The sequence below is a fragment of the Poecile atricapillus genome, chromosome 1, assembly GCF_030490865.1.
Source record: "Poecile atricapillus isolate bPoeAtr1 chromosome 1, bPoeAtr1.hap1, whole genome shotgun sequence".
NCBI lineage: Eukaryota > Metazoa > Chordata > Aves > Passeriformes > Paridae > Poecile > Poecile atricapillus.
Window position 1 is genome coordinate 24225339 of NC_081249.1, and position 72089 is coordinate 24297427.

The window sequence follows — 72089 nt, forward strand, 5'->3', positions numbered from 1 at the left end:
CCTTGATCTAAAAGAAAGAGGAGATCCAGGTACTCAAATGCCATATAGATGTGTCACCTGGGGACATGGTTCAGTGGTGGACTGGGCAATGCTGGCTAAATGCTTGGAGCTGATGATCTCAGACGTCTTCTTGAGTGTTTATTTAAGAATGTATTTTAAAAATTAAATTCAGTTCCTGGACTGATGTTTACCTCTTCCAAGGCTTAGCCCAACACTGCTAAAAAATAAATAAATATGTCAAAGGAATAAATGTGTCAAAGTAAAAATTTTGTGTTAAATATTCATTTCTTGCATGTCCTCTGTACTCCTTACAGTATCTGCACAATGCCACATTTTAAAAATACCTTTGAATGCCTGATTCCTACTGAAACTAATAGGACTTAATCACTTAAATATCCGAGAGTCTAAGTTCTAGTTCACTAATATTACAAATATAACAGTGCTCTACCTGTTTTCTCCTATTTATGTTTCATCTAGTTTCTGATTGCTTATTTTTCTTCACAGCAGAGCTAGCATATTAATAATAGGTATTTATATAGAGGACCTATCAAAAGGTATTTTCCATTAAAAATATTTGCATTTCCAAAAGCTTTGGACTAAGTAGTAAGTTTCACACACATTAGTGCGAAACACTAATTACACGCACATTATTTAGTGCAAAAAGTTGTATTTACAGCAATTGTATTTTCCCTAAGACCACAAATCTATATTTGCTATTAGGTGCTAAGGTACTCCTGTCTTTGATGGCATAAAAGGTTACTTCATCAGCCCTTAGAGAAAAGGCAAAACAGTAGACATCTTTTATTCTATTGCATAACCTGCTGCTAATCACAGAGCAGCTTAATTGCTGCAGTGAGAAAGATAATGCTTTCAGCTCTAACATTATAGACACTGCTGTTTTTCAGAAAAGCTTAAGAAAAAGATTTTTAAAAATCTAAAGCAAGGATAAAATTATACAGGAAAATTGCTTAATTTGACTGTAAGATCTACTGTGCAAAAATATGTGAATGATGAAACAATTGCAATCATTTTCTGACATGCAATCAGAAGAAAGGCAAGCAGAACAAAACTATCATCTATTAACAATTTCGGGAGATAAAGACTATTTGGTGCTAATCCTTTTTGTGTTGTAGGTGGTGGGAGGGTAGAAAATAACCCAACATGAAAACAGAGGGAGGTGACAATAGAGATTTCTTTTAAGGCTCTGAGCAGCACAGAATAAATATCTACTTTTTCTTCTGCATTTAAGTTTAGTTTCAGAGAGAAATATCTCAATAACGACATTGTGCTAGAGAGATCTGTCCTTTCACCACCTGAAGTATAGTTTAATCTGTCTGAGGCTGTAAGAATCAGATCTATTTTTAGTGAACATAATGCTAAAAAGCTTTCTTTGATTTAATTAAGCTCATTGGACTAATCACTAAAGATAGGAGATCAAGGCACAATTCTTTAATACAACTGCAATAAATATTGACAATATTGACAGTCTTATCTAAAATAGAAAAGTATATTATTAATTCTGATCTCTCCCTCAATTTGAATGAATATAAATGTAGTTTCATGGCCTCACTAAAGTTTCTCCACATTTCCCCCAACATCAGTAAAATGAGGAGCAGACTATTTATTCATCATTCTGAAGAAAATACCTAGCTTTTCACAATGGCAGTTTGCTTTATAATCAAGGTTTTTATGACCAAACTTCCTTCACAAAATATTAAGGGTCATACTGGAAGGTTAAAAGTGCAACTCTAAGACCCACTAAGTGAGGAAAACAGTCCTCAGTAAGATTCCAGACCTGGAATCATATATAAGGATCATATATAAAAATCCCATCATTTCCTGTTATGAATGTGAATAATTAATAGGACTTTTTTCTCTTTAAGGTTTTGACTATTCAGACTCAAAATAGACAAAATGCATGAAGTCTGAAAAAACCACGCACGAAATTTTGACACCTTTATCAAACATTCTTGTCATGATGTGTTTTTATACTCTCAAGGTTTTCTCCACCTCAGTGGTGTATTCTTCCTTTACCCTTTTCAATAACAAAGACTTTCCAAAGAGCACTTGCTCATGAGTCCTCCAATTTATCAAAGGGTGCCCACCACATAAAAAGAGAACAACACAGGCTTGCAAAAGATGCCCTGTGAGTAGTAAGGAGTAGTAAGGAGGATGGTAAAGGGAGGGCAAGGGACAAGGTAGAGCCATGGCAACAGCTCAGCTTGCTGTTGCATTTTATGATGGCCCTGTCCTGGCATTCCAAGGGAGAGGTGGTGGCTCTGGGAATCCTGGCTGTGGTCAGTACCAGCACCATGTTCAGCAGCAGCTGGTGGCACGGAACCAACCTCCACAGTTGCCACCAGAAGCAGGCACACCAGAAGCATCCCTTTATTTTTGGTTGCCCAAGATGACAAAACCAGCCAGTTATACATAAGCAGAAGAGCTGTCCTTTGCCAGTTATTTTGCAGGAAACGTGGAGCATAAAGTTGCAGATTTAGCCAAAAAAACAAGTAAGAATATTACATTTTGATGGCCCATATAGTGACACATTATGCACTGATGACAAGAGCTAGGAACATCCACATTTGCTGGTAACAGCTTATTCAGATGCTTGAAATGTTGTTGTTCCATATGTCTAGAGGGGCCATCAATGTGGTGATGACCAACACCTTCTCAAAGACTGGAGATCATTCAACTAAGCACCAAAATCTTCTGAGACACAATCCAACCCTGTTCACATGTCTCTCTTGAGAGGACAAAAATAAATATTTGTGTGGTTTCTTTTTATTAATCAGGGAGTTAGATCATTCAGCTGTGTAGCAGGAGATTTTGTATTTGCAGATTCTACCTAATCAATTCATACTTATTAAAAGAATTTTGTCAGAGAAAAACCCGTGATCAGCAAGAGTCTCCATCTTAAATTAAAAGTATCTCATTCTCTCTGTGTGCTGTATAAATCTGGTGTGTCTTTTGGAAATACCTAATATGTGTCACTTCCAGTTGAAGCTTAAAATGTAAATAGGCATAAGAACATTTGGCAGATAACCTAAATTACAGCCTCGCCACTGCAATTTCATTATGAAGGAGATGTATTAGAAAACTAATCTACTAAGAGGTGTGGAACAAACTGACACTTGCCTTTAAGCTCTTACAATGCCTGAATTATAGAATTTATTATTATTATTATCTTAACGTATTTAAGTTAAAGTCAATCAAGTATGTATCTGAACTCTAGAATGAATTATTATCACTGTGTCACTGAATTGAAATCTGTTAATTTTAAACAACATTAAAATGGAAAGATCCATTTGCAGAATTGCTGCATAGATAGAGATGTACCATATGCCTGAAGATGCTCACCTGTCATTTAAAATCAGATTAATCTCTTGCATTTCAATGCATGAGTGCAGAGTCATGAATTTGAATGAAAAGACTCCAAGGCAAACTCATAATGATTTAAATTCCAGTTTCTTTTTCTGAAGGGATCTACAAGTCCTTGGGACATTAGCCACTAGAGAAAGACAGAAAATCTACTTGACAGTGGAATGTAGGACATTCAACAGGGTAAATATATTCAGGGTGAAATTTTGACTTCAGTTAAGTCAGCAGCAAAACTCCCTAAAACTCTTAAAGGCCAAGATTTTCCCTTATCCCATTTTAAGTGTCTTTGAGCCCAACTTTGTGCAAGGATGAACACCCAGAAGTGATGACTACTCACAGTGACTGCCAGAACTATGACTTAGTTTCAGCTCAGGCATATCTGAACTCTATTTTACCCTGTAGGAGAGGTGATGCTCTGTGCATGTGGGAACAGGTCCTTCATAAACCAGCAGTAAAGCCTATCTTCCATAGCAGAGTATTGTTTAGGGATGCAGAGAGTGGAACAAAGCTTGAAAGGAAGAAAAATCCCCTGCACTCATTTTTTCCAAACATTCTTCTCCTACCCAGGAGTAATGAAAGAAGCCCTTTTTGTTACCTCCACAAAGAAATTTTCCTAAGAAGCTGTATTTTGAATTTTCCTCACGACCTATAGTTTGAATTTTCCTTTGACTAAGTAGAAAATGAACCAACAAGACAATTTACAAGTTGGTTACTACCCTCCCAATTAAAAATTAAATAAAAATAAAAATCACAGATCAGCAGCACAGTAAGGAACAAGGAAATAAAGCAGAAAGGAAAACAAGTAATAAAACTTTCCTATTGATTTCGTACAACAGTACAAATTGTTCTTGGAACCTGATTCAGGGTCAAATGTGAGTTATGGGAAAGGGAAAAAGGACAAAGTACTAGTAACAGATAGAAAACTGTTTCAAACATGCTCTTTAGACCTTGGGAGGAAAAAACCCGACAGTATGCAAACTGAGAAATTATGCTTTTTGTTTAAGGGGAAATATGATGGATCAATTTCATTCATTGTTTACATCCCTGGATAAAGAAAGAAGGATACTATAGATATGAGTTAAAAATTACACAGAACCCAATTTCAAAATCCATAATTTATTTTTTTTACTAGTTAAAAACTTAATTAGTATTATTGTAATTTCCTGCTAACTCTCTCCTGAATGCCTTGGTCAAGAAAATTTCTAAATGGACTACAATTTTTCTGCATTGCTACCCTCACATCTACATCTGCTCTTATTTCCTGAATGTTCAGTCTTGTCTCTGTTTGCTACATCTTCTTATCCTTATCTTATCTGGGGATTTATATTCACAAACTCAAAATCTTTCACCCTAACAAGGTGTCTGACATGAAATATTTATAAACACAGGAAGATGTCAGCTAGAACAAACCATAAAGCTGTAGTCAAACCTGTCAACAGCAAACATACCCCACAACTACCAACAGCATTCTAGTACCTCCTCTTTTGCAAAGTTACCTCCAGTTACACACCTTGCTAAAATACTGCAGTGAAGGAGCTATCACCCAAAGTAACGAGCAGTATATCCACATGGTTAGTATCACATTTGCCTTACACAAAAATGTTGATTCTACTGCATTTCTATTGCATTTCTGCACAGGGCTGGCTGACGTGACCTGGTAACTCTGTTGCAGAAACAGAGATCTCTGTCAGTGGCTACAGCCTTGGTGTTTTATGCCCTCTCCTTGTCAAAGCAGAAGCATTAGGAAAATAAACCTCCTGTGAACTCCACAGTTGCACCTGCTTTATTTTCCTTCTTGCTTTGAAGTTCTGATAGCACATACTTTATACGTTTGTTAGCTTTTGGTGATGACTTGCAAGTTTTTTGAGGCTTGAAAAATGAGTCTTCATAGCCCCAGAATACCTACAACAGTTCAAAGTGGCAGACCATACACATCTTAGGAAACAGACAAAGAAATATTCCAAAAACATGTAAGACAGATGAAATAGCCTCATAGACACTGGGGTTTTTTTCTGAATTCTACCTACGTAACACTGACCCTAAAGCACTAGAGTATGCATCTCTCATCTATATTAGCTTATATAATGTCACATCTGTGGTTCTATCATTCATAAAAATCTCAAACTTTATTATGACTCCTTGGAAGCTCTTGTTTTGTGCAAGAAAGAGCTAGACAGATCTGTTTAAACCAAAAGAAACTGAATTCTAAACTCCACAGAAGCTTTCCTGAAGGATTTTGCTGAGGTTCAGATCAAAAATTTAATCTTGATTCTTGTAATAGACCTTAGTATATTGAATAGTGTAAGATAGAATCACAGAACCAGAGCATTAGAAAGCATCTGAGATAACAATATTGGTACTAGCTTAGCAAAGCATGAGCAGCAATTGTGAACAGCGTGTGCCTAGCTTAGCTTTAGTCATGGTAACAAGAAATAAGAAGCCTGGAAAGCATCAATAGTGAGAACATTCATATTTTTAAAGCTGAATGAAAGCTTTCAATGGCTGAAGGTCAGAAAGCAGCTCTGATTGTAAACAAAGGAGACTTCTATCCCCTCTGGCACTGAACCTGCATTCCTGATTAGAATCCCATCTGCACAGGCCCTAAAACCTTCTTGAAACTCTGAGGCTGAACTGAGGTTAAGTTAGGTAGAATGCATCCTAAATATCATGCACCTGCAGCAATTTCTACAACTTCCTTTTTGTTTCTTATTCACTCAATTACAGATCTATGTTCCATATCACTGTAATATATGCTAATAACAGCTGGCCTGTGATGGATTGCTCTTTACTTGCTTATTTAATGTATTTGAGATTTTTTAAAAAAAATAATTTATTCTCCTGCTATGATAATATGGTTCATCTATGATCCAGTTCTTTGAAATATCTTTTTTTCCAGTTACATCTAAAGTTCAGCATGAACACTCTCTTGTATCAATGAAAGGCTTTGAAATGCTGGTTAACACTACTTAAGGAAAGAGATTTTATTTATGGCTGGTGTTCAAGATTTCAAACCATTTTTATAAATTAGGGAAGGAACACTAACTTTTCAGTTCTTCAAGATATGTTCACTGTGGCGGTGACACAGAAAAGAAACAAACAATCTAGGATTTAAGGATCATCACAACCATAACAAAAACTGCTTTGGTGTTTTAGTTACCCCCAAATCATCAACTTCATCTCAAGACAGACTTAAAAAACAGATACATAAATAAACACAGAAAGGTATGGAAAACAGCTGTTTACTGTAGTTCAAATAGAGGCACACGGATTATTTGGTTTAAATTCAAATTTTAAGAAATAAAATAGGGAATAATGATTGTATGTGCCCATACTTTAGATCCACTCAAACGCATTTTACTTCTTTGTTTCAAATAGTGCTAAAATGCTCCCATGAACACTCTTCTTAGGACAAAACTACTGTCTTTTGCTCTCAGAAGAAAATATTGTTGAAAGCAGGCTACTGTTCAGCTCTCATTTAAGAGACTCTCATTCTCAAACCTTTACCCTGTCACAGATACCTGTGATCTGGAATTTAATCAGGATAATAATTGGGACACTGAGGAGTTATTTGCTCTCCCCACTTAACTTGGGGAGTTAATAAGGTCCCTTTCAGGTGAAGTCCTCTCCCCACAAACAGAAACTTGCTAGGGACTATGTATGTAATATATAAACAAGTCTTTAACACCCTGGGGAGACAATGTTCTCTCCTCACTGGTACTCAAAGAACTCAGTTCTCAGTGTACACATTTTTTCAAAATCAAAAAGTCTGAATCCCATGGAGAAGTCTAAGATGACAATGGCATTTTATACAAGCCTATAAATTAAAGCATGAGGCGTTCATTCGGTATTGTTGATTGAGGGTGGACATAACACTAAACAAAGATCTATTAGGAAATAGTAGGTTTCCTAAACCTGGACTTTGCAGAATATTATACTGTACTTTGCATTCCCTTTGCCAAGCAAGCACAGCCTTGATGATGATGATGATGATGCTCATGATGATGAGCATTTCTTTCATTTCAAACCTATAAAATGTTCTTTATTATATATGTATTTTAAGAATGGGTCAGTCAGGTGTAAAAAATAAGGCCTACAAGCTCTTACAGCAAAATTGCTTCTTTGTTAAAGCTGGATCCCAGGAAAGGCTGAACTATTCCCAGCTGGCACAGTTCTCAATTTATATGATCAAAGCTGAAAACACAGCTGTCACCTTGATGTCCTCATCTTTTGTTTTCACTATAAAAATTTATACTTACATCAGTGGTTAGAAGTTCTGCTTCATCCGCTGCTGAGCATTACCTGGTCACATTCCCTGCAGCCTTTACTGGAAACAAAACCTAAACACACATAACTTAGACATTTGTTTTCTTTAATGGCAAAGCAGTGTAAAACAGTTTCTTGCTTCCCTGTTCCTGGGCATTTGGCTCCCTTTGCAAATCCAGCTTGTTCAGAGCTGCAGCTCAGTGCCCTCCCAGCTCTGCTGACTGAAAGGGCTGCAGGGCTGCCTTGGGCTCTTTGGGCTGCCCTCTGATCAATCACCAGAAGGATCAGAGGTGAGGTTTCTTTTTTTTTTTTTTTTTTTTTTTTTTTTTTTTTTTTTTTTTAATAAAAACTACAAAAGTGATTTTGATGATTTCAGTGATCCAGCTTGGAACACATCTCTACAATCTCAGTTGTATCAGCACAGCTAAGAAACAAGGAGAAACATTGCAGAGAGTGGGAACAGGCAGGTGAATAGGAAAATCAAAAATTTTAAAGCTGATTTTGATAATAGGAAAAATATTACTGGAGAATGTCACTGAGATGAAGTTTTTGGAGTATTTTTTGTTCCACAGGATGAGGCAAATACCTGTTTTGCTACAGGAAAGGAGAAAGCCTACACACCTTTGTCATGGTGGACTGGACACTGGTCACTTTACCTTGTGCCAGCTGTGCTGGCTGTCTGCCAGCACAGAGGGACAACCAAGAAGTTTAGTGAATTCCATTCATCAAAATGGTACAAATATTCAGTGGAAACAGAAATGTGGGATTGTGTGTTTGGGGTTTTCTTCCCCAAGTGATGGAATTAGCTTAAAGAGGAAGGGAATTATGCTTGCGAGTGGGAAAATAAATGAGATGTGTGGGAGAATCAGGGCACAAAAAGAAAAATGGAGAAGGACAAGAATGAAATTTGTTTCTCCAAGGGTAGCAGTTATTAATTTGGCTCAGCTGTGTCAGGAAAATTTGCTACTCTTTAAAAAAAAGCAGAACTAATAAGATAACCATTGCAACCAATAATAGTTATTCTCTTGCAGTCAGGTTTCTTGTGTGTAAGACAGAAATGGATCATCATTAGTAAGCAAAACTCCCCTGTGTGATGTTGTTTTCACAGATGTGTGTCTGTTCTATTGGCACTTCAACAGGTAGGGACAAGGGGCTGCACCCCAGCCTTGACAGGCTGGACTTTGGAGCAGGAAATGCAATGAAGCTGTAAACATTTCCATTGTGTGATATAATTTTTAAAACTGAGAGGCAACTGTATGAAATTGTTTCATGTCATCTTTCAGAGACTCCTCCTTCCAGAACTTCCAGCACACAACATGAACTTCCTTCAACTCCTCCTGAACTTTATTTAACCCAGCAGTACTTGTTGCACGTGACTCCAAAGCAAGAAAAAATAGCAGGATGCCATTGCCAAATCACTGCAGCGCTGCTATTGAGGCAGGTTTTGTCTTCTCTGCAATACCTACATGATTCAAAATAAGGATAGACCAGTTTCTTTTCAAGACTAACAGACTTACAAAGGAAAAAGGAGTAAAACCCTGAAATCTGAGACTCCAGCGACAACATGTTATCATTGATAAGTTACAGAAATCTCTATCTGTTACACACTTGAGAATACAATTCTTTCTGATTTTTTACTCTGTTCATAGAGGAGACTTTGGTTTTCAATGGCATGCTCAATTTTTGTACTCCATTCATTGGAGTTAATGCTTGAGGGAGCAAAGAGTAATCAAGCACAAAGTAATTTAGCCTGGCATTAGGAAATAGAAAAAAATGACAGAATCCAGGCAGCCTAAGAAACAAACCAGAGTCCTATTTTCATGCGGAAGCAAGGTAAACAGCAGCAGGGCCAGAAAATTGCTTTAACATGACTATGCAAAAAATCTTCACCTACTGGCAAAATTGTGCATAAGTCCAGAGCTCCTCACCTACAGCTTAATCATGACAAATCAGGGAGTCATTCCACAAAGTACTGCCATGGGACTGGATCCTGAGAGAATTACCTGATTTTCTACTGACCTCTTTGAACATAGACTGATCAGTAGTTTTGTCAAAAAGGGCCAAAAAGCTGGATAACTTCAATGTTTTTCCTGCAAACAAGTTTTCCTTCTGATTTAGTAGTAGTAGTATCCTGCATCCTGCAAAATTATCTTTTCCTCCCTGGAAAATGTAAATAAACCCCAATAATTTCCTCTGTTAGGAAAAATTCCTTCAACCTCTTTTGTCAGCACACACCTGACTGCTGCCGTGTCTGACACCGATAGCCTTTGTTCTGTTTACTTTAAAGAATAAAATATTCCTGTTTGATTTAGTTTTTCATTTTTAATGTGTAAGCCCTCTCTTGATCCTGCATTCTAGAGAAAAGGAGCTAGAGTTGCTTTAAATATCATGCGAGGTGCCTCTGAAGCCAGAGTTGTAGATGTAAATCCCCCTGGCAAATTTATATAACTGAGATTTATGGGGGGAAAAAGAAAAATAACAACAAAACATCATGTGAGCACCGAGTTGTCCTGGCAACATTAACATGACAGGTGTACCTCAGCCCAGCCAGTCACTTTTTATTTTACTGTCAGAACACTTGTTTTAGTGCTTCTAGCTGCATTGCACCAGTATAGCTTTTGATTCTAAAGGTCAGCCACCCACACCAAAGTTCAAACAGGCATTTAACACAAACAAAAAATCAACTCAAAGGTGGCTTTCATCAGACCTGGCTTGAACTAGCAAGGCAAGATAAAGTGCATTAACATTCAGGTTCCAAATTTTAAAGCAAAAAAATTCTTGTCATGGCCATATGAATTGCAAAATGAGTAAGCTATAAAGATCTGTGTTCTTCCTTATGTTTGTGTTTGTTTAAAGTACTAAAGCTATCAGAGTTACCCAAGGAGGGATTTGTATATGGAAGGAAAAAAAACACCAAAGAATGAAATTTAACATTTCATTCTTCAGGGAGAAGTAAGGACCCTGATGTTCTCTCAGGAAATTTGGTGTAGTTGATAAGGGTAGTCAGAAACTTGTTTGAAATTATTGATTATGAGTCCCTAACCCTGCGTCTCTGATCTCAAAGGCACTGTCTAAGTCATCCACTCTGGAAGGTGGCAGAGGAAGCACAACAGCACTTCCCAAAACCTGGTGGTCCCACTAGGCAGGAATATTCCTTCCCTGGCCAAATTGCCTGGGCCTTGTGGTGACAAATAAAAACACCAATATGTCTAAGAGTGGAAACATGGTAACAGATGTAAAATTAAATAGGGTTTGCTATGGGTTTGTACAGGACCAAACCACAGCAACAGCTGCTCAAGATGTAAACACAGTCCTCTTTAACATGGAAACCACTTATACAGGTTTGAATTGGCTGATCCTCATCAAGGGGAAGATAAAGTTTATATAAATCCTACACTTCATCCTAGAAAACAACATACCAACATCTTAATGCAAATAACACAGCGCCTGATCTTTCAGACTCTTTGCGTGAAGACTTCCTGATTAATTCCCTGCGTCAGAAACAGGTTATCTTTTTTCAAGTGCATTTTTCTGATGCAAGTATTTACAGTTCTTTATTAGCCATGGCCATTCATTGGAAATTTTATCAGATTTCAAGATACTCTAATCTACATGGTGATGTTGGAAGCACCTCTAGGGATGTACAGCAATCCCTGACACATATCTGACTGTGCCAAGTAAAAAGAAATAGATATTTCAGGTGGGTTTTCCAGTACTTTACAGCTTACACAGTCATTTATAGCCCTGGAGAGCAGGGATTGCAAACTCACCTTCCGAAAAACAGAGCAGTCTGAACAAACCTGAATGTCAAATTCAGTCATGCTGAACATGGGGGAGTGGACTCTGACTCAGGAGTCACCATATCTAATCTTCAAAACCTTCAGGCTGGTTTATATACCACAAAGCAGGAGAAACAAACAGACAAAACTCCACATAGTTTTTTCTCTTAATTTTCATGTAATTTTTTTAATTCCGACCTAGGGCCAATGGTCTTCACTTCTTTTCTTCCTGAGTAAAAAAAAAAAAAAGAAAGAGTCCAGCTAAAATTTGTGTAATTTTTCATGTTTTGTAAGAATTAAAAAAAAAAAAAATATATTCCCATTGGAGGCTTTGCTTTGAGAAGCTTGTTGTTTTTCTTCTTGTGAAAAGTCAAATGATTTTGCTATCAATGGAAATGACATTTGAAGTGAAAAGCAACCGTGTAAAAATTTCATATTGTGATGTAATTCTGATGTAATAATTTAATCAGTTCACTTTTGAATGCAAATCACCCAAATGCACCAAAGAACTCAGTGCATTTCAAGGTACATTCATACTTCTTCACCTCCTTCAATAAGCCTATGCAGAGGCTTAACTTTAAGGGTTTGTTCAAGTGTTTTGCTGCAGAGGCGCCCCTGAGCCCTTGATGCAGAAGGCATTGTTGTGGTGATTTCAGACCTCCAGGCAGGAAGGGAATTGCACATGTGGCATCTTGCAAGGGACAGAAAACAACCCTGGCTTTTTTGTAAAATGTAAAAATGGGTTTTTCCTTGGATTATAAGTGGACAAATTAGTAGTCATTGGCAAAAGCAAGGAGAGAAGAAAAATTATAAAAATAATGAAGAGCCAAAGAATAGATGTCTTTCTCCTTACAGACTTTACTGAAATGCTTTCAAACAAATGCCTTTGGATCAAGAATTCCTGAATTATTTTGCAAAACAAAGTAGAATTACAAATGAAAGCGATACTGACAATAAAGGAGATGTTTCCCAACACAAATATAGGAAAACAAAAGGTTGGGGGAGTAAAGGGGAAGCAAGAAGGAAGGAAGAAATGTATTACCCTATAAAAGAAAGCAAATAAAAAATGTTTTTTAAAGGGGTGGAAAAGGATGTAAAGATGGGAAAGCACTTTTATTTCCTGATGTTTCATTGGTACTTATATATCCTCAGCATTTCACAACCACAATATTGACCAGTGTGTTTGATAAAAGAACTTGTGTGTTTATTCTATGCCACTATTTTTGCGTATCAATAGAAGTGTGCTCCTCCAACCTCAAATATCCATATGTTGGTCTTATTTAACAAGGATAGAGGCCAAAAACAGTCTCCCATTGCTGTACAGTCCACCTAGAGCTGTCTAGAGAATCCCAAGGTCATTAGCCTTCTAACATATCTCCTCCAAACACCTGAGATGCTTGTGCCTCAGCTGAGCTGCACCAGGCCACCCTCTTGCCCATCACTCAGCCTGGTTTTGTTGGGGGCTGTCTGCCACCAACCCTTGGCACTCTTGTGAATGGGGAGACTCCCTTTGCGACTTTCTGAAGCCCTTACACAGCCAATAAAACCCATAGTCCCTCCCTAAATCTATCTGGATTGATTTTTTTTTTTTTTTTTTTAATTGAGAGATTGTGCAATGTTTGGAACATTTAAATTTTTGTGCTGAACTGCACATATTTTCACTGAGGACTGCCGGTCATGCTGGACCTTGCTTCATACATGGTTACCTCACTCAGACGCATTGTGCAAACAGCTGTAGTCTAAGTGTGGGGCAAAAGCTGTGCTTGCACACATAAATGCCACTGGTAAAGCCACGAGTGCTTGAGACATCCCCACACAAGTACCTGAAAAAGTGTCTTTTATTGCAGACTGCTACATTAACCTCATCTGCCTTTTGGATTGGAAGCCTGCGGGAAGAAGGAGCAGCCAGATCACCTTTCCGAAGGGCAGTTGGCATTCCTACTGCTCACAGGCTGTCTCCTGCTAACTACACACATGCAAGAGCACCACAGTGTAGGCTTCGTGCCTGGAGGCACTCAAGACCCCATCGGTGACTGCTGAAGGGCATTTGTTGTCATAGAGACAATGAAGGCCCCCCCAAAAATGCAAAAACGTGTCAGTCCCTAATACCTAAGTTCGGAGTACAAGCAAAGGAAGAATAACTCAGACTGGAAAAGACTTGCTGCAGTCAAGTATTAATATACAAAGTGAACAAAAAACCCAGTAAAAATAAATAGATTTATTGCCTGTATTCCAGGAGCCTGATGGAATGGATGCTGCTCACCATTGACTAGAGAAAACTCTCAGCCAGAATAAGATTTTATTCATGATTTAACCACACAGAGACTTCAATTTCACAAACACTTTGGTCCAACAGTGAGGCCAAAAGAAGCAATCACATTTTTTTTTCTGATTCAATATTGCCCTCTCCCTTTTTCTGGCATTCAAGAGGTCCATGTTGCTGCAGTGGACCAGAGTAAGGACCAGACCCATATTTGAGATATCCAAGCCCCTTTTCCAGACACAGCTTTCTCCTGGGAGGGTTTCCCTGCCTAGCGCACTGTGCAGCTGCAGGTGGCACCTCAGGTGGCACCAGGGATTGCATAAATTCAAGGGGGAAACCCATGGCAGGGTGTTGGAACAAGATGATCTTTAATGTTTGCTCCAATCCAAACCACTCCATGATTCTAAATATGCACAGGGGTGAAGAGAATGCAGGCCTGCCTATTCCAGTGGCAGTGCTGTCTGCTAGTTTAACTTGGCTGGGAAGAACTGTGCCATCAGAGTCATTCCTTCTTGCTGTAGCCTCCAAATTCACTGACCTGTTTTGGAAGTACATCCTCCGCAGCAACGTGCTGTAAACGTGTTAAGAGGCTGTTACTTACACAGGATATTTATAAAAGTGACAGCATAAAGCTTACACAAACAAAATATACAGAACATGTGGCATACATATATTAAATGGGTTTATAAATGGTTTAAACTATGCTAATGCTGAGTATCCATTAGATATCCACTAAAACTCAAAAGGATGCATTTTACAAACACTAGATAACAACACATGATCCAAAATGGAAAAGGGACCTAGGTTAGGACCCTCACAGCCTCTGGCTGAAAAAGACCTAGTGAAAAATAAATGCCAAAAGAATTAATCTGATTTTAACAAACAGTTTAAATAATATATGTTTTTCTCAGCTGAGTTCTGGATAGCTTTTAATAAGGGGGAAGAAAACCAATATTTTTCTGTGACCAAAAAGCAGCAGTCTGCTGGCAAGACTTTCTGCAGAGTACATGGAAGGAGCATGAGGAATTAGGCTGTGTTATTTTAGAAGGCTGCTTTCATTCACTGGAACTATTATCGGGCTGCAGCACTTTAACTCTCAGGGGGTATTTTAATTTTTTTTCAATTCTTACAACTTTCATATTTCCTAGTACCAGTCAGAAAAAATATTAAGTATTTCCTATGTGATGCTGATCATTCTTCTGTGCTTCTTTATTTTCCCAGGATGGACTGACCTATAGACAATCAACTACCTGGATTGGACTGCTTGGATTTACACACTGCCATTTGAATTACCTCCCTCAACCCACTGGCCACACTGCTTTGGGTGCAGCCCAGGACACAATTGGCTTTCTGGGCTCTAAGAGCATTTTTGGTTCATTGCCAGCTTTTCATCTATGTGAAATCCCAAGTTCTTGTTTCACAGGTCTGTTTTGAGTGACTTCTCCCAGTCTGTGCTCATATCTGTGATTGCCCCAACCCAGGTGCAGCACCTTGCACTAAATATTTAACACCTCTGCTTTCCAGACAACAGGATTTTCCCAGCAGACCACTCTTGGATAGAGACAAAGAAAGTAGCACCATGAGACCTGCACATCTAGCACTTCTTCTTCCTGTCTCCTCCTTTTTTATCCCTAGAATTCTCTTTTTTTTCTCTCAGCCTTTGGCTTACTGAACTCCTTCCTTCTAACCTGGCTTTCTGCTTGTCTCCTTTTTCTGGAAATATGTCTTAACTTATGCCCACCAGTTCCTGTATCCCTAAAGCTCTGGTCCTTTTCCAGACTCATGCTAGCCCCTCACAACACCCTCCTGGAATATGGATCAGTGACTTGGCTGAGGACAAGCAAGGGCACTCACTTCCCAATCATGCATCTTCACCATGTAGGCAGAGGACTGTGCAGGCTACCTTGGTCTTACAGATGAAGGGTGTCAGATCAGAAGGTGTAGGGGTGGGGAGAGAGGCACAGAAGGTGGGTCATGTGGCTAGCACACCACAGAACAGCAGACTGGTGCTGCAAAAGCTACACATGCATCAGCACCTAACAATTTTGGTACTACTTGATACCATGTGTGTTTAGAACTGCAGCAAGCTGCCTAAAGTGATGTAAATAGGGGATGGGGGGAGAATTGTTGCTCTTGTTTGGAATTTTTCCTGTATTCTAACTGGTTGTTATCTTCCCTTGTAGTGAGCAAGTGGAGTCGTTACTGTACAACATAAGGCTGACTATTAACTGACAAGTAGGCACACTAAATCTGCTTCTTGTCCCCTCAGGCAGTGGTCCTTAATTCTTGGCTCAGAGATGACATGTTGAACACCAGATTCCTCAGCGTTACTTGCTGACATCAGGGAAAGTAGAGCAGACATCAGACATCACTTTTGGTGCGCTACTTGCTCAGAACATTAGCCCAGGCTTGCTGGGTTTCTCTGGGTTGGGGTTCTCTGCTTGGGATTAGACACTGGGCAAAATACATCAGGAAGAGAGAATAACAGAAGATGGAAAAGGAGTTGGATGATCACAAAAATAATCTTGTCTGGTGCCTGAAAGCTCCCTCAGATAAAAACACAGACTCTCAAATAAAAACACTGGGCAATTCTTTGCTTTCAGTGCCTTACACAGACTTCTTCCTCAGGTTCATAAGAAGACAGATACCACCTCTGAATTAATTATGGGCTCCTTGTGCCATACTGTACTTCATGAAGGTAACTGGGAAAGCCACATCTTTGTCTGACACAAGAAAGAAACAAAAAACCCAAACAACAAACTGAAAAAAGTCTGGAAATGTAATAAAGTACTTGAAATCAAACAGAGCTGTTCACCTGGCTTAGGATAATTCTTTTCATCAATTTATAAAGAGTTATCTAAAACAATCTGAAGTTCAGACTGGCTTCACACATCTATTTATGTTTTAAGTTTGATCAGAAAAGAAAATTACCCATTAAATACTAGTTAGGTTGCAATCCACTGCTGAACCACAGCCACTGACAGACTGGAGATATTTCTCTGCTATATTCAGGTATTATAATGATGATTATCATTAGAAAGAGGCTACCTGTGCTTCTGGTATAAAAGGCAGCAGCATTAATGGCTATTCAGCAGGAATGAAGGGCTGTCCAAGCAAAGAAGACAGACACACAAATTAGTATCACAGGCAAAGTAATTCTGGTGAGCCAAATTCAAAGTGAAACATGCATTTATGGACATTATTGCAAACATGCTTGTGCCTGACACTCTCCAGATATGGATTATAAATTTTACACACAGATGAGTTAATTCACTGCACAACCCAGCTGTGGCTAAGAGAGAGATGACTTTAAGGGATTTTTGGATCTCAACTCCACCTTCAGAAACGTTCCCCAGGCAGGGCTAGCAATCTCATATAGGTCTCTTATGCAGAAGAGGAGGAAAAATACCTTTACTGGGCTCCTGCCACTACCTCTGCTGGGTCCTTGGCTCTTTCCTTCAGTGTGATGGGCTATTTCAGGTTCACCTCAGCACACTAAAGATGTTCTCTCTTTCCTACTGAGTAACTTTTTAATACCCTGCAATCTCCATGCGTCTCTTGCTTGTGCTGTGAACTGAGTACCTGCAAGAGCACAGCTTGCCTTGCAAGTTGCCAACGCTAGCCTGGAAACTCTTCCCTCCTTTTCTGTGCTTCGTGTATCCCTTTCTCGGTACGCAAATGTCAGCAGTTGTAACCCACTGTAGGGAGGCATCTGGCAGTGATGGCTGCCACAAAGGAGGAGGCTCTTACTGAAGATGCTCTGCCAGCAGCGTTATGCAGACTCCCCTTCTCAATTCACATTTCTTGGCACCTACACCCCTGTCTGACTGACTTTTAAATGGGCAAAGAGTCAATCCAACAGATGGGCTAAATGGCAGGCAACCAAGATGCTATGAATGTACATTGTCTGGGTGTGGGGAGTCAAATTGCCAGTCAGGGATATCCAAGTTAATGCCCATCACACAGCTATGTGACGACAGCACAGAGATATGCCACAAATAGCCAAGTTTAAAATGTCTTCCTTAACAGCAGCATTCATAGACAGAAAGAATACAGTAAATGGGTGTCGCAGCTGACCATGCTTGGGAGGAATCCAGGAAGGAATTGTGATGGAGAGGCGAGTCCGGAGAAGAACGATTTTCAAAAGTCACTGTTGCCATCCTCCATCATGATACCTGCTGGCATCATAGGAGATTTTATACAGCACAAGGCAAGCAGCAGAGAAAGTTTATCTTTTGAGTCTCAGGAGTTCTTTGAAATTAGTACAAAATTCTACTGCATTACATGTTTTTTGCTAAATAGCTCAATAAGCTTTGTATGGTATGTGGTGGCCTCTGCATGCATGGTATGAGCAGACCAGCCTAACAAGTCTAGTTACCAAGGAAACAGGTTTTTAGACTTGAAACATAGGTATTCATGATGACAGAGATCTTACAGTTTTTTGGAACATGTCTCTCTTTTGAGGAGTGAACATGGAAGCTGGCATTCAAAATCCTCCTCGCTGTGGTCATGAGGCCAGTGGAAAATGTTGAATTGCTAACCCTGACCCACAGGTCTAGCAGAATTGGAAAAAGCACATGGAACAAAAGATCATTACGCATCATTGCCTAATGCTTTACCTTAAAGAAAGCAAATGGGGGTGTTAATTAGACAAGGACTTCCTTTCTTTGAGGGAGCCAATCAATCACATTTTTTCCATGCTGAAATGAGGAGATTTTTTTTTTTTTTTAACATAAATCTTTTAAGCCTCAGTGCTATGGCTTTATAGGAAAAGGAAATTAATCTCAGCTATTCCCTGACAGAGTGGCATTGAACAGGAAGTGTCCTTCTTTCAGAATGTATTCATTAGTTCCTTCTCTCGATCTGACCTTGAATGCATTTGATTAAATGATTAAAATAATTTCATCCCAAAATGACAGTTTGTAGGACAAACTTAATTAAGCTCCAGGACTGAGGAATGAAAAAGCTTGTGCTATTCTTCTTGCTTTTATGAACTCCTATGCTTAAATAATCACATGAGGACCATTGTAAACCTCTGCAATATGTTGGACATCTGGCCTCCCTGATTCCCCTCTACCTGGAGAGCTCTCAGAGCCCAGGCAGCCACAGGTTACTGCTCCCTATCTGTCTCACTGCCCCAGGCACTCTTCCCTTCCCTAAAAGAAAAGTGAAGGGAGCAGAGTGCACCGAGAGCAGAGTCATTCTTTAGCATCTTCTCATTTCGCAGCCCATCAAGGATACACAAACTGACCACAGAAAGCTGGAAAGATCATTTGATGCATGTAACAAGAAGGGAAGGCACTCCACTAACTTCATTGTTGGCTCATCATTTAAAAATACAAAAAAAAAAAGTTACACACTGTAGAATAGTGCAGTGAAAGCTGTGAAATTACTACTTTCTCACCACTTTGCTTGATGCACCTGTGTACACCAGCAAAAAACCTGAATCTGATTTCTCTGCTAAAACAGCAGCACCACTTTTGTCAGTTGTGTAATATTAATGCAGATCAGTATCTTCAGCATTGCTTCTTTAAATTTGTCAGGTTATCTTAACCTGGCAGTTATGGGGCTCAATTTGCTAACATTCACATTGTATCTAGTCCTTTTGCAGGGCCACTGGTGCTGGCAATTCTGGATATTTCACATAAATACACCATTTATACAAGGCTTGAGAGAAAACTACAGCAGCTTGAGTATGATGCTCAGTTATAACTAAGGAATTGATTTGACTTCAGTGGGGCTGCATAAAACTAACTGCTAGCCAAACTCAGTTCAGAAACTTAAAAAATTTAAAAAACAAACAAACAAACAAAACAAACCTTTTACCACAAATGGTATGTGGTTCATTTTGCAAACAATTACTGAGCTAACCAATATATTAATGATAAAAACAAACCTCCCATATTCCCCGGCCAACAGAAAAAATAAACAGCACTAGAAGAGCAAAATTGCCTATGCAGGGTAAAGGACACACGACTAAATTTGAACAGGAAAAACATATTAATGAATGTTCTTTTAAGAGGTAAACAAAATGCTGGCTTCTCGCCAAGAAGGCATGCATGGCAATCAGGCAGGGGATCCCTGAAAGCAGAGCAAAGCAGCTGACAAAGCCTCTTTAGCGCTGTCAATGAGGCAGACACAATGTCAGAGATGGCACCGCGCAGGGACCAGCGGGAATCTGGGAGTGGAGCCGGCCCCGGAGGATGCCCGGGGACACCTCCCTCAGCAGCCGCCTCTCAGGAAGGTGCTAAAACACACCAGAGAGCCCCAGTCCTGCCCTCCCCCCGGGGAGAGCACAGCAGCGGCTCCGGCCGAGGCTGGGCTGGATGTTTTGTGACATCCCCAAGTGGTGTGGCTGGTTGGAGCGGGAGCAGCTTGAGTGGAGCTGGCAGATGATGCATCCATCCATCCATCCATCCATCCATCCATCCATCCATCCATCCATCCATCCATCCATGCCATTAGTTCACCCGGTCCCAGGGCCGGGGATGCTGCACGCAGTGTTACACCGCTCCCACAGCCACCACCATAAAGGTTTCCTGTTTAATGATGCACACAGCTCTGCACTCAGCTGGAGGGGTTATTTCTTCCCTTGTAAGGCTCCTGAAAAACCTGAAATGCTAAAGGTGATACAAAAAGTCACACTTTTCTTTTGCACAAGTCAGACATCTTCCAAAGCCTCTTTGCAGATTAATGTAGTGAGACATGGGTTCAAAAGGGCTTTGCAGAGCTCTTGCCTTCACTACATCTCAGTTCCACAGATTAATGTGATGATTTACATAGATACACTAAGAGAGGGGCAGAACCAGTGCTTTGGGCTCTGGGATGGGAAGATGAAGTCTGGTGGCTGACAAAAGTTGCAGGGTCACTTGAATTATCATTAAGGGAACATTCAGAGATACCACCCTGTAGATCTGTACTTGAGGACAAGTCAAATAGTCACCCACTCATTAGCAAAACAGGACAACCAAGCAACATCCTCCAAATACACTGATGTCTGACAAACTATATGTGAATGCACACAAAGCATGAGATTTTGTGTATAGTAACAAGTAGGGTTTTGTCATGAGTATCTGTTGATATCCTTGTGCTGCTGCATGAGGAGAACCAGAGCATTTTTCTGAACAGTGTGGGAGAACTTCAAACACAGTGATGATGCACCTCAAACTGAGATGGTATATCACTGCTTTATATATCAAGCTGAGGACAGTCACAGTGTAGAACAACAGAATTTCTGGAATGTATGATTTTTCATAGAGCAGGGAGTTCAATGGCTGGAAAGCATAAAGGTAAGTCCAAGCCTAAATGAGGTTCTTCTGTCCACGGCCCATGGATGTTTCTCCTAATCTGCATGCCTGTAAATGAAGAGCAAAGATCATGGAAATAACCTGGCAATGGTGTACTCCAGGTACATCACATAAATGTGACTGTCCAAATACAAAAGAGCAAGTTTTCAAAATGAAAACTATGCTTTCTTGATTTTTTTTTTCCTGGTGCTCTTCTCTGGTTTAAAACACAATGGACTACAGCTGCCAAATTAGAAACTTCCTTTGTTTTTTATTCCCTTAGAACAGAAAAATGCTGGGGTCTGTTACCATCTGAGAAACACAGGCATAGTCAATAAAAAAATGAAATGTTTACACAGTGAAGGTCTTTCCTGTGAAATAGTAAAACCATTATGTGATTAAAATAATATAGAATCCAGCACTGGGATATTAAACATGATGCATCACAGGCAAAGAAGGAAAACATTATTCCTCTTCTGTCAAGTCTGTTACTAAGAAAAGACTCTACTCAAAGTAAAAACACTTTAATACTTGTTCTTAGATAAATAAGATTAAAATTTAACCTTTACTCTTATGAAACCTTTAGAGAAACATTCATTTATCTGCAGCTGAAATAAATACTGGATTGCTTTATTGATTCATTGGATAAAGGCATAGACCAGTCATGAAAATTCCACTCTGCTTCCATTGACACATTGAAACAGAATTTTAAACAAAAAGTCATTTAAAAGCAGTTTAGCCTTGAGAAAATGGGCAGTCTTTGTGAGGTTTGGCCTTCTAGAAAAAAAAATATTCTTCATGTATCCCACTTAAGAACTAAGATATTTATATGGAACAGCTTGATAGATGTGATAAATAACTGACTATAATTACATTTCCTGAAGTACTGCTCAAAGGCAATCTTATCCCACAATGCAGAACAGCTTTTAGAGGACATAAGGTTTAAAAAAAAAAGTATCAGAAATACATAAACAACCTCCCAAATGACTCTGAATCAGAGCTGCAGCTGCAGTAAATCACCATGAATGCAATGGTGACATATTCCTAATCTGTGGCCACTGGGACCAGGGCTCCAGAGTTTATCTTTGTGCAACAGCTTGTGATATTTAAACTACAAATTGGCAGCAGTAAAAGGGCTACTGGTCATGTTGTAGCTGACCAGTGTGAACTTACTCCCCAGTGTCTGTGTCATCACAATACCTGATCCCAAGTGTGAGATAATTTAAGGCAATCACTGCTCCACAGGGAAGGGGTAAATACCTCATAGTTACCTCTGGATTATATTGAATTAAGTAAAATTACAGGTATGGCAACTTTGTTGCCTTGTATTCCTAATTTCCCCTTTATCTAGGTAGCTTGTTGACACCTTCACCTATGTTTATCACACAGCTCAAGTAAAGGCATAATACACCCCCTGTCCCTGCACTTTCTTGTCATTTTGCAGGATGGTCCTCTCTCTTCAACATCTGCATCTAAATCAGCTAAATTGCCAGGAAAGGGTCAATGACACAGAAATTACTTTTCCCCCTAGGAGCAACTGCTCTGCCAAATAGAGTTGTAATATATTGTAGCATAAGATAATTAGATTGTGCCTTGGAGACCTTATAGGGGGTAGCAGAACACCTTTCCACAGTCGTTTAGTGTACTTGTTCAAAAAGCCATTATGCCTTGGTGAAAGGAATCTTTTTTAAGTAATTAGGAGCATAAGAGCATATATTAACTCTACACTTTTAAGGTCAGACTTTTACACAAGAATAGTCTAGTGGAGATGTAGTTAATTCATCCCTTAAAAGTTTCATCAATTGATCTAGTATTTTGAATTACAACACAACACAAAGTTTTGAACATGGCAACACAGAAGTTCACATTTTGCGGAGAGAAATTTAAGTCATATTACAAGATCCAAGTCTGGACCCTTTTACTTGAACACATGTTGAAGTTTGTCTGAGGTAAAACGGTAGGCCTGGATGTTCAGCTCTGCAATATAGCTTACTCACACCAATGAATGAATTGTTCAGTGCACCCACATTTTCAGACAGGATCATTATTTAATGAGAAGGAAGACTACTTTAATGAGCAGTGGCAGAAATTTTAAAGTTTGAGGCAGAATAATATACTAATGTTTAACTGCTGTCAAATGTGGGAGTTAAATTTAACTGGTCCATCTGCAAAAAGCATATTTCCAACTAAGGGAATCCTGTGTCTTTATCTAGTCCTGCCTCATAGTCATATTAATGGCTGTTTCAAGGTGTGTCTAATTCCACCTTCTGCCTCCTCAATTTGAGAGATGTAAACACAGCCTGATGTTTACATCCTCTTCTTACATAAGAGCTCATATTTTAGCAGTAGTGCTCCTCACCTTCTAGACACACCTTCTACATTCAGTTTAGCACTTACTGATGCATTGTTACGATTGTGTTTGTTACTCACTTTTAGTGAAGGGGAAAAGAGAACATGGAAAGAGAAAACACAAGGAGGCCCTTTAAAGAAATACTGAAGATCAAGTGGACTTTTCAAAAACTTTTGGCAGCCATGCATTCAACACATGACACTACATTGCCTAATAAAATGCAAAAAAATTAGGCCATAGCTCATGTGAAGCAATGTTATGTGCCATATCCATCCCACAGGCCATGGTTTCCCCATCCCTAGACTGAACATTATAAAATGTATGTTTATTCTGATATATAGATAGGACACATCACAATGATAAAAATATATTTAAAAAAAAAAAAAAAAGTTAAAAAAAAGCCCAACTAGGATCTATCTTTTCAGAAATGAATGATTACATTTTCTGTCCCTATTGCTTTTTTGATGTCTGCAAGAGCTCAAAAGTTTCTCAAGGTGGAGAAACTTCACCATCTGAAGAAGACTGAAGCTTTAGCAATATACTAAAAGATTTGGTCAGTGATTTGCCTCCCACAGAGCATTAAGGCATGCACCTCCAGCCAAATTTTTTCCCTTTACACTATTCAGCAATGACTCTCCTGAAAGCAAACCCCAGCACACTAACATTTCTTACAATGAGCGCAGCAAGGACCTAAACCCTTTCCTATCCCCATGGTGTTTGAGAATGGAAAGCAAGCTGGGATGACACCTGGACATGTATCAATCCTCCTCTGAACCATGTACCAAAAAGAGCAAATGCAGGTTCTCAAGGAGGCTGGAAGCCATGGACTCCTTATCCATGGGAAATGCAGTCACTGGAAAATGTCCGAAGAGCACCACTTCCAAGTAAGCGCAAATGTTACTCTGTTTCAAAGCATCCTACATCACATCAAAGTGCTGAGAGAAGCAAGTATCCAGAGGTTTCTCTTTTTTTGTGCTTATCAGAAATTGTACCTTCCAGAGAATCTGATATGGATTTCCAGGTGTCTTGTCAAAGACATTCTTCCTCTATGGCATGGTAGGTACCACCCTCATACCCTGTTGACAGCAGAAAAATGAAGTTCTTTTGGAAAGCTGTTTCTCCAGAGCAATTTCAAAGACTGAAACAATTGCTTTTTCTTGCCAAGGATGTAGGCACTATGAAACTCACAGTGTCCCATTTTCTGTCCCCCAGAAAAGCCTACAGACAAGAAGATCAGGACAGATGAGAGAAGAAAATGAACGTCCTCTCTTGGGGAATATTTACATTTATTTCTGCACTTTGTGGCTTATATGGACACTCCAGTAGCCACAGGATGATCCTACTGCTGCAAGAAAGAGAACTGCTCTTTTCCATTCAAGCCACTTTCAGAGGAAGGATTTCACCATAGCGAGCCAGATTTTGTCCTTTAAAGGCCATCGTGTACAAGTATAGCTCTTGAACCATCCCCAAAACATCAGGCAACCACTTAGTGGCAGATGTGGCCAGAAGAATATAACATACATATCCCAAGGCAGGACTTCAAATGAGTTTGAACATGAAAGACAGTGAGATCATGTCTCCTCCTCGCACCAGCAGGCCTTGCATCTGACCAAAGATACGTCACTCAGACACTCTAGAGCTTAAGCAAAGGAGTTCTCTCCAAGACTGCTGCAAAACAGACATCAAGCTTTTTATGAAGCTACTGTTGTTGTCCCCTGCCCCTCACTGCCACATTCCCTGTCGGGAGCCTGAGCCACACCCATCACTTTCCTGGGCGCAAGGAACATTGAAAAAAGGTCTACTGTCAGGTGTAATAGGCATTCTTACTGACCAAAACAGACTACAGTGAACCTGTGGTGTCTCATACTGCAGCCCAGGCTCCCTGCATGCAAACCAGCAGCAGGCAATAACTACAGAGAGCATTAGGTTCCCACTCTCCTTGTGCCAGTGTAAGTGACTATACAGCTTCCATAGGGCAAGTCTGTTCTCACTACACAGGCTGCCAGAAGTCTTCCACTCATTTTTGAAACTGGAATTAAAAATTAAGATGATTTGTGCTTCTAGTTATTTCCTCAAATACACAAACTTCACTTTTATAAAACCAATTGTTTTATCCTTAAATGAGATTTAAAATTATTTCATGACGTTTCAGGAGTTAAAAGGAAAGCAAGTATGTGCAGTAAGATTTATTCACAGAAAGCATCTTTCCATTTGAAAGAGAGAATAAACTGATTTTATGTAAGCAACCACAAAAAACCCCTTCACCCCTACAGAAAAGAGGCACACAAATACTTTGCTCCTTTCATAAATAACGTATTTTATTGCATATGGCTATTAAGGAGAGCATCCATGATCAATACAGACTAAATACAATACACTACTCTAGTTCCATTTATTCTGGTCTCCAGCAGCATCACATTTATCCTTATATACAGCGTGTACATTGGAAGACACAGCAAGATAAGTTAAGTCTCTTGTCATATCACAATAGCAAGAAATATATTTAACATCTTGATATCCAGAAACAATACGTACCCAAAAAGAAAACACTGCTTAGTAACTATTAAGGTTATATAGCAAAAAATATTTTAAATTTAAGGTAAGTCAGGCAAAATGTACAAAGACCCAATATACATTGTGAAGTTTTAGCAAACATAACATTTATACATTTTGGTTCCATTCTGTAAACTAAATTAAGAATGTAAGTATTGCATATGCCTTTGTGAAATATACAGGATAGAGAATATTTTATTATTTTGCCAAGTTGGGTTTTTTTTAAGTTGCTGTATGCAGTTTAGCCATTTGTTTTAGTGGCATGATTTCTTAATTGATACAGAGGGATATTTGAAAAGAGAGGCGTTCGAAACACTGAATTCAGCAGGTACCACACTCAGTGCTGGTGGGGGGTGGGGAGGGGTCAGACAGAAAATGTCAAAGGTATGCATGTTTTTTAGTTCCAGACTTTAACAAGCAGCATTTTAGAATGTCTTAGAACCATTTATAGCATTAGTATTAGAGAAAAACTCAATCAGATCAGATATTTAAATTGATTTTAGATCTAATATTGTATTAACCTATGCATTGCTGTGATTTAAGACCCCAAAAATTACACAAAAATAAAGTGTGCCATGGAATAGGAAAGGAATTAGTTTACATTCATCTTTGTCTTGTAATACAATCCTCAGTTCTAAAATTCAGCACGTAAGCAGGAAGACTGCATTGCCGTTCATTGTATTTGTAAGATGTTAACTCTTGTCTTCCTCAGGAAAAAAAAAAAAATCCCAAAAGAAGATAATGCATTGTCAGTAGTGAAGTACAGGTTCCACCAAACACAATGATTAAAGAAAAAAAGAAAATGAAAGAGCTTCACATAACTTATAACTTAGTAATACTTGCATGTGTATCAGAGCAGGCACTGGCGGGGTACCCTTAAAATGTACACAAACACTTCAATCAAAGGAGAAGCAAGGTGGCATGACATTCTGCTAGTCTGGTGCAACAGTTGTATGTGACTTTTGTGACAGTAGCTGCCACACTACTCAGATTTTCAGGCCACTGGAAATGTGATGCACAGTTAGCCTTGAAGAGAACTCAGGATAAGTGACTGCAATGGTTCTTCCCTGTAATAGTGCCTGCAGCTACAATGGTGCTTTCCTGGTAAAAGGCAAATATCAGGACTTTATAGATGGCAAGATAATACTGTGTTAACATTAGCTCTTGAATCTGCCCGATACCCATTATCATCCCTGCATTCCTAGCATGCTTATGTGGATTTTTGGTTACAAGAAATGCAGCTAAGAACAGTTAGCTGACAAAAGTGAGCTTGTAAATAGAAGAAAAGGCTTTTGCAATCTGAAGTACCTACATGAACACCTACATAGAGAGGATTAAACAAGTGTGTCAAAGGTACAGATACCCCTAATACAGGTTGATGTTTTTAACTTATGTTGCTTCAGTTACACATATTACACTTTTTAACTACTCTGAATCCTCTGTCCAAGTCTGATTCACAGAGTTTCATCCCATTTTAGACTTTTCAGTGCCCTACTCAGGCTTTTTCTGAGAAGTAAACCCTGCAGCTAGTGATTCAAAACCCAGCAGCAGCAGCAGCTGTACAAGTTGCAAGTTCAGTAAGGCTGGCGACCGTTCTTGAGAAACTCAGCACAGAGATAAAGGAGTTCCTGTCGTACACCAACGCTGCAAATCCGGCTTTACTTTGAACTGAGGTAGTACTGTCGTAGGCTTGAAATTATGCCAGTAAATACCAGATCTTGCTGCTTCAGCAGGTGTTACAGAATCCCCTAATATGCCAGAGAATAAATACAGTTTGTCTTTGAAGAAAAAGAAAATGAAGGCATTGGCCATTAGTTAAAGAGGCCGGCAGAACAGTTCCTACGATTTAAGGAGCATCTCCAACTTCTGTCGAAACAGCAGCAAAATGATAACATAGATGCCATGGACAGGTAATGAGTTAGGCAGGTTGCCTTCCCTTCCTCCCAGATTTGTTGTACAGTTTAGCCCACAATAGTTAAACAACTGTTAGGACCAACAGTAAAAACAACAACAATAAAAAGTAAACGTTAAGCAGCTTCAGTTACCAAAAACAAAAACCAAAACAAAAACCAAATAAGCAAAAAGGTATATGCCGAGCAGCTTCTTTGAATGTTGTACTCTGTTGTTTGAGGTCATGATGAGAAAACTAATTCCTTCACTCTGAAAAGAAAAATGAAAGAAAGTCAATCAAAGATGCAAAATATTTTTCATATATATGATAGACAACAAAAAAAATACCACAGAGAGATTCTTCAGAATGGGTTTTCATGTTGAAAAAAAAGCAGCTGTTCAATAATTGCTTTCATATTTGTATACACCAGAAGGTATTTCAAAAGCAATAAAAGGGAGTGTTCCCCAATCCAACACCACTCCCTTTTTCCAGAACCTTTCAGCTAAAGCTCTTCAGGTCAGCAAACCACAGGACACAGAATGGGTTGGAAAACCAGATGTAAAATCCCCCCCACTCAAGTTGTGACCATCAGTTTTCTTGCATCAATGGAAAGGAAAAGACGTTGGAGAAAATAGGCAAAGCTTAACTCTTTTTTTTGTCAGCTGGGTATTACAAAAAGCTTTCCATTTCCAGACATTAAAATCAAGTTTGAGAAAAAACAAGTTACCTTGTATTTAGGGAAGAAGTCTACTAAAAACATAAGCAAAGTGTAGAAAGAACCTTAATTTAATTTAGTTTAGTAATTTAGTTATTTGATTTACGAAACAACTATTATTCCAGAAGCAAAAAAATGAGTAGGTATGCAAAAGGAGTCTTCTCCCAATTACTGACTACAAAGATACTTTAAACAGTCAAGGTGAACTATACAGTAAAATAGAAACTGATTACAATGACCCTTTCTATTTTAAAGACTGCAGTTGACTGCTTTAGTGTTTCTACACTGCAAAGAATTATTGGATAGCATGTGCCTACCCCACAAAAGGACATTATTATTTATTAACTCACAGCATTAAAATTATTTGATAACATGGCCATTAAAAATCAAAATTTAATATTTATACCAATTTTCTTCGTTGTATGTTGTCCCCAAGTTTACAAGTTAAATGAAAATTTTAGTTAGATGATGCATTACATTGCATTAGTTTCTCTAAAAACAAGTTATTTGGAACATTTTGGGAACAATGTTACTTAGAAAAGTCTATAGCTTTGACTGTATTGATACAAGAAGTCAGTATTCCTATTTTAATTCCTTTGGAACCATAAAACTAAAATAAATTAGATACAAAACATGGATATCAAAGTAAGCCCAGTGCATATCTGTGCAAGTTTCAATCCATACAAGCCTCTGATAAAACAACACAAAGCCTTTTCCTTCAAGTTTACAAAAAAAACAAAGGCTGATGTATCTTGGCATATATTTGCGTCTTGCTAAATTGCTTTGAATTTCTGACAGCTAAGGTTTACTTAGGGCATTAGTCCTACTGGAGCCACTATATGATCAAATACTTAGGATATTACTTGGGATTTTATTTCATGCTACATCTTGAGATGAATTAATAGCTTGGCAAGACCAAAAGGAAAGTGCCTCATTGACCTCACCCACTGCCACTTATTTGCTGCAACATTTCTGATCAGAAACTAAGTCAAATCTATCCATTCAGTCTTCAGTAAATTAATTTTTATTGTTTGTTCTGGACAGGTGTTTTAAATAAGAACTTGAACTGGCTTATGATGCATCTGGGGGGGAGCTCCAAAGCTGCCAACACCATCCTGAAGGGCAGCATGGTTGAAAATGGGGCAGGATGGAGAGCTCTCAGATGGGAGCAGCAATTCCTCATTTGAGGAAGAAACACTTAAACCACTTTGTTCCCATTTTTGTTCAGGAAAGCAGCATAGATGCATCACGTAGTCAAACAAGTGAGCGTTCAAAGGTACATTCTAACTCTGTGTGATTGCTTTCCTCCTTCAAATGGAAACCAACATGACAACTAAATTTACATTCCCCAAAGTAAGAATGCAAATGAAAGCCAAATAAAATATTTTAAAAAAATAAAAATAAAATAAATTTTAAAAAAAATTAAATCCTCATCTTCAGACAGAGAAATTGGTGGAAAATGCAAAGAGGTATGGTTCCAGAAATACGACAGTCTAGTGTAGCTATGAGGGAAGATTATTAGCAACTGAGTATATCTGATGTTGTTCTTACAGTATAGCAGTCAGAATTAAACTGGAGGAGGTGAAGTGGCTGATGCTTCAAAGCACTTCAATACTTAGTTTGCATGGTTTTGTAGGCAGATAACATGATTGTGGGCACAAGCCTAAGACTTCCTGATGCAATAAACACATCATCCAATGAGTCTATAATGATGACCTATAACTCAAAAAAACACCCCAAACATAGTCTTCAATAATAAAACTATTTTCTCTGAGTTCAATAAGCTTTGAATCATGTTTTGAATAAGCTTTGAATCAATACAGGAAAAATAACTACTGTTACCACTTGACCCATGTAATAGCAATGTCAGCTTCAGAGGAAGTTGAAAAAAATTTTCAATTTCCAAGTACCATGCCAAAGTAAAAACAAAAACTAATCAAACAAAAAAAAAAAAAAATCAATACCATGTTTATTTTTACCTCAGTGATTAGTATATTTTATTTATTTCAAGCCTCACGTCAACATTCCACTCACACAGAAAGTCACAGCAGTATACACCACCTTTACCCAGGAACTCAAAATTCCTACAGAACAGGAACATATTCTTTGGTAGCTTCATTCCCCATGGGCATGCACTAATCAAAATACAAAGTCCAGCACTGTGTCAATACTGAGGTTTCCTCTTGGTTTTGGGCTTTATTAAGAAAAGCATCCACAATCGTTGCCGAGTTTCCAAAACTACTTAAGTCATCTGATTCCACCAGCACTTCTCAGGGAATAAATCAGAGAATGAACACACAGACAAACTGCTATGAAACTACCAAACACTCATAGACTTGCTAAATATACTGTGAAGAGAATACAGTGGTTAGTCAATTAAAGAAGGTCTACTCTGCTTATTAATTTTCAAAGTCAGTGAGCAGCAAATATAATTTTTTAATAATTTCTAAAAATAATTCGCATCCACTAACAAGCAAGCAGGCAGAAAGAGTTATTCATGTGGCTTGTGGCAAAACACATTGCTGGTTATTCATAATCAGTAAATTTATTCCACTGGCAGTGTGACTGCCAGAGCACGTCAGGCATCGGACACAGAAACCCCAGCTCTGCTGCAGGCTTCTACCCTGACTCCAGGCAAATCACTCAGTGGCTTTATCCCTTGTTTCTCCTCCCCATGTTGTCTGCCAAATCGATTAAAGCTGTGATTCTGCTAACTAACTTTTCCTGGAAAAGCCATCCCATTGATAAAACCAAACTGGAGGTTAACAACACGTACATCTGCAGGCATCAGGCCAGGGCATTAGACAGCACAACCCAAGGAACTGAATCCCACTCACAGAGAGGCATCTTTGGTACACAGACACCTCAGAGGAGATGCATGGCCCTGAGCAAAGCTGCTGGCCACCCAGAAAGGGCCAGTGTACCCTCCACCACAGGTTACACTGCCCTCCCAGCCCTTGAGCCTTCTCCAGCACTGGGCATTGGTGGCTGAGCTCCTGGCAGGACACGGGTCAAAGGAACCCACACAGGTTGGAGCCTTGGCAGCACTGTCCCCACGCCCACAGCAGTCTGTGTCTGCCAGCAAGTGGAGCAGAGAGTGGGGCTGGGGGTGGGAAGGAACAGCACAGGCCTGATGGTGATAAACTCCTGCTGAGCAGGCACTGACAGCAACAAGAGTGGTCCAAACTGAGGGCTTCCTTACTGCATCACAGGATGCACACACATCACAAGGTCACAAACTTGGCCAAGCAACCAAATGCAGGTGCAGCCTGACTGCTGCCCAGGCTGTTACCGGGAAGTGCACATGTCAGGAACCAAATCCTGACCTGGCTCCAGCTCTCATTAAGCAATACAATGAATACTGAACATCATAGGTAACCCTGCTAAAGATAACAGAATAACTCATGTGCTGAGCTATGGCTTCCACAAGGAATTCCAGGGAACCTATGCTCCACTTAGCAGGACTACTCTTACCAAATAAATCTGAGCACAGACACTGTCAGAGAATAGGTTTCAATCAGCTTAAGACATTCACTTTACCAACACTTTGCAGGAAAACATGAAGTAGTATGCTCTGAAAGTTTACAAAGCTCATAAATAGTATCGATCCTAACTAAAATGTTTCCACATTTGATGAGAAAAACAAGTTAAACCATGAAATGAAAAAGCCACATTATTTTTCTTTTTTAAACAATTAATGGTTGATCATAATTGGAAACACTCTGCACCAAGTAACTAGGCTCTTATATGTTATTCCACTAAGAAACAGTACACAATGTTGTTCAGATATGCCTCTTGTTTTATGAATTTAAAAAAGAAAGCATCTGGTCAACATAGACTCTTCATGACAAATAATAATGATAAAAATATATCATTAAATTTCTTTGGTGTGGTGAAGTAAGGATTTTGCATCCACAGTAATCTATATTAAAATGAGCTTCACAGTACTTTTAACTCTTGTGTCAAATGGTTAGAATAGTATCACTCTGAACTGCATTAATATAACCAGGGGGAAAGATTAACTTTTAAAGTGGGAAAAAAACTCCTAGATCATCTGGAAAAAGATGTTGCATGTCAGTACCTGCAAATATCTTTTGGGTTTATATGTCCAAGCATACTGTCAAGAGTTACAATGTTCATCTGCTGTCATGAACAAATCCCCCACAATTTCTAATGAGCATTAACTTTTAACCAAAGGTACTAAGAAACAAAATTATTTGTATTTGATGCCATATATTTACATGATAAATACTTATTTTACCTATGATCTTGCGCTGGAGTTTAAGCAGTTGAGTCTATAGTAGAAGTACACATGAGAATGTGGGCTATGCTTAGTTGACTTAGAATTTGATATCATTTGTGTTTCATGTAATTTTGTCAAGGTTCTTATACATTTTGTAGTACTAATATCTGAACATTAAAATGTAATTATGTGGAAAATAAAAGGATTCAATTTACAAATGTAATTATAATGAATTTATAGTGCTGGTCCAGAAATGCATTTTCCATATCAACTATAATAAATATAGGCACTTCTAGTTTAAAATTAAAAAACTAGATATGCTTGTTTTTCCCAGGATTAATTTAATACAGCTGCAATTATATTTCTTAATTTCAGAGCTACAGCCAATGTGTATTATTAAACAAGTTTGTATAGATGGGATTTAATCCCATTCTTAAGGATAAAATAAATTAGACAGAAACCCCTCAACACAGTACTCTCTGAAATACGTTCAATTAGCCTCTCTCTTGCAAGCTGGGTATACAACCATTCAGAAGCATTGCATGAAACAAAATCAAGCAGCTTTCTCTGAGTAAACAAAATGCTAGAAAACAAAACTGTTTAGTCCTTCTGCCCTTCCACTGGGAGCTTGTAAGAAGGACAGAAACACATAGGCAGAAGCAGGTGTGGAAGATACATAGAAAATTTGCCACTGGAGAGATTTGTCTGTGGCAGACAGTCAGAGGCTCTGCACAGAACACACACAGCATTTAACCATCACGGAACAAGAAGTCATGCTCCTGGTTGATGACCATTGTCACACACGTGAAATTGCCTCCCACCTTATGACCATCACACTATTCCCATACTAGTGCAGATTCAAGACCCAACAGCACACACATGGCCTCAGTGTGGCTGTTGGCGTGAATTCACAGCTCCGCTCACTACAGCAAAGAGAAAGCACAGCTGTTCCCAGGTACAGCCTGCCAGCAGTGTGGGAACTCCAGCAATACCACTTTGCACACAAAGTGAGACTGGAAGTTTCTTAAGAGACAGAATTTTTGCAAAACAACATGCTCACCTTCCAAGTGATGAAGAGCAAGGGTGGAAGGGATCAGTGACTAACACACTGAGCTACCTACCAACCCCATCTCCAGAGACACAACAACTGAATCAGCATGCCTGCCCCAAAACCACATACTAGGCAATACTCAGCTAAATTCTACCAAACCCTGTGTGTACCTCTGCATTTCCGACCTACTCACATTATGATGACACAGCCATTCCAACTCCTTAGAGTCGAGGGAAAGAAACGGTGACTTTTAAGCAACAATTTTTCTGCCCTGTTTTATATTGGGCTCTGATGAACAAAAGTTCTGAAAGATCTCAAACTCTATGAAGTATACAACTTGGTATTCGTTTTAGGAACAGAGATGATGTCCTTTTACACACCTTTACAATTGCAGGGAAGTTTGGTCAGCTGGGATGTCTAAGGCATATATGCGCCTCTTCTAATTTATATCAGTAGTCATTAACAAGGTCAGTAAGTTTTGACAAGGAAGAAGAGCTCTTGTGAAGCAGAGCTTGATATTCTCACACAACTGCCAAATGAAATGCCATCAAAGTTAGTTGTCCTATTTCCAGCAGGTAACAGTGAGGTGGAAAAAAGAAAATAAAAAGTACAGCCGGACTTCTGGTTCAGAGCCACAAGTGAGCGCTTGACTGCCATTCTAGGAAACAATGGACAAATACCTAAGCTCAAGAACTGCTCCTGAGCCACTAAGCTGAAAACACATGCCTGAAAACACAACATTAGAGTGCTCACAAAGACCTTAAAAGTATGTTTTTCCCTCTCCTACTTGGGATAAAAAACAATCTTTTCCACTGGTTAAACTGAAGAAATACATTAAAAACTTTAATATTCATAGAAACAGGGATAAAGACTCATGTACATTGTGGGAAGTCAAGTTCAGTCCCCTTTCCATTACAGTGGGTATCTAAGTATTCCATGAAAACAGTTGCAGTCAGAAAGAACAAGACGACTCTACAAAACAATATATGGTTAAGACATGCCATAAGCTGGTGAGGGGGATGAGATGATTGAGATCTTTTTTCAGCCAGAAAGGTACTGGATACTGGTCAGTCCTGGATAAGTCCTCTTGTCTCATAAATATTGTGGAGAGTGGAACAGAAACACTACATCCAGGCACTCTTTCAAAGACTAATCCTTGCCTCCATCACTGCCAAATGGGCTTAGGCATCTAGTGTCAAAAGAGGCTTCAGATTTACAAGAGCATCCTAGAGGAAGACATTTATCTTCCAGAGAGCAGCATGTTTTCAAACACAAGGTTCTCCTCAACTTTCACAGTCACCACCCTCCTGTTTTGTAAACTGATGTTCAGACAGCTTACCAAGGAGACAAAAAACAACTGGCATTACATACATTCACTAAGGTATCGCACCTGCCACCTAAACACACTGGATGGTCACACACTAAATGTTAGCTGGCTATCGCAGAATTTGGACTTTCAGGTTAGGAGATATATCCAGAGAAGTACATCATCTTGCTCAAGAGATACACAGGGAGAGAAGTGAGAGAAAAAGAAAGCAGGGAAGGCATAAGAGGAACAACCTGGCATACACAGGAAGGCAACCTTCTCCCTACAGCTTTCTCTTCTTGCTACATCCTCACTTAAAACTCTTGAGCAACCTGAAGTAGGATAAATGTTTTAAAGGATTATTTTTCAATTTTATCCATGCTTTTCTAGAAATCTTTTGTGGCCTCACCTTTGTCAATGTGAATCTGTCAGTAACAGAGAAGTGGGGAAAAGATGAAGCTAAGCAAGAACTTTCATCATGTTCCATGATGAAAATACATCACCACTCCCTGAAACCATTTAGTGAAGTGAGCAATACAGTACTAAAGTGCTGCCCTGAATCAGGTTATAGCCACCTAATCCAGTTTCCTCCCTCTGACAGTGGGTCAAAAGCAGCTGCATACAAAATCCAAGATATGGATTTTGCAAATGGAGATACTACCCAAAGTTCTCTTTACTTGTAAATGATTTATCTATAAGGATAAACCAGCTTGTAAAAGGCCATGAGACAAGCTCTTCTTAGTTCCTTGGTATTGTAGACTAGCAGCCCTTGGCACAGTGTATACTTTCTGAAAGCCAGAATCACAAATTTAGCAGGATGCCCCATCCCTTTTGATTTCAACACCTCCATCTCTTTCAGCCTTAATACTTTCCACTCTGCAGAAGACCACAAAGTTGCCTCAAAAACAGCCACTCTAACCCAATCCCCCAGCAGACATTTCTCATTATTCCTTCAACAGTCCCAGTACTCAAACCAAAATGATGTCTCAAAGAATGATACTTGTGGATTTGTTATTCAAAAATTTTCTTCTAGTCTCCTTTGTATCACATACTTTGCTAAGAAATGCTAGAAAAAATTAAAAAATATTTTTATGTTGCATTTTTCAAACAGGGAGATCTGTAACTTCTTACTCTGACTTTAATCTAGAGATGAATTAGCATTTCTTTCTGCAGTTGATATGGATTTTATTGCATACAGAAGCTGGTATTGTATTAAGACATGAAAGGAAAAGATGTATTTTTGTTACATGAACACGATAAATATCATCTACGTATCACTCCCAGAGGCTAAATAATACTCTGTTAGAAAGCAGAGGCAAAAAGCTTAGTGAACTGTTCAGAAAAATAATGTAGGTACTTAAAACTTATCTTCTGAGAACACCAGTTTCACAACTGGACGCTGGTCATAAAGTAATTTGTGAAAGCAGAAAGCATATAATTATGTCCTCTTTCTTACTCATATTTTACTTTCTTTCTCAAACAAGAAACACAGATTATACTGAATTAATGCAATTGTTGCTAGCTCCACTGGATGCACCCTGAATCCTCCCCATCTAATAGTTTACTGCAAAGAAAGTGAAGCAAGCCCAGAATGATTTGCTCTACAAAACCAAACAGATGCTAACGCTTTGCTTTTTTAAGAAACATAAAGATGAATGCAAAGCACCAAGTTTGCCCACCCTCAGGACCAAGACTGTGAGACAAGGAATCTCAGTTTAGAAAACAGCACTTATTTCATTTGTTTCTTCAGCCATGAGAGTGCAGTAGAAAATATTACCTCCCTCATGAAAAAACAAGCAAAAAACCAAAAAAGTGCAACCTATTAAAGCATGAAAAATACTATGCTCTCAGAGCACACTGTGCTTTCACAGCACTTTTCTCAAAGCCTCAAAGGGATTTCTTTAAAAAGATCCAAAAAATTAGTGTCAATTACTTTCAACATTACTAGCTCCCTCTTACTAGTGCAAGATGCACTGTCTTCCGTAATTATAAGAGTTCTCAGTAAATATTTACAGAAAAAGATGTGTACTCTACTGTTTCACCAGTTTTTTCCTCCTCTCCCAAGTGCTCTTACACAGGTGTCTTTGTTTTGTTTTATGGCTCCCCATATTTGTTGCCAACAAATATTTATAAGCAACCAATTACATTTAATTCTCTAAAAAAGGCTCACCAGTACCAATACAGCATTTTTTAGAAATACATTTTACTTATAGCAATATGTCTGGCCACACAACTATAGAACTGACACTCTCATTTTTCTGAAATTGTATTATGTTGCCAGGATTGCTTCTATAAAACAGATAAAACACACCTTTGTCACTTAAGATGGAATACTTTAGAGTCTGGCTTTAGTCCCACGATGCTTAGTGGAGAAATCCCCTAAATTTCAGGGAGGTTTTCCAACACATCGAGACCTGCATGAATTTTCTCCTGCTGTAAGCATTCCAGCTCTTTAAAAGCTGCTTAGGACATCTCAAATAGAGGTGATGAACACCCCAGGATATCATATTAAGGAACTGTGACTTCCTGTAGGATACAATGCAGTAGCTGAGACTTTATAAAGCTATGACGCTGCTCTAGAAGAACAGAAAGATGGTAGGCACTGCCATGAAGAAATGCTTTGCAGAACACCAGTACTTCCCCCAAGGCATCTGCACCTTTAAAGCCCAAGTTTGCTTGCAAGTGCTAAGGCCCTGAGACTGTTGCATAAGTCACATATTCTGATTGACCAGGAAGTATATTGAAAAGTCTTCAGACAACAGTGCAGAAGCTGCACAGCTAGAGAGAACACAAATCCCTTTTAATTTCACATTTACTGAACAAATACAATATATCATCAACTAACTAAAGCACAGTCCAGGTCAAGCAGGAATACATAACTATGCTAGCTGATCTACATACAAATTTAACTCTCATTTCAAGTCCTTCTGCATAAAATAACTGCAAAAAAATCTGTACAGCAAGGCTGATCTCACAAGCTGCAGATTTCTGGAATTTAGATGTTCTATTTATGCCAAGCATATAGGCTGCCCCTATGGTCAAGGGAGGTAGTTTTGTGCCATCTCCAAGTCTGGCTTTGACTAGCATCTTCAATATTTAAAAGGCACCTGTATCCTTTTAATGACTGCTTACAGAAGACAGATCCTTCTTTGAAGAGGAGTCTTTTGGTAGGCTCCTAAGGTGCAAATGTAGGGATTACACAGTTATTACTACAGTTCTGCATGAAGTGCAACAGCATTGGCTAGGTGAAAAAGAACCACCACATACCTAGAAATCTAAACCAGGAACACAGACCCTTAGGACATACTGGAGACACTTGAGATGCAATCTGCAACACAGAGGACTCTAAGCAGCTTCACACATGACACATACTTGAAGGTCCCTTAAGATTCTCATGTCCTGTGGTTAACCTATAGCCTCTCTCTTTTAATTAAAGTCATGTCCATCAGACCAAAACAGGATCCCAGCAGCAGCTGAATTTCACAAAACCTAATAAGAAAAGCACAGATAAATTGCCTCCTCTGGAATATCCTCCCTCAGCTTGCAAATAATCCCATCCCATCGGGGCTAAACAATCCTACCAAAACATTTCTACAGCACACACAAGACGCTTGTTTACAAATTGGAAAAAATCAAGCAACCTGAGGCACTAATAAAAGATACAGCAATTTTGAGTGTCTTTCGTTTTGATGCCTCAGCCTCTCCAGCAATCATCATTAAAAAAAAAAAAAAAATTCAGATTCAATCTACATTTGAGACAAGAGATCACAAATACACATTCCTATAGAGCAGGAATAAGCCTTGGACAAAATCATGGAACCATGACCACAAAAGATATATGAAATAAACCCATATTGAGCAGGCTGTAAATGACTGGTTTCTCTATATCAAAGCTTTTCAAATTACAGTACAAAATAGTCTGTGGACTGTATTAGAGGTCCTTATCTCCAGTAGCTATTTTTAGCTAAAATACCTTGAAAAATTAATTGAAGCAATTAATTATTACTATTCCAGAAAGACATTATGTGGTTACAAATGGCCAAAAAAAAGGACCTGAGACAATCCACGACAGAGAGGAGAAATGGTTCTGAGCTTCCCTATTAATATCTCACCACTGCTACAAAAAAATCTTGGAAATCTCTGCCAAATTAAAAGTTACCACATTCCAGAAACAGGGAAGTTGAAGAATATTGTCACCTTACACACCAAGAAAAATACACCTACTAGAAAAAAACCTCCAGCAGCACATGATTCAATGAAGAATCAGAATTTCAAACTTAAAAGACAGACAGTAAGGCTGTTCATTCCAACCACTACAGTCATAGCCACTGTATACTATATCCCATACCACTTACTTTCAACGTTTTTCCTAAAATAAATCACAGAATTTACACAAGTTTCTCTTGTTCCTGAATTTACAATTATCAAATATGAGACAACAGGCTTTTATGCATTAAGCACAAACAAAGCTAATTCTTACACCGAGTAAGAAAATAATGTGTATCTGATGTAAATAATGAGTTAATATATTTTGAGACATATCGAAATGCTTGACTACAGAAGCAAAATTAAGATCTTACTCAAGTTTACACAAACACAACATAGCTATACTAATGAATAAGACAAAGCCACTTAACAGCCCAATAAAACAGTTGGTTTACGTGGTGAAAAATAAAATTAAGATTGAAAAAAAATTAACATACAGATTCAATAAAAAACTTCTTCTTCCACTGTTTTAACTTCTTCAGCAGATCTTAATAGAACTTTGTCTTCAGAGTAGAATGAACTGTCAGCTGCTCAGGTAACCCACAGAAAAAAAATTGGAAAATCCCTCAAGAAGACAGGCAAAAATGAGTGCCTGATAAAGGGGTCAAGACACCCAACTAAAGACAGGATGCACACACTTCATTCCAGTAGGGGCAGAGAGTTTAAAGATGTCTCCTATGCATCACTTCTCAAAATAACTCACTATTTCCTATGAAAATGTTATGAAGTCCCAGCACCTCTTCCTTTTTTTTTTTTTTTTTTTTATTATTATAAACCCTTAATTCTGTTTCTCCTATGCCTTATTAAGCATACAGCATAAACTGCACTAAATCAATACTCTTTTTTAGCAGAGTAGAATACTTAAGCAAAGTAAGTGGAATACCAGCCCAAATCTACATGACACAAAGTATCATGGAAATAACCCTCAGTATGTGTTTTTAAAAAAGTATGGTTGAAATGTTGTCACCCTGTAAAAGTGACAACAGCCAATGTATGAGAACACAGAAAATTTATAACATCTACTGAGGAGTGAGAGGAATAGAAAATATTGCAGTGTTTTCTCTTAATATGACAACATAGCATGCACATGGCTGGTATGGCAATGAAAGCTTGCCATGTTTGTGACTGATGAAGCAGACCCAAGATTTAAGGAATAATTTCAGACTCAGAAGACTCTCTAAATGACCCCTCACAACGGCTCCATCAAACAGCAGCCTGGCATCCAAACATTCTCCACAGCTCATTCACAGCACGGTCCTGCTCTCTGCATTCCAGAGTTGCACACCAGTTCCATGGTGCTCACTCAAGCTGCAAGATCTAAGCTGTTGTTTCAACTTCCTCACACAGTCAAGTGTACAGGTACTAAAATAAACATCTATCAATTTCCTTCCTGAGGGCTGAATTTGACTTCTACTAAAAATCGATAATATTTCACTACTATCAAGTTCTGATTTTTTTTTTTTTTTTTAATAGCAGACATACTATCTCATGTTACCATATTTTACAAACCTTTCAGTTTACTGTCTCTTGAATATTCACACTAATGGCAGGGAAGGAGTAATACAGGGGAAGAGAGGGCCTAAGCTAGAAATCACTTACAGTGCTAAAATACATCAGTGAATTTGTATCTGGAAATCATCCTGTTGGTTAACATTCAACACCAAGTATCATCAATTTATATACTTATTTAGAACCCACACAATCTACCATTGCTATGAAAATACATCAATCAAGGTTAAAGTTAAAAGCTCATTTTTACTGAATTTTCATTTGACATTTGAAGATTAAACCAGAACTGAATAAGAAGTCACCTTTCTATAGATATCCAAAAGAAAGCAATATTATCCTAGCCCTCATTAGAGCATATTAAGAATCTCCCTGGTATTTGTGACAGCAATTGCCAGACTATTGGGACTGTAAAACAGTAAGTACTAACAGTTTAAAGTTTATGGCCAATTCTTTCAAGTATTCTGTGCATCAGGGTCATATATATATATGTATATATATATAACGTTCCTCCACATAGTTAATTTTCTATAACTATTGATAAAGTCATGAGCACTAATTCTGTAACTTCAACATTCAGAAAATTATGTAACTTTGTATTGTTACACAAGACTGACTCCAAATCCAAACATAAATGTTTGACATTTTATGCCAGACTAAAACTAACCAATTGCAAATAATTTTAAACTAATTAACTTTTCATAGTTCACAAACAACTTTCACGGTAATCACCACAACAAATCTTTACCATTTCTGTACAGGATTGTTATAATGAAAGTGTAACTTTTTGTTATCTTAAAGTAGTATTATAGTTATATTTCATTAATTTTGGCAGAACTAGTTTCTCAGGAATGAAAGCTGTTGTAGAAGATGCAAGTCCACTCTCCTATAAACTTTACCAAATGTTTATGATGTAAAAATAAATGATGTTACAACACAACTGAGTGCAACTGACTTTCAGAAGAACTCTACCTCCTCCTTCCAGTTCCAAATCTCATTATTCCATCGCAAGAAGTCTTTTTTAGGTATAAGTGAAAATTTTGGTTAGAGACATCACCTGATTTTCATTTGCCTTTTGAAGTAAAGTAAAAACAACTCACTGGAGTTTTTTTTAAAAAATCACTACCAAAGGAATGAGTAAAAAGACTACATAAGAAATTCATTCCATAACTTCTCAGTAATTCAAGCATGAGAGAGACCAGAGTATCTGAAGCAGTCAATTTGGTGCTGTAAAAGTTTTACATTAACTGGAAAGTTGGTGAGGTTTGCATCCATTTGTCAATTCTACTCTTATTCTTTTAAATAACGCTAACATGTTACATTGCCAGTTATTACAAGTTTCTATAGCCTAAATCATCTCCATCAGTAAAGGCAAACTGAACCAAGAACATTTGTGTTTTCTTGCTCTTGAGCAATTATTCAACACCTTCTTCTGCCTTCTACATAAGAGTTAAGCCTAACCTGGCCCCAAAAGACTGTTGTTTGTCTTGTTCTATCAATATTGTGATTTCTGGTGGGAAAAAGCCTAGATTCAAAGCAAAACCAAATCAACAAACAAAAAAAATCATAAACAATAAAAAAATAAATACCAACAAACCAACCTAACCCAAAACAGAAAAAACGTCTTCATAATTCTGATTCTCTACCTTACCCTGACAATGCCACTCAATTTAATGAGGTAGACATCATGACTGTCATAAACACTTTTAAAAATACTATACTGCCTTAGAGGACACAATGCAAGAGACAAATCTAAACCAGCTTAGATCTTGTTTCATTGACATGATTTTCCCACTGTTACTGGAATGATTTATTGATTTGTCTTTGACTGAAGAGAATCAAAGTCCTCTGCCTCGAGTTGCACTTACAGTGGTGTTCTTAGTCTACTTTAAAGTACCTGTTAAACAGACTTGGAAATTGAAACTCAACAGAGCAGTGAGTTTTTTATCTTACATTCATCATCACAGCAAGTATCAAACAAATTTTACTAAAGCATCACTTGGAGATAAGTTGGAAAATTCTGTGAAGTGCTCTACTGTTTCTAAGAAACTTCTGCTGTTTGTGATTATCAGCAAGTTTGCTATTTTGGCATCACACTAGAGCCCCAGTGCCTCCATTTCTGACCCCTTCAAACAAAAACAAGCTGCTCAACAATGTCTAATCCGTGCGTCATGTAATCCTGCTTAATACCCTACAAACTCTGGGTAATATTTGGGTAGTTTTTAAATTTAGCAAAGAACATCCTGGCCTAGTTCAAAGATACCCTTGCCTTGGGTAGTGTCCCCTAGAAACATCGCCCACACTAATTTCAAAGAAGAAAAGCAAATGCACACATATGCATAAGAGAAACTAACAAAAAATAAACTAAGAGACTGTGGTCCAATGTCATAATGAAAACACAAAATTACAAATCAAATTATTGAAACGGGAATGCATTATGCGAACACCAAACACACCACTCAAACAATTAAGAGGCATTCTGACTTTCTAACAGCGCTCACGGCCCCATTTGCCAGCACAAGTGCATCCGACCCGCTGCTCCCAGCGAGGGCAGGCGGCCGCAGAGGACAGCGGCACAGCCAGCGCAGTCACGCGAGCCTTCCTCCCATCAACACTGAGCTATTAATACAGCTATCACTCTGCCAGGGAAACAGAAAATCCCTTCTTTGAGACACCGTTTGCTTTTTGAAGCATCATTATCTTACAAGTGGCTCATACTACAAACACTACCAAACAGGTCTGAACTAAGTCCCATTATAATTTTTCAGCAGACTATTCTGACTGTCCTACCTAAGATCTCTCAGACCCTCGCTGAAGGACAAATATGGTCCTATTTTGTTTAGGCTGTCAGGCAGACAGTCTCCAATCATTAGCCTCTTGTCAACAGTGATGCTGGGGTAGATTACTACTGTGTAGTGCTTGTAATGGCAGGTGCATGGCCCTGGGGCTGCCATCTGCCAGGAAGGAAGTATTCTCCTCTAGGATGCTGAAGAGATTGACAAATAATGTAAACAAAACACTGAATCATTCCTAATCTATGCAATAAAGCTATTAGATTACTCTTCTGCTGTGTAGATGTCACCATCAGAGGTGGGGGCTTAGGCTTGTGACTAGGGTTGTTTTTTCCAAACTATTTTTGTGATTGATATACTGAGACAAAGAACATACTCTGAAGTAACTTTTATTTAACTGAGATGGACAATTCTAGATTTGAAAACAAACAAAAAAAAACCACCCTAGCATCAAAGATGTTTCTTTTGGAAAGTATCTCTCCACTTGTACCAAGCTTCTTTCTAGAGTATATTTACCCTGTGAGCAAGAACTTGATTTTTTTAAAAATTACAATTTTTGATACAGCTATATATTTGGGGTGGTCAAAAATTGATATATGTTTTGAAGTATTTTTTAACGCAAAAATAATAACAGAACTCCAAATACTGTCCTTGGTCTTTTAAATTAATTTCTAAAGGGATTTCTCATCATCAAATTGAAAATCTTTCCTAAACAGTCCCAGTTCAGTATCAAATTTATCACCTGAGCTACCAAGCAATAGCGTAACTCCATAGAAAAAAGTAGGCACTTAGCTATTCTTCAGGAAAGCTACTCATTACTGTTTAACTGACTACACAGAGATTATGAACTACTGCCGTCTCTGAGCCAGCTTCAAATGTTACTAGACATGTTAGCATTTTAAAACGCCAAGAAATACTTTTAGGAGACCCTCTGTAAAGATGTAAGCAATCTTTGCATTGATTTTTCTGTGGTTTGCATCAAGCTTGTAATTCCCAAGACTTAAAAGCTTGCGCTAACTACAAACACAGCTCTGCAACTGAGGGATTCATTCTGCCTGTATTAGTGTGGAAACTGCAAATATAATCCAAACCAGTAATCCTGGCTTCCTCCAAAACTGACAGAGATGCAGGAGAAAATGCATGCTACTTTATAACTGGCATTTAAAAGACAATGGGAGCAGTCACCTTTGCTGGTTCTGTTTGCTGCTGCTGGTTCTCTAGAGCCCTGGCAGACTGACTAATCCAAGAAGCCCACATGCTAGATAGCTAAAGGCAGTTGACATAAACAGAAAAAAACAAAAACCAACAACAACAAAACAAACAAACAAATTTTCCTTTGAGAACTCTGCTGCAGGAGAGCCAGCATTTTCAACAACTGGCAACAAGGGGACTATTGAGCTGAACTTGGCTTTACAAAGCTGCCACTCTTGACCCCCTACATACATACGCACAAAACTTTAAAAATAACTACATGCCAGACAACAGACACAAAGAAAACACATCTGAACTTTGGAGGTCACTACACTATCTCAAGTATATAAAAATTCAAGGGGTAATACTAATTTCCATGCATACACAGATCACTTCTAAGCAAATATTGTAAGAAACTATTAAAAAACCCAGAGAGTTTTGAAACCCTCATAATTACACATCCTAACTTAAAAAAATCAGTCAACATATACACTTTAAATTGCTATTACACATAGTGCATCAACTTAATGTTAAAACTTCCACAAAAATTGCTACATCATGACTAACACAATGAACACAGACAAAAAGAAAAAAAAATTAATATATGGACAACCAGTATAAAAAGTATACTATATTTCAACAAATTCAGAAGAAAAAAAAACACAGATATAACCTTCTTTTTTAGATGTTTATTACTTTAACAAGAAACATATTAATGGTGCTTTTAGAGAAAAACTTATAGACAGAAAATACCTGGATGTAATTATGCTGCCATTTAACTGCTGAATAGGTAGGGAAGTTAGATTTCATACAGTAACTGGCTAAATTTTTCAGTGGATGCTTGCTGTGTTTTAGCTTATAAACCACTTCAGCATTCCAGTGTAATTAACACTATTTTAAAAATTAGAGCAAATCAAGTGTTAAGAAACCCATGCTAGTCTCTCCTTTCAAAAAAACAAACAGACAAAAAAAAAAAAAAAAAAAAGACAAACCAACCCCACCATATAAAACATGCCCTAATACTCCTGTTCAAACACTCCTTTATTCTTCTTACTTGCAAACAAACGTCAGTCTATGTAGCTATCTTGAAAGAAATCAAGTAATCAGAAGCAATAATCAACCTAAGCATTTCCTCTGCCTTGAGCAATGACTGTACTGGTTCATTTTAGAACAAACCCACCATTCAATTTGGTCTATAACAATTTATCTTAAATGATTCCAAGTAACCATGACATTCCTTCTATGAGCAGTATAGCTAAACATCATCTAAAGCAAGAAAAAAATCTAATAGATGCCATGATATTCTATCTGCTTGTAACAAGCTGACACCCATACAACCAACACAAATTAAGATATTAAAAGCTTCATTTAACCCTAGATAATTTCAGTTTACATTTTGTGTTTCATTAGTGGCACTGCTAGGTTCAGATATAACCATTTTCGTTTGGTCACCTGCAAAGTGCCATCTGAAGATAGTAAATGATTTTTGAGATGTCTAAGGAAAACCTCAAATTTTTAATTCTAAGTGCGAGTTAAAAACTCAAGCTATGTAAGTTATTAAAAGAAGCTTAGTTCTTTCTGCTGTTAGTTTGATGTTGTTACAGAACTTAACAGTAATATAAACTACTACAATGGATTTATTCAAAAAAGACTTTAAAAGATGCATAGATTTCTAACACAGCATACAGTTCTTTTAATACTTTAAAGAAGTAATTTTAAAATGAGCACTAATTTTGTTAAAGAGACAAACACTCTCATGCTGCTCTGAGAACCAAAACTTTTTGGCAGTTGGCATATGAAGAGGAGGTCAAAAAAACAACTTAATATCACTCATTGTGTAAAGTAATCCCAAAGCAAAAGGAAACAAAGTTTATGTCTTCCACAATCTAAAACGTCATTAGAAAGACAGAGGAAGAGATTTCTTAAAACAGGCTTTTTTATTGTTTAGGTGCAAACATAAAACCCTCACAAAACTAAAAGCTAATTGACAAGGCGAGTGCAAGGGGTGGATCATTATTACCAAAAAATCACCTTATTATGATTTTAAGTAGATGCATTACAGCTGATGGCTTCTCCAAACAAATCAAGGCAAAAGAAACTGACACAGGAGGGAAAGAACCCTCAAGGTTTTTTGCATTATTACACATAGCATCTGTTCAATTTTAGAAAACCAGACCAACTACTAGAAACATTTACAAGTTAGAACTACAGAGCACTCTGTGAATGGAAAAGAAAACAAAACTAAAGATAACCCAATCTGGTGATTTAGATTAAGGAAAATCCCCTATTATACACCCGGTAAATTTAATGGTAATTTTAATTAATAAGTCCAGGACTACACACAAAGGGTAAAATCTTAACTCCATTGAGACAGAAACAAAACTTCTATTTGACTTCAACTTTGACTTCAGAACTATGATCCACCATAAAAAGTCACATCATTGTTGTGTGCAATCTGTCATAAATATACTGGAATAAATAATTCACACTTTATGAGAAAAATGAGTGTAAACATCTCCATAAATAATGAAATCCATACACAGTCCGTATGTTTCTAAGCAAAAAAGCGGTCATAATTTAAGAACAAAGGCTTGTTATTCGCAAGCAACACATTTTAACCCACCAATAACAGTATTATTTTATTTACATATCGGATGAAGGCAATTGTTTCCCCAACTCCTAAATATTTGCACACTTTTAAAACACAGTAAAACTAAATGAAGCGATAATTTCAAGCAACCTTTTAACTGTTCTGTTTCGACAGCAGCTGTGGATGCACTCCTTGCTCTTGCCATGACAGGATAAATTGGGCAGAGATTTCCAAAAGCAAAGCATTCCCTAAAGCAGAGGCAAGTTACTGATAGCAGAGAAACACACTACATGTGAAATCCAGCCACCTTTAAATTATATAAATAATTTCCCCTAAAACATTTATCCACATGAAAATACAACTGCTGCTATAGACTTTAAGGAAGAACTCAAACTGATTTTTTACATGTATCTTGCACAAATCAAAATCCTTAAAGAAGAACTCAATACATGTTTATTTTACATGTATTTTGCACTAATCAAAATATTAATTTTCTGAGAAGGTAATTACAAGGAGGTTGTTTGTATACTCTGTATCTCAGAGTCTCCTGTTCTAAATATTAAACAAAAGTGGATTCTCAATCATTTTAGAATTACTAGAAACCACTCTTGAAGTAAAATTTCTCACTTTTCTAACGTAGTTAAAAATGAAGTTTGAAAGAAGTGTGAACTAAACAAACAAGGCTGATTATATAATCTCTCCCTTGTGCAAATCAGTAATTTTTACAGAATTAGCCTTTCTCAAATCTACACAAATTACTACTGTTGAAATAATCTTGTCTATGAGCAAAATACAGTTTTCTTTAAACAGAATATGTTTCTCAGTAAAATATTAAATTCTTAGTAGTGTCCCAAATCACAATGTTTGAAACTCAAATACATTACCAAAATTCTGGGCGACCTTTTTAAGTAGTGGCAGAAGACCTTCCATAAACAAACTTCAGCATGAAATCCCAATGAAAACCAGAAGGGAAACTAGGAAATTTGCAGAAGTTTATTATTTGATTAAACTTACACCAGCGAAGTCCTTTATAATGTATTTTGCCTTCCCCATGCTGTGACTTTCCCAGTTGGGAGGCCATAAGTGCAATTAACCTGATGCCCACCCCGTTTTTGGTACCCAACCCACTGTTGGCTGAGGATGCTGGTGGTGTGAGGTTCTTCCTTACTACCTTGGCCTTACTCTGGTTCCATCCATCCATCCATCCATCCATCCCTGCATCCCGTACCTCTGAGTGCACCCTACAGGCTGGCACCCTTCTCAGGGAAGCGAGGTGCTGGAGAAGACAGCCCACCTCCTACAGATAGGGTCAATCCCAGCGAGCCTCCCCGCACCATTCCTCCATGTGATCTGCGTTTAGAAGCTTACGGGAAAGAGGAAAAACAAACACACATGCAGATTAAATATTAAAATAAGGCAAGCCTATAACCGTCCTTGGACAAACACGCGCAGCAGCAGCGCTGAGCCCTCTCCGCTGTGAGGCTGTAACACTAACACGGCTGCGTTCTCCGCGTTATCCTTTTGTTTACAGGATGGGAAGGACAGCGTTCGCTTCCCTCTCCTTATCTGACCGCTCCCATTCCCGCGTGCCGCCTGCCGCGCTCCGTGCCGGGTTTTCCCGGCAACCCCCCCCTTTCCCAGCCCAGGGTCAGCAGTTTGGGGAATGCTGTGGAAATAGCTCTTTCCCAACACCGGGCTTCATTCGCAATTGGGGCTGGAGGTGGCTCGAGACAAGCTCCTCGTTTCTGTGAAAAATCCGTTTGCAAAGCAAAGGGGCGTGATCGTCTGCTGGCGCCCAGGACCGCCATCCCAAGGCCGGGCAAGGAGAGCGGGGGCTGCAGCATCCGCACCGGGCTCGGGCAAGCCACAACGATCCTGAAAGCGACCCCAGCAAAACTAAAAGCAAGAGACAAATAAGGCTCGGCCCTCAACCCTTCCAGTCATTCAGAATAAGCCTTCGTCTTTTCAAACTCTGACATTGCATTCAACAATCCTCTCGTCTTAATTAGGTTCAAAGCTTGCTCTGCAAACGGTGGATCTCTCATCTTTTCCATCTTCCTGTACTTCCTATCAAAAGAGAAAATATTTTCTTCTTCAAAATCAACTAGCTACTAAGGAAACACAAGGAAAAAGAAAACTGCAAGTGGCTCATACAAGCTTTTGCTGCTCACTTGTTATCAACGCCTCTATCAGCACTGTGAATGGAGAAGCAATACCTATTCTTCTCCAAGCAACTACTACATGGCTTGTCATTTCACCCAGCTATACCCATGAACACATATTACAGCTATCTATGCATAAGAGCTTGACTACCATGTCTGTCATCAATCCAAGAGCATCCTTACAAGCATCTCATTATTGACTTTTCCTCCTTGACAGACTGGGTGTTCCGTGCCCTCCTCAACCAGCCTCCAGCTGTGTACAAGCCCTAGCTCACTGAGAGAAGGGGGAGTACTGTTTTGGGGAAGAAGGAAGGGTATTTGTTTCTTTCCTTTTTTTCTCAGCATAACCAGCACCTAATTAAAGGAATAGCTATGTACTGAAAATCGAAATTCTCTCTCACCCTAGATTTCAGACTTCTTCAGTTTGACACCCAACACTTGCAACCCATGAGCCATCAACCGGAACATTGTTACACACCAACATAGGCTGGGCCCTTAAGTGAAATATGCCCCACAGCAGCTCAAGCACATAGTGACTTCTGGAAAGAATTACCGATTTTTAAATTCACATTCCATGCTCACTATGACTTACTGTCAAACTTTTGCAAGAGATAAGGTATTTCAAAACCATGATATTAATTTTATCCTTCTCAATTTGATATTACAGACCTTCTCAGCTAGAGAGCCAAGGATTGTTTCTGTAATCTGATGTTCCCAGTCAAACAATCTTGGTCTTAATTCAACCATTTTATACTTTTAAATAGCATCTAGAAGTTGCATTAACATAAACTATTTAGGTCAAATTTTCCAAACACTTTTCAAAATCTTACTTAAGAAAACTCTTGAATACAGCCCAAACACAGAAACCGTGTAAACAGCAACTTCTCGTGCAGTACCCAGAAGTATAAACACATAATAATGGCACAGTAGTACTGAAAAAATTCAACCTTTTTCCTCATACAAAGAGCCACCAAGTTCCTCCAAGACTGCTTATTACAGGACACATAAAAAGGGATAAAAGTGATTTTTAAGGAAGCGAAGAGGCATAGTGCTCTACACAACAACACACAACCTTGGTAAACACAAAGCACAATCACACAGCAGGCACTGTCAGACGTAGCTACTCACCTTTCACAGCACTGGCTTCTTTCAGGTTGTGAGACAGGAAGTCTATGCTGGCATAGGTGCTCATCTCTACTCCATTGATGCCCCCATTCAGGAGGTGCCTAGCTTTCAACCTGGATTTGTCACAGTTTGCCAGGGACCCATCCACCACATCAATGGCGATGTAGTTGAGGCCATTCTGGAAGCCAGCCGAGGTCTCCCGGCACATGGGACTGCTACCCTGCTCCTCCTCCAGGCCTTCGCTTTTCCTGAGGGACACGTTCTCCACCGAGGCCGAGTTGTGTCGTTTGGGGTTGTGTGCGAAGGAGGGGGACACTGGGGTCACAGTGGTGGTGGAGGAGAAAGTTTCTGAGCTGTGCCTCCTCCGCCCCTGGGGATCTGCCCGGATTACTTTGGCCCCCCGATTCGGGTCTGGGGGAGGGCTGGAGAGAATGAAAGCCTCCACCCCAGAAAGGGTGAGCCTCTTCACGCCGGATGTGGGGCTGGTGACCCGGGCACTTTCTGGTTTCTGAACGATGGGTTGAGGTGGGGTAGTGGCCATGCCAAAGGTCATCTCGGTGTAATCACCGCCATCCGATGGGCTGGACGAACAAGCAACCCCCACAGCCGCCTTCATGTAGCACCCATTGGGCTGGCTGGTGCTGGAGGAAGAACCCGGAGAGAGAGCTTCCAAGGAGCCCACTGAGACCGTGCCCGACTGGGAGGGTGACTGTGACCCGAAGTCAATGTTCATGTAGTCGGAGAGAGGGGAGCGCCTCTGCCCCGTGCCTGAGCCCAGGGAGGAGGCTGGGCTGTCAGCAGGCAGCGAGGGGGGAGAATACACAGCAGCATCCCCGAAGTCAATGTTGATGTATTCACCAGGGCTCTTGGGCTCGGTCGGCAGAGGGTGCTCGTTCATGCTGGGCAGCATCGTCCGCAAGGTCTCCAAAGAAAGGCGGCTGGGCCGGGCCACCCGCTGGCACCGCTGGCTGAGGAAGCTCTCGGTCCGGCTGTGCCGCAGGGGCGAAGGCACCGTGTGGCTGGAGGGGGCGAAGGTGCCTGCAGGCAGCTGGCTCGCTCCACACACCGCCTCCTCCGGGATCATCCTCCCCGGGGAGTTCATGAACACATACTGGTCACTGTCCTTTGCCAAGCCCTGGCTCTTGTAGGAGCGGGGTAAGGAGCTGTATGAATAGCAGCTGGGCTTTGGGGGCTCACTGGACCCATGCCCTGAAGGGGCAAAAAAGAAGTCTGGGGGGGTGAGGGAGGGAGCGTGGGGCCCGTTCTGGGGGTCTCGAGGGGACATATTGATATAGTCGCCGTTACTCAGCCTTCCATCTGAGCTCTCCACTGACAGCTTGGAGCCGCACCACATCCGCATGTACCCGCTATCGTCAGGGGAGCTCTCCCCAGGCGAGCTGGTCTTGTAGCTGCTCCCGTTACCCGGGGACCCACTACCCACCCCTGCCCGGGGCTGCAGGATCTGCTTGGGGGCAGACACGCTGGTGGGGCTCATGGGCATGTAATCATCGCTGCCCCGGCTTCCCTGCCCTAAGGATGCGGCCACACCGGGGGTCATTGGCATGTAGCCGTCATCATCTCCCCCTCCTCCCCCCACTGCCGGCGGGCCCAGATTGGTGCTGCTGCTGCCGGAGCTGCGGTGAGAACCGATCTCGATGTCCCCGTAGTCCTCGGGGTAGGGGGTGTAGGTCACTTTGGGGGAAGCCCCGGCTTGGCAGGAGGGGAAGAGGCGGCCGGCGCTGCCGGCGAAGGTGGCGCGCATCAGCGTGTACTCGTCAAGGGAGGCGGAGGAAACCTGCGGCGCGGCGGGTCGCTGCCGGCACGGCGTGGTCAGGGAGTAGGTCCGCTTCCGATGGCACCTGTCGCTGGCAGCGTCGGGACAGGGCCGGTAGCAGAGGCGGCCACTCGGGGGCCGCTCCATCGCCATGTAGCCGTAGAGGTCGGTGCCGCCCCCCGGGTCCCGAACCGGGGGAGTCTCGGCCACCGACTCGGGGGTGTTGCTGCGATTGCTGGCAGTGGAGGAGGAGGAGAAGGGCCGGAGGTCGCCGCCAGGGCTGGAGCCGTACTCATCGAAGGACATAAAGCCGGCGTCGCTGGGGGAGCCGGACACGGAGGCGCTGCCGCTGGACGGGCGCTGCGGGTGATGCGGATGGGCAGTGTCGGAGCCGAGGCCGCTACTGGAGGAGAGGCTGATGGGGCTGGTGGCGGAGGGGGGCGAGTGGGAGGCGGGCATGGACATGGAACGGCTGCTCTGCAGCCCGCCACCGCCGGCCAGAACCGGGAGCAGCTTCCCCGCCTGCCGCCCCCCGCCGCCGCTGAGCGTGTGCGAGCGGCTCAAGGGGGTCCGCACGGGGCCCGGGCTCATGGGGCTGCCGGCCGCAGAGCCCACCCGGCAGCCGTCGCCCTCGCTAGCCGTTCTCACCCGGCACGGCGTGCACTTGGTGCCGGCGCCGGCGGCGAGGCTGTCGGTGCGGGAACGGCGGAGGAGGCCGGTCTGGCTGGGAGGCAGGTTGACCAGGTGGTGGTGCCGGCGACCGGGCACGGTGATGGGGTGGGTGGCGGAGGCGCCGCTGCCGCCGGGCCCGCCGGCCCCACCGGAGGAAGAGGAGGAAGAGGACTGGCTCTTGCTGCGGGGCCGGAACTCGGACAGCTCCTTCAGCGCCTTCATAGCCTCCAGGATGGTCTCGTGGATGTTCTGGGCCACCACCGAGTCGTCCGCTTGCATCCAGAGCTCGCCGGGGCCGGTGGCGGCCGAGCGCCCCACCTCGATGAAGAAGAAGCTGTCGGAGTGGCCGCAGCGGCGGATGTTCATCAGCTGCAGCGTGACCGAGGGCAGCTCGCAATTGAGGCGCACGAACCCAATGGTGCGGGCCGAGAGGCAGAGCCGGTGGACGCCGGTGAGGTTTTTACTCTGCCCCAAGCCCTTGGGCTTCAGCGTCACCTGCCAGACCTCTCGGTAGGCAGCGGTGGCGGGCGTGATCAGCCCGTAGTTAAGGTCTTCGCCGGCGGCGGCCAGGGAGGCGGCGGCCGCGCCGCAGGAGGCGGAGAAGGGGGAGGCGAGGTGGCGGTAGGGGGACCCCTGGCAGGCCGCCTTGCCCTCGTTGAGCAGGTCGGTGAGAGCCCTGTACCAGCCCTCCTGCTCCTGCTCGTTCTCGGCAGCCACAGCGAAGTACTCGTCCTTGGTGTAGAGGGCGATGAGGTACTTGTGCTTGGCGTCCGCCCGCTTGTTGATGTTGAGGCAGGAGTCCAGGGCGATCACCCGCTTGGGCGCCCCGGACTTGTTCCTCCATTTCTTCTCGCTCTCGTAGTACTCCAGCCGGGCGCCCCCCGCCTCCTCCCCGCCGCCGCCCGGGCCGCGCAGCACGAAGAAGCGCTTGTGGCCGTGCTTCTGCTTGCGCAGGTACCCGCACTTCCTGACGCCCTGGTTGTTGTTGTTGTTGTTGTTCAGGTTGGGGCCGGGCGGGGAGCTCAGGGGGGGCAGCAGCCCCAACACAGCGGGGCTCGCCATCCCCAGCCCCGCGGCGGGAGCGCCGCCCGGCTCCTCTCGCTGCTGTCGCCGACGCTGAGCGGATCCGGAGCCCGAGCGCCGCGGGGGAAAAAAAAAAAAAAAATAAGAAAAAAAGGAAGGATGGAGGGAAGCTGGCAAAATAAAGTTATTCCTTCGTAGAAGAGCGCGGTGCCCGGAGCCGCAGCGCGATCCTCCGCTGTCACCTCTAGGCAGCGGATGCTGCCGGCGGCCGCCCGGCGTCCTCCCCGGCTTGAGCACCGGCGACGCCGCTAAGGCTCCCCGACCGCTGCTGCTGCTGCTGCTGCCGCTGCTGCTGCCGGCGCCGGCGGGAGTTTCGCCGTAAGTAACACATCGCGCACCGAGTGCCCCAACTAAAGAGCAAAACAACACGTGACCGCCGCCTCACCGAGGCGCTCACACACCGAGACGGGGCGGGGCGCCGCCGCCGCCGGCACCGCCCCGCATTGGCCGCCGGGCAGCGCGAAGGACGGCCGCGGCTCTCAATGGGGCTGCGGGGCGGGCTCTCGGCGGCGAGGCGGCGCGACGCCGTTGGACGGCGGGAGCCTCGCCCCCCACCCCCTTCCCGCCCCTCCGCGTTCCCGCCCACAGCCCCCGGCCCCCTTCGGGCGCAGCGCGAATCGCTGCTCCCGCCGCTGCCTTCCGCGCACACGGCGCGGAGCGGCCCCGGGACGCGGGCGCGACGGGGACACCCGGCACGTGCGGCGAGCCCCGGCGCTGCCCCTCGCCATCTCTCGGGACGCGGCGGGGCGCCGGCGGAGCTCGCCGAGGCCATATCAGGTGCTGCGGACCCGCCGGGCGGAGCTTCCGGCCGTGCGTGAGCGCCGGGCGCCCCCCGCACGCCCCCGCGCACACGCGCGTGTGCGTCAGCCGTGCCCGCACACGCGCGGCCGCTCCGCGCTCCTCCGCCCGGTGTGTCACAGCGCCCACGCCGCCCCCGCCCGCCGCGCTGCTCCCGCCCCGTGCCGCGGGGAAATGCCACCCGGGGGGGCCGGGGGGCAGCGGCCGCCGCTGTTAGTCCGTCTTAATTAAACTGCATTAACGTATCCGGGCGCTTCGCTTTAGTGGCGAATAAGGGCAGCGTCCGCGTTTCCTCTGGAAACGATCGCTGGGGGATCGCGGCGCGGGGATTACGGAACAAGCGGCGGCGGGGGCAGAGCGTCCCCGGGCCCCCCCGCCTCCCCAGGGGCCCCCCGCCTCCCTGCTCCCCCCGCTGCCGCTCCTTCAGCGGGGGCTCCGAGCGGGGGCTCCGCGGGGCGGGGAACGACGGAGGCGGGGGGTGCGAGGTGTCGAGCTTGTTTACAGGGGACCTGTTTACAGGGGACCCGCACGCTCGTCACCAGGCGCGCCGCGCCCGGGGATCAATGAGCGCCTTTCTCTCCCCGCCACCGGAGGGAGGTGAACGGCGGAGGGGCCCCGGCCGGGGTGGGCGGCAGGAGGGGCGGGGGTCTGTCCAGCCCGCATTTTCCTGTGTGAAGCGGGAGCGGGGGATTGAAGGGGGAGCGCAGGGGCCCAGGAGAGGGCTTCCGGGCGGGGATGCCGGGCTCTCGCCCCTCGATGAGGGCGGTCGCGGCGCTCACCAGGAGTGGTGCGGGGAGAGCAGCGATAGTAAAAGTCGAGGGATGCAGGGAAGGCTGTACTGACACCGTCCAGCCTGTTCTAACCTCAGCCGCATCTCCGCCCGCCTCGGGAGCGGCTGGGGAAGCCTCCCTTTGCACATGCCCGGGAAGAAAAGTGAGGCTGGGGTCACGTAAACATCCATCCGTGTTTTCCCGATTCTTCCTGGAGTGCCGTCGGACACGCTTTCATTTGTCGGCCTACGCCGAAACAGCCAGGTTTGCGAGTAAAGACGAGGGGAAAAAACCACAAAAACAACACCGCAAACAAACAAGTGAGGGGAAAAAAAAAAGACGAAAGTGATGCGGCGCCTCCAGCTGCCGCCGTGCGGGGCCGTGGCTGAGCTCTCCCCGTGTTCCCGACGGAGCCCGCATGAACCGCTGGTGCTGCTCAGCTCCCTCCTGCACGAAATTCTCCCCCGTTTGGGTCATAGTAACGCATTTAGAACTTACAGCTGTAACAGCGGGGAGGGGAGCGTGATTGGAAAAGACCACTTCACTGTAAATACCGGCATGCTGCAGTAAAACATCTTATGAAGGAAGACCTCTCCCATCATTTTATGGGAGAATAATAACAATAACATTAGGTACTGATTACCGAGGTTTGTTAAATTTTGGGGGGGGGGGGGGGGGGGGGGTTTCAACGGAGTTAGAGAAGTAATTTGAGATCAGAGGCACCAACCTCTCCGCAGAAGCAAGAAAAGAGTGTAACCTTAGTTAGGCAAGGTACCTGTGACCTCTCTGTACCTGTGTGATTCTTCACAGAAAATGATGCTGACAATCTTTACTGTCCTGGCAACGTGCTTTGATTCCTGTATCTGGAAAAATGCATGGAATTGGTAATTGTAAACTTAGATTATATGTAGTGATTGGATAAGAAATATCAACAAGGACAGCGTCATATGAAAACTCGGGAATAGTTGATTTTCTAGCTATGACTGTAGCAGGTCAAACTATCTCCTGTATCCACACTACCAAAGATATAAAGGAGTTAGTTATCTAACTTAGTTTCTTGCCGCTGGGTGATCTGGGCCTATACCTTGGGAATTTGAAAATATTTTCCCCAGACATATATGAAATATTTTGGTGAACTTGAGCAAGCATTCTTAGGTCTGAAATGTAAAAACGATAAATATTATTTCATCTCTTTGACATTGTCATATATGACATTCTTGACCATGTGGGTAATAGACATTCAGTATACTGGCTATAGCAGCACAGCTTTGTTTGCAAACAATTTCTGTGACATAGACATTAGGATAGACTAGAATCCAAGGTTGCAGTTTTTATTTCTATATTGGCATTGATATATATTTAGCAGCTCAGTTTTAGCAGTGGTTGATTCATAACAAACATTATTTTTCCATAGTTATGTTTGGGGTTTGTTTTTTAGTGCATAACTGGGGTATCAAACACAAGTAGTGGGACTCAGGCATGTGTAAAATTCAGATTAAAAAGTAAATTATTTAATGACCAACACTCTGGAATGAATGAACCTAGTTTACATAGATGATCTGCCTTATTCAGAGTTTTCTCTGAACTCCTCTGAATTGTTTTTCAACACTATATTGCTTCTGAAAAATTTTCACAGCCATTTCAATGTAATTACAGGGTATTTAATTACAATAAATGCACTAGTACCACTAGTCCATTCCACCTTTCAGCTAAAATTCACTGGTCCTACAGGCTGGCATGTCTTATGATTTAGCTATTCCTGTGCATTGGGTAGCAATGTTTAATTTCTGAAATAAGTGGGTTTTCAGAGATACAGAGGGCTGTGAATTGGGATGGTTAAGCACAGCACATGCACCCTTTTTCTACCAAACAACTTCAGGCACAACACAGGGGTGACAGAATCTTTACTAACGTAACAGATTTGCCAGAGGATGTGTGCTTAAATCATCTCTATAGAACAATTTCATCATCATGAAAGAAAAAATTATCCTGTTTTACCCTCCCATTCTTTTTCTTCTGTCATATTACCCTACCCAAACTCTACTTCACCACATCCACCTTCCAGTTTGAGATCTTGACTGGGAATGCTTTGCTAATATTTAAGTACACCGACCAAATAGTTCTAATATTAGCATCTTTCCTGCCTGCTAAACTATGCTTTTGCCAGCATTCCAGGCTTCAGCCATCTCCTTTTCCTCCAAGAAAAATAAACTGTGTTGGGTAATGGTCAGATTTATCAAAATATACTATCTATGTGAGGGGCATTTGCTATCAGTTATGTCTGTCATAAAATGTTACCTCTGTCCACCCTAAAATGACAGGGGCATGCTTAGAAAATTATAGACCCTGCTTTTGGCAATGAAGTTTAGATACAGCAAATACAGTTTTGGCGGCACAGAGCCCTACTGATTGCACATTTCCATGCCTCAAATACGTGAGGTTCCTTAGCTGTATAAAAAAAGTAAAAAAAATTGTGATGATTTCATTTATGTATCAATGTATTTAAATTTCATGTTTTCATTACTGAGCTATATCGATATAGCTCAACACTGGCCAACAACACTGTTTTGCAAGCAATGAACTTCTCAAGCCATCGGTGAATTTTGCTTGGGAAGGCTGTTTTTCTGAATAATAGTTAAATTATAGAATTTATTACTTCTAGGTGCATGCAATTTGTTTTAGTTACATCTGGAAGCTTGATTCTCCAAACCCAGCACACACAGTGTCCAGTTGGGGTTTTTTGTTGTTTTTTCCCTGTCCCTCTCCCTCCACCTCCCATTAGGGGGACTGAACCATGAGTCCCTATGAATATGTAGCTATATTTAAATACTGCCCAAAGTCACTGCCAGTTACTCAAAATACACTTTCTGAAAGACTGGATGCATGAGTAGGTTGAATTTCAAAATTTGTGACAGCCTTTAAAAATACATTTTTCCTTTGTTCTTATTCTAAATATAATTTTGAAATATCTTTCAACATCAGGATAAGGAGTAACAGTTGAAAGGGATGTGTTTGATGTTTGGTTTGGCTGTTGCCTTCTACCTGTTGCCAGGTTCACAGAGCTGATGGTAGTGAAGCCATGGGAAAAAGGTGCAAAGCAAGATTATGTGCGTCAGCAACATTTTCTTGTACTATCAATAGTACAGTTATCTGTTCCAACAAAACAGAGTGATTTATATTTTGATGTCCTTGAACTTCTACATAAACAGGTGAAGTCAGTTTATACCCTGGTACATTTATTTGCATATTCCTGATACAGTGTCATTCTGGTTATACATTTCATAACCTGAGTGTAAGAGGACATGAACTCCCATCAACTTGTTTCTAACCTTTCTCAACTCCTTTGAGTGCTAATGTACCGTGACTGTGCTACTATCCAGTTAAGAAGTCTGTGTTATTTGGGAGGAAGGACAGACCATCTTTCCAGATAGTTTTACAAAAGACTTTGTTGATACTACTCATTTAGTCACTCCTAGCAGCGGGTTTTAATCCTTTATAGCAAGACTAATGCTAAATGATATAGTTGCCCTTACACTTAAATAGGGGCTGCCAAATTTTTTTCCCCGCTCCCGTGTAAACAACTATGGGTGGCTTTGTACAAGAGGGGAAGATACTTAGAAATCACAGATTCTAAAAATACTTCTTAGGTAAAGGTTACTTGCTTCAGTGAATATCGCACCCACAGTTTTCCAGAGAATTCCAGGTTAAATAAATAGGGGTTACAGTTATGCAACTTTGTGCATATTCAGTAATTCTTGAAGCAAATAATACTTTTATTAATTATTTGAAATACGGACAGAAATAATGTTGATGTCATTACTTTGTACTTTTATATGGGAGGAGGGATTAGGCTGAGGAAAATCTGGAGCATGCCTTATTTACAGATTGTTATTTTTTTTACTAAGACTTGGATATTTTTCTGCATTTGGATCATTTCTTCTTCAACATTTGTCTCTCAAGCGGCAGATCGAGAAGCCCGGCGCGCCCAGGCAGGCCGATATGCCGCTGGTTTTTGGGGAGAGCCCTGTGCAAGTTCCGTGGCTCTGAGCAAGGAGCCGGTGCGTTCTTCCCGTGCCCGGTGAAGGCGCAAAGGCCGGCTGGGGAGCGGCTCTCGCTGCAGCAGCGCGTCCCCGGCCCGGGCGCCGCTCCTGGGGCCAGCCCCGCTGCGGAAATGGCCGCTTTTGGTAAATCTGCCGGGGCGAGCCTGGGGAAGGGCTGGGGGCGTGCGGGGGGTGTGGATCAGCTCCTGCCCCGCTCCCGCCCCTCCGCTGCCGGTGCGAAAATTACGCACTGGGGGCTGATAATGCGTCAGCGCTTCGCAATCACCAGGATTTTCTTCCTGGAACGTCTATTTTTGTTGGTTGCGGGTTTTATTTTGGCTCGGGTTTGGTTTGGTTGTTTTTTTGGGTTTCCCCCCCCTCCCCTTTCTGTGTGTGCGCGCTCGGCGGCGATGGCGGAGCCGGCTGGGGACGCGCCCGGCCCGGCGGGCCCCGCGCCCCTGCTGCCCCCCCTGGCGGCACCGCGGGGCTCGGCCCCGTGCGCCTCCTGCTCCCCTTCATCTGCTGCCTTCTCCTCCCTTCCCACTGATCCTCCTCTCCCTCCCCCACCCCACCGCTGGAAACGCTGTCTTTCGTTCCTACCGGATTGATCACCGGTTTAAAAAATACTGTTATTTAAAGAAAAAAGTCTGATAGAATATAGTCAGTTCTGTCCTAGGAAAAAAAAAAAAGGTGTTTGTGAAGCAACAGAGACAAATATTTTCAAGCAATAGTTGAAGTCAATACCTTTCTTGCCTCTGAGAACATATAGCCCTTTTTGTTCTGTTTTGTTTTTAAAGAGATCTTGTAATGTACCTTTCTGACCTGTATGGACAGCTGAGATCTACGGTCCTTTAGGGTATTTTTCTCTCCAAGAAGAGAATGGATGATAGAATTCAATATTTCTTTGATGCAATATTTACAGAAAATTTGCAAAGCCTCATTTGCCCAAACACCATAGGACTTGGACAGAAGAGGCCTTGTTTGTCTATTTTCTGCTTTTTCAATTCTGTTTCTTACTGGGTAGCATTCTCTTTGAAAATCTATTTGTTTACTTTTTTTCCCTAGGCAGGTTACTCTAGCCACTTTTTCTGTTATTTTCTGAATGCTCTTGGAGGCTGTTCCCCAGCAAAATCATTCCAGTCATTCAGCTTTCAGGGGAAATTCATTTGGCTATTTGCCTTTGTTTCACGTGGCCTTTGCGTCTGCTTTAGGCAGTAGCTTTTTTCCTCTAGCCTTTGAAAAAAAACCACTAAAAACTTCAGAAGGTAGCCTAACTTGCTCTATCATTTATCTTGACATCAGGATAATTTTCCTAACAGCAGGGGTAATGCAATTCTACAGTAGACTGTCAAGGGATTTTTATAGAGTCCCTATCACTGGAGGGATTTTAAGCTGCACAAATATTGCTGAGGAATAACACAAGTACAGTTGTCCTGACTCAGGGCAGTGTGATAGTCTGGATGATCTCATGTTTACTTCCATTCCTATTTTGTTGGATTTCTGTGATATATACACCTATAAATAGCTCCAGGATTATTACTGTTGAAAGGGAAAGAACAACCTTCTCTTTTCTCTTTCTCTATTAATTTTTTTTTCTTTTCTTTTTCTATCTGCTAATTTAATGGTGTAAAATAAAGAGTGCAAAACTGTGATTATGAATCATCACTTACTTCTAGTGTTTGGGATATGCTTTTGGTACAATTCTTACTTGTGCAGGACATTTGCTGGTCTCATTTGGGCATGCACAAGACCAGCAGGAATATGGAGAGACATTTAGGGAAATAGGGACACTACAGAGGAAAATCTTGCCTGCTTTTCTCAGTGTACCCCTTCAGTGGAAGTTTTATGTGAATAAGGTGAGGAAGGCTTGCCTTCAGAGTTGGCTGACTGCTTTCAAGGAAAATTATCATCTATCTGCATTATTTAGACAGCGTCTGGGAAACTCACTGGAGCCTCAGGCTTCCATTGTGTTAGACACTGTGAAGATGTGTAATTAATGGTGGGCCTCCTTCTGTTTTGTTTAATGTATATATTGTACATATGCAATGACTTGAGGAAGATTGCCAGTGTGGGGAGGAAAATGCAATTCTGAAGTCCCGTGAACACTGTGGCTGACAAGCAGCAGCTTCAGCTCACCCATTTCCTAACTATGGACACTGCAGGCATGCTCAGCATGTAAAGAACTAAAAAGTGTCAGCCTTCCATATTTTGAAGGGCTTATATGAATGGGGGAAGCACGAAGGCAACACATGTCCTGAGGGAAGAGGTGGAGGATCTTTTCTTTAAATATATTTTTGGAAATATATTTTTTCAGGTATGCAGATTAAGTGCAACTATTAATTTCAGGAAGGTTAAGCATCACAAGCAAGATGAGTACAAAACTCTTGGCACCAGAAATATATGCAGTTTCATGTGCCTCTGAGAGAGGTTGAATAAAACCTCCTCCCAGTTCTTGGGCATCAGGGCTCAAACACCCCACCCACGCTAGAGATTCTCTCATGGATTGTGGGGCATATGAAGGAGGATGGGCACGTCCAAGATACTTGTATCAAGCACTACCATGGCTGGAGGCAGTCTGCATGTCTAATAATAATAACCACTTGATTAAAAAATTGCTGTTAAGTAAATTTCACAAAAAGGAGAAAGAAAAGATTGTTGTCTGTTCTGCTGAGTGCTCGAGGATGCAAAATGAAATGGTCACTGGAAGTTTTTTAAGTATGTGAACGTGACATGTTCATTACTAAAGTGTGAGACTACAAAATGAAATACAAGTGAAGAGTGTGCTTTCAGTTAAACTGCTGATTAAGGAAAGGAACAGCATATGTAACAGAAGAGAATGAGGTAATCATGGCACATGAACATGTTTTTAATTTCATCTGTTGCATTTAATCATACAATAAGGGAATGTTTCTGGGTGCCTCTCTTCATTCCTACACACTTCTTTTTTGAGAGACTCTTTACTGACTTGTAAAAACTTTCAAGGTTACAGAAGCAGATTTTTTTAAGATTAATAACTGCAAATGCAGACTCGGCAAGAGCTGCTGTTACCTCTTGAATGCAGCTGGTATGGAAGTGGATCAGTGAGCTAAGATTCAGTTCACTACCTTGCAGTGACCAAACCAAAGCAAACCCTTTCTTCAGCTGGTGTTGTATAAGGACCTGAAAGATGCCTTAGAAATGAAGTCTCCTAGGGGTGTCTTTTTCTTATACCCTCCAGGGAGCTGAAAGGACCTTTCATTTCTGGTACAAAATGTTCCGAGTTTGTTTGCTGACAAAAACCTCTGTCCCAACTAAATTGAACATGGTGAGAGATCCCTGGGCTACACTGCAGTTTGGCCTTTGGGTTACCCTTGCCAGCATTTATTTACAGAAGTCTCCTCTGCAATTCTGAGAAGGTGTCCCTCTTTGCAATAAAGTGATGCTTTTGCTTTGTTTAGGAATGGATAAACACAACCAATGTTCTAAAAATGTAACTATCACCCTGGCATGAGTTAAATAGATACAATTTATAGATTGTGGAAAGATCAGATAGTTTTAAAGTCAGTGGTTGGCTGTAAAGTTGTTAATTGAACATTTGCTGAAAAATGCCAGTGGGGAAGTGATCTTGTTATTCTTGCAGGATAATCAAGTTTAAAAACAACAGTTGTTGCCTATATTTAAATAAATACTTAAAAGTTAAAAATCACAGTCCCCAAAACATTCACACTTAGAGACATCCTTGCATTACCCATGCTTTAGGCAGGTAATACTGAAATAATCTTACTACACCATCTAATGACTTGTTGATTAAGTGGGGTTTTTTTTTACTTTCAGATTGAAAAAGAAATTGTGGGTTTTCCTGTTTCTCACTTTTGAAGACTCTCTGTAATTAATTTTTATTTTCTTTTTCCAAGTGCATGTTCAACTTTGTAACCACACTGCACACACAAATCAAATTCATATTCTACATTAAGCATTGGCTCCACTTGGATTTTAATATTCAGTAAAACCTGAAAATCTTACAAACCAGTCACTGACTCACAGAATCACAATGTGAATAAGGTTGGAAGGGATCACTTAAGGTCATCTAGACCAATCTCCCTGTTCAAACAGAGTGCCCTAGAGAATGCTGCTCAAGATTGTGTCCAGATATGACATGACTGAGGGAGCTGGGGTTGTTTAGACTGGAGAAAGGGAGACTTAGAGGTGACCTTATCACTCTCTAAAACTTCCTGAAAGGTGAGTGTAGTCAGGTGGGGTTGGTCTCCTTCTCCAGGCAGCAACTGACAGAACAAGAGGACACAGCCTTAAGCTGCACCAAAGGAAATATAGGTTGGATATTTTGAAAAACCTTTTTACAGAAAGGGTGATCAAGTATTGGAATTGTCTGCCCAGGGAGGTGGTGGAGTTACCATCCAAGGGTGTGTTTAAAAAAAGACTGGATGTGGCACTCGGTGCCATGGTTTAGTTGAGTTTGGGCATGGGTTGGACTCGATGATCTTGAAGGTCTCTTCCAACCCAGTGATTTTGTGATTCTGTGATTCAGATGTCTTGTTTATATCTGCTAGAAAGGAAACTCCACAATCTCTTTGGGCAACTTATTCCAGTACTTTGTCACATGCACAGTAAAGAAGTTCTTACCTATCTTAATGTGGAACTTTCTGTATTTCAGGATTCCTGTGTTCCCTCTGAGTTGTTTCAGCAAGACCGAGGAGTGCACATCTATTGACAAGGCTCTCTTCTATTTGAAAATGACCTTACAGAACTGACAATATTTTGTCTCAAGTTCATTAGTTTCAGTAAATTAATTTCTGTCCCTCATTATGAACTTTTAAGTGCTGAATAGATGCCCTAGTTTTCCTTGCAGGTGCTGAGGAAGGGGCAGAGCTAGGTTGCTATTCTATACCATGCACATCCTCTCAGGGGAGAGTGTCTTGAGGGGGAAGAAAAGGGGAGCATACCCTGGAAGCGGTGCCATTTTGTTCCGTGCAGAACCGAGTTGAGGTGGTGAATGTCTCTGTGTGTAAAGCACCTTATCCTTCATACGCTTTTGTTATTAATGCTGTTGTTATTATTGTGCATTTCTTATTCCATGGCTGTTTGGTTTTGATAAATTGCTATCTCAACACATAGTCTCTTCCTTTGTTCCTCTCTCACTGGAGCAGAGGCAGGGGGAAGGGGATCAGATTATTTGGAGTTTAATTTCCAGCTGGTTTTAAACCACCACAGTAGACCGGGGTATATTAGAGAAATGCAGCAGCTGTACTCTGCATTTCCAGAAGAGATGTTAGAGCTGAAGAAAACCATCACAATCCACATATACATATTTTCTCTCAACAACCACTTTCTACTTTATTGGGTTTTTATGATTAATTTTATACTTGTTTGAAGGCTTAACATGTCACTTAAGAATAGATATTCACAATTTAAGTTGTATTTATTATAGCAGCATGAATTTTAAAGCCAACTATGGAGGTTTCAGATCTGATGTCTTCTGCAGCACAAACAACTTGTGATCAAACTCGATTATGATATTTAAGTCTTCCTATACAGGCCTTGAGGGACCATTAGGTTATATCCATAAGTGATGGGATAAGTGAAGAGATGCTGTAAACTTGGCTGGATTTGCTGTCCCTGCATATTTGGTGAGGTGGTGCTCATCTCAGCTAACCACAGCTATCTAAAAGTTTGATGACTAATGCATTTTAGCCTCTAGGGTTGCTCCAGAGTAATGAAGGGAGGGTTATTAATCCTGTCTTCAGGTAGTTCTGAAGTTTAACATTGAGCATAGTTAATCTGGTTAATTTGTATTTTAATAATGAAGGAGATAATGTGTAGCCATACTATGTAGGTGTTGATTGCTACAATTGCAACTACTAATTCAAATTTTTTAGGAAGAATTAAGGCATTAACTTTGTACCAGGAAGTTTATGTCTGTACAGACCTCATCCCCACTCACCATGCCACACTTCATCTTTTTGCCAGTTAGGGCATTTTTAGAGCTTCTGTAGCATAAAACCCTGATGGACTCAACATTGTGTGCTCTTCTCACTTAACAGAAGCCTTCAGCTTAATTTGAAAGACTCTTATGTTTAGTTGTATCCAGTTTTGGTGTCAGCAATCACAAAATAATGCATTAAAAAAGGTGTGACATATTTCCATTAGAGAATAACTTCCCTCCATTGGCTGTAAAGGGGCTCTAGAGAACTAGCTAACACTTGCCCCCTCTCTTTTACAAGGCCAAGACGAATATATTTGTTTGCTTGCCTGCCTGGATACAATGTGACCACTTTGGAATTTATCAGAAATTTTCAGGAAACACTGTAGGCATTATGGAGCACAACACAGGTGATTTTCCTGAAAATCAGGAAACTGGAAGACATTTGGACTTTAAGGTTAGCCATTGCTCTCCAAGTGCTGTGTGACAGCTGTGGGACAGATGCTTAGCCAGCAAGGAAAGCCGGTGAGAGCAAAATACAGACATTTCATTTTTTCCCTCTCTCTTCACAGATGGTTTGTTGATGATGGTAGAGAAAGAAGGAAGACACCAGCTGTTGGATCATTGTTTTAGAAAGGGTAGAATTACAGTCTATTTAGAACAGGGATTAAAAACAGAAGCCCACAATACCCTTGATAGTGAAGATGCTGAGGGGCAGGGATGTTGTTCATCAGTGCTTTATTTATAACTTATCCATTTTATCCCTTTTCATCTTTATTGATCTTCACATTCTGTGTGAATATCAGCAATTATTAGATTAGATGATTTTTTGACTCCTGCGCTCTCCCAGCACCAATATCAGTCCTGCCCCACATTTGCCTCTCAGTTCCCAATCTGTTGAATCTCATGCATTAACAATGAGATTTGTACTCTTGCTCCTGCCTGACTTCTTTCCATTGGCCCACATTGTACTTATTTTTGCTGCAGGCTCTTCAACGAATATATCATTCCATGAACAGATATATTAGAGGGTTATGTGTCAGATCAGAGGGAAAAGGCTGCAGGACTGTAGGGCAGTGAGTCACCAAAGGTGCTTTGCACCCTGAGGTGTGTGGGGTGTATGCCTGTGTTGCAGGGCAGCATGAGGGCTGCTCCCTCACATGACCTGATGCACCAGTCTGATTCCCCATCACATTATCATCCATTATTTCTGTTTCTTATCCACAGACACTGACTAATACCAAAAGATATGCATCTCCCATTTTTTTTCTCTCCAGCTTCACTTCTCCCCACTTTTTTTTCTCTGGAGCTTCACCTCTGCTTCCCTTCAGCAGCCTACCGAGCTCTACCAGGCTACCAAATTCCAAGTAGCTTCCTCAAACTTCAGGTTTGACTCCATACAGAAATGAAAATTACATATTGGGTGTCCCCTTTTCCTGATCTATGGTTTCCATCTGAAACCCTGGCCCTGGAGACTGGAGAGTACTAATAGATCAGGATCCCTTGGCTGGCTGCATTAGTCTCATATAGCTTGTCAAATCCCCATCAAACTTCTTTTGTACATGCTCTCTCCTTTCCCAACTACAAGAGTGAGGTGAGACCTGCAGAGAGTCTGTCTTTATTATCTTTCCCTTTAGAAACATGCCAGGAGGGAAAAGAAGGTGTGGAAAATTAGTGTCTTTCTCTGGTGTTCCTGGAAAAGAGAGACTGGAGGAAGCAGGGTTACTGTGGATGGTGTGAGTGTGTGTGCCACAGACAGCTCTGTCCTTCCATGCCAATGATGACTGCCCAGGGAGGGACCAGGAAAGAATTCCAACTCTTACACAGCAAATCCCTGGGGACCATAATACAGGAAAATAAGCAGGACACAGTCAGGATAGGTTTCCCAGTAAAAATCTTGAAAATTTCATAACAGCCTCAAGCTTCTTGATTCACTCTGAGACTTGTTTTGTACTTACTGAAATTAAAAAAACCCAAAACAAAAACACCACAAGGGCTAGCAAAGTTGTGCAATTTTATTTACAAATAATGTAGCCAAAGTCTGGTTTCCCCACACGCAACAAGGAAAAACTCCCTACTGTCTTTCTTGTGCCTTATTTATGCAGAAGTACATAACCCCTTCTAACTATTTCTTCATCTGCTGTGTTTGCAATATATCCCAGGGAAACTGCTTGGTTTGTATAGCCCAAAACAGAGTAATATGTGTTTGTAAGGTGGTAGCTTTCATTGCTTCTGTCTTTCTCTATGGAGAGCTTAATTTTGGTCTGACTCCAACAGCCATTAAAAGACCAGTTCTCACCCCTTCCAGTGTAAAATCATGGATCACATTAACCAACTTAGTGCTCTTTTGCACTAAAAAATTCACCCTCAACCATTGTTTACCCATATTTTTATACCCACTACACTCTGTCCTGCAAGTGTAATCTCTAAGTTCTTCACCCAAAACAGCTTTTAATTGGCAATATTTATACCCATATAATTTCTACTTAGCTACAGTTGTCTAAATCACTTCCTGTTTGTAATCTGTCGTCATAAATTCTCTCCTCTTGCCGTTTGCAGAATTTAGAGATATTATTACAGTTTATGGCTTTTTTTTTTGTTGTTGCCCCATAGGTTAATGGATTGAATAACTGTCTAAGGCATGGAATAATCTTTGTAGCAGCACACTGGTGGTACTTGGTAAATTTTGGTTAACAATTACACATTGAAATTCTGAGTTCTATGCTTTAGTGTCATTTATTATATGTTGTCTTGGTTTTGTTCTGGCGTAACATTTAATCAGAGTGTCATGTGGTATCAATGCTTAACAGAAATCTGAAAGGCATTGTTTTGTCAACATAGTTACCTTTATTTAACAAATCAAAATTCTTATCTCATAAAAGTACTATGCAGTTTGTTTAACTTAACCTGTTTTGCATAAAGTCATGTTGGCTGGCAGTAATTATGCTACCATTTTCTATTTCCTTATGGACAGAGTCCCATATCAGCTGTTCCATTCTTTCACACGGAACCAAGGTCAAGTTAACTCATCTAGAGTTACCGTGGTCATCCTGTTTACGTTGTTGAAATATCAACACAGCTTTAGATTTTTCCAGGCCTCTTGGACTTCTCCAGTATGCCAAAGCTTTTTGCCAATGCAGAGCAGTACAAATTGTTTTTAAAATCTTTCAATCAAGTTATGTGGACCTGCCAATTAAAAAAAAATTAATAGATGTTCTTTACCATCTGCTTTGGAAAATGTCAGAATAGATGATAGTTTGGCAATGCAGACACTGCTTTTCTTTCTAAATGCAAAACAGAAATGTTCAATGAATGCTTTTTCTTCTCCCCAATTAGTGATGAAATTATGTCAGCACTAAGATTTCTATTGTGCTAATTAGTCTTTCAGAAATTCAGAATAAAATAAGGACATATTCTTGTTGTCTTTATCCCTATATTCTCATAGATATATTTAGTTTGCATACCAATATACTGCAGTTATTAATGTATGAAATTACAACCATTATCTATAATTGTCTTTTAAGCGTTCTATTAGCATGTATATACACACATATATATGTGTATATACGTTAATATATTGATGTACTGCTGTATGCAGTAATTATAATACACATAATAATCAGCTCTGAATTCTGTGTGCACATCTTTAATTAGATCATTGCTGTGTACTTCTTGGCATGTGTTTTGAGTGAGAAATCACTTTCACAAGTCAGAATGAAGGATAATGCAGTATTAGAACGTGCTTTTCTCTGGGATGAGATTTCAATCTTTAAGTTTTATAGGATCTAGGTCATTGTAGGAAATGTGGAACAAGAGCTTTAGTACATATCATTCTAGCAGAAGCCCTTTTTTTATAGTGGCAATGTTTCTTTCTTTATAGATATTTATTCTTGATCACAAAAGTTACATGGGGTGGAAATCATCTCACCTTACTTGATAACATAGATATCCACATCTAAGCTAGTGATTCCCCAGGGTGACCATGCCTCTGTCCATAGAGAAAAACAGACATTTTTGAGCTCAATGAACCTGACCTATTTTTGATGCCTACATTAGGATCATATGAATCATGCCTTAAAGTGCTTTTTCTTTCTCATTTTCCCCCCACAGAAAATAAAAGGAGCCCATGGTGATTAGTCCTGATCCGGTTCTTTTGCACAGCAGACTTCTACATCTGGACAGCCATGTAGCATTTTTCTTTTCTCTCCAAGATGAGAAAAAAAAAAATAAATTATATAATCATGAGGAAAAGAAGCAGCTGAGCCTCAGAATCTTCAAGATACAAAAAATATTTTAAACCATTAATTTTCTATACCAACTTTGGAATTGAACACTGAAACGCTTCAAGGTACAAGATCTCAGTCCCTCTTATTAAAACAACTTTTAGATGAGGTCTGCTGGGCAGCCTTTCATCATGGTTACCCTTCTCTCATTCTACCATTTCCATCAGAGACATGCATATCAAACAAGGCGAAGTTGTGTGGCCTAACAAGTAAAAGTTAATTGTAACAGCAGATACAGGATAAAAAAACAAAAAAAAGGATAGAATAAATATTCTGACTTATTTTTGTTGTACCTTCAGCTTTGGACTGATTTGCTACAAATCACCCAACTCTGACTATACAAATATTTTAATAACTACAGAGATTCTCAGTATTTTATCTTAGTGACAGTAGAATCTTAGTTATTTAACAGATGGCTTTATACAGACCCACAGGTGTTAAAAAAGAAATAGTCAGGCAAAGGTAGTTCCCCAGTTTGGCAAAGATATTGTACAATTAAGGAAAGAGCTATATTTTATTATTTTTGGCACAGAGGCCATTTCTTTGATAACAACTACCTGTTCCTTTTTACCTTTCTCATCCATGCTACATCGCCGCGACCATGGCCACAGGTGCCTACCATGGGTGAACACCTGTCCAATCTACGCAAAAAGGAAAGGAAATCGAGGGGTAGCATATTTACTGATTCTCTCTATACAACAAAATGATAAAATTATGGAAAAATGGGGGAAAAATAGTTAAATTTAGCATGATTAAGAGGCAAGAGAGTAGAGGAGTATGGTCGTGATCCCTTAGAAACAGATTTTGCAGGAGATAGACAGCAGATAAATCTAAATATGGGTTTTTTTCAAATTAAAATCCCCTTCATTAATAGTGTGTCTACTGAGGCAGCAGTTTGCATGTACAGGTTTGTTCTGCCATATTCCACGTTGCAAAGCAGCAAATAAAATTGTGATAGTGTGGGACCCCATAAACTTATTAATCTGCTCAAAGGGATAGTGTGTTTCTGCAGTTCCAAAGAATATTTTCTGCTGCTCTCTTGCCCTAACTTATACTTTCTGAAATTATTTTCCTAACCTTGCTTGATTATATTAAAAGCTTTCTAGCATTCAATAAAATCTGACTGTAGCCTTTCTGATCAGATGGAGTTTACTATCACTAATATATTTACTTCTCAAAATTTCTCAGTGTTTCTGTTTACTCTGCTGTGAAAGAATCTACAGAGATTCTTTCTACAGAGAAAATAATTTTTATGAGGTAGATTTCTCCAATCAAGCATCCAGCTTTTGAGTATTATTTATGTGCGATCTAAAATCACCCCACATGGTTGAGAATAAATGAGCTTTTCTTTACTCAAGTGTCCTTTGAAAGTCTCCAAAAACAGGGGAAGCATGGGTATGTGGGTATGCTCAGTCTTTTGAACAGACAAGAATAATCATAGCTTTATTGTTTTCTGTATTTGCCCTTAATGAAAAAAAATAGCATTAAATAGACTAGGATTTCTAAAAATGTAAGTTTATTGGACCTACTCATCATTCTAGTATTAGTAAGTTTCCCATAGCGATCGTCTGCTATATCACAGGAAAATGCCACCTTCTGTTAGGTACAACCTGAAGTGAGAATAACCTTATCTGTCACATTAATGTAGAATCATAGAATTACCTAATGACCTAAACAAAATGAACTCGTCTCAAATATTTAATCTCACCAGAAAATTCCTGTGTGTTGCCAACTCATATATGCCAACCAGGTTTTTAGTTGTTGTACACAACACACTCACAGTAAACCTGGCCATTTTTTCTGTGGATTTCTCTCTGCAGAAATGCTTACCAAATGAGACTCTGCAGATGAAAATGGATGAGTACATTTCACCAAACCAAGATAAACTCTTATGAGATGTTCCTTTCTTACAGTTTCTCCATTTAAGGCTCTTGAAAGTTAAAATTCCCAAACCTTTTGAAATTGCTGGCTTTCTGTGTTCTGCATCACTACTGAACCTCACCATTTCATGAATTAATTCTTAGTCAGTTCCCTTCTCA

The 72089-nt window shown here is 40.9% G+C and overlaps 1 protein-coding gene across 3 annotated transcripts; it reads right to left on the reverse strand.

Annotated features, from left to right (window-relative positions):
* Nucleotides 1-26082: 26082 nt before the first annotated feature.
* Nucleotides 26083-54549, reverse strand: IRS2 (insulin receptor substrate 2). 3 transcript variants are annotated; one of them, XM_058859782.1, is made up of 3 exons: nt 50717-54549; nt 48655-48789; nt 26083-28035 (listed from the first exon to the last, which is right to left on the reverse strand). In XM_058859782.1, the coding sequence occupies exons 1-2, from the start codon at nt 54219-54221 to the stop codon at nt 48668-48670; spliced, it is 3627 nt and encodes a 1208-aa protein (XP_058715765.1). In that variant the 5' UTR covers nt 54222-54549; the 3' UTR covers nt 26083-28035; nt 48655-48667. The 3 variants fall into 3 exon arrangements, with proteins under 3 accessions (XP_058715765.1, XP_058715911.1, XP_058715826.1); XM_058859928.1 differs by lacking the exon at nt 48655-48789; XM_058859843.1 differs by lacking the exons at nt 26083-28035; nt 48655-48789 and adding an exon at nt 48796-49493.
* Between the last annotated feature and the right edge of the window lie 17540 nt (nt 54550-72089).

What these genes read in the sequence shown, in the direction of transcription:
- IRS2 (XM_058859782.1), bottom strand. Translation starts at nt 54,221, where the DNA reads ATGGCGAGCCCCGCTGTGTTGGGGCTGCTGCCCCCCCTGAGCTCCCCG. An exon ending in AGAAGCCAGTGCTGTGAAAG is followed by an intron (nt 48,790 to 50,716) that starts GTGAGTAGCTAC and finishes CTTTCCCGTAAG; the next exon opens with CTTCTAAACGCAGATCACAT.